The sequence below is a fragment of the Orcinus orca genome, chromosome 6, assembly GCF_937001465.1.
Source record: "Orcinus orca chromosome 6, mOrcOrc1.1, whole genome shotgun sequence".
Taxonomy (NCBI): Eukaryota; Metazoa; Chordata; class Mammalia; order Artiodactyla; family Delphinidae; genus Orcinus; species Orcinus orca.
This window is the reverse complement of record NC_064564.1, coordinates 120,093,701-120,154,268: the sequence shown is the minus strand read 5'-3', so window position 1 is coordinate 120,154,268 and position 60,568 is coordinate 120,093,701. Positions and strand designations below refer to the sequence as shown.

At 58.6% G+C, this 60,568-nt stretch overlaps 4 protein-coding genes across 12 annotated transcripts; 2 read left to right on the top strand and 2 right to left on the bottom strand.

The window, feature by feature from the left end:
- The first annotated feature begins 7,232 nt into the window (after positions 1-7,232).
- Positions 7,233-17,912, top strand: DPP7 (dipeptidyl peptidase 7). 3 transcript variants are annotated; one of them, XM_049711227.1, is made up of 14 exons: positions 7,233-7,388; positions 13,038-13,289; positions 13,360-13,473; positions 13,559-13,698; positions 13,781-13,944; positions 14,170-14,305; positions 14,385-14,466; positions 14,562-14,728; positions 14,915-14,975; positions 15,395-15,513; positions 15,609-15,765; positions 15,907-15,971; positions 16,298-16,368; positions 16,493-17,912. In XM_049711227.1, the coding sequence occupies exons 2-14, from the start codon at positions 13,208-13,210 to the stop codon at positions 16,671-16,673; spliced, it is 1,539 nt and encodes a 512-aa protein (XP_049567184.1). In that variant the 5' UTR covers positions 7,233-7,388; positions 13,038-13,207; the 3' UTR covers positions 16,674-17,912. The 3 variants fall into 3 exon arrangements, with proteins under 3 accessions (XP_049567184.1, XP_033271130.1, XP_004285075.1); XM_033415239.2 differs by lacking the exon at positions 15,907-15,971; XM_004285027.4 differs by lacking the exon at positions 7,233-7,388 and having other exon boundaries at positions 12,855-13,289.
- On the bottom strand, positions 17,899-30,152 carry MAN1B1 (mannosidase alpha class 1B member 1). 3 transcript variants are annotated; one of them, XM_033415224.2, is made up of 13 exons: positions 29,896-30,152; positions 29,402-29,510; positions 28,586-28,701; positions 26,791-26,945; positions 26,409-26,518; positions 25,192-25,377; positions 24,318-24,466; positions 23,758-23,898; positions 21,563-21,753; positions 20,762-20,882; positions 20,020-20,217; positions 19,813-19,934; positions 17,899-19,172 (listed from the first exon to the last, which is right to left on the bottom strand). In XM_033415224.2, the coding sequence occupies exons 1-13, from the start codon at positions 30,004-30,006 to the stop codon at positions 18,929-18,931; spliced, it is 1,953 nt and encodes a 650-aa protein (XP_033271115.1). In that variant the 5' UTR covers positions 30,007-30,152; the 3' UTR covers positions 17,899-18,928. The 3 variants fall into 3 exon arrangements, with proteins under 3 accessions (XP_033271115.1, XP_012394188.1, XP_012394189.1); XM_012538734.3 differs by having other exon boundaries at positions 23,758-23,946; positions 29,896-30,151; XM_012538735.3 differs by having other exon boundaries at positions 19,803-19,934; positions 23,758-23,946; positions 29,896-30,149.
- A 6,633-nt stretch (positions 30,153-36,785) lies between these two features.
- Positions 36,786-43,602, bottom strand: UAP1L1 (UDP-N-acetylglucosamine pyrophosphorylase 1 like 1). Of its 4 annotated transcripts, none has more exons than XM_033415234.2 (9): positions 43,194-43,602; positions 42,329-42,533; positions 41,925-42,100; positions 41,454-41,626; positions 41,065-41,192; positions 40,499-40,639; positions 39,732-39,917; positions 39,099-39,165; positions 36,786-38,713 (listed from the first exon to the last, which is right to left on the bottom strand). In XM_033415234.2, the coding sequence occupies exons 1-9, from the start codon at positions 43,480-43,482 to the stop codon at positions 38,465-38,467; spliced, it is 1,614 nt and encodes a 537-aa protein (XP_033271125.1). In that variant the 5' UTR covers positions 43,483-43,602; the 3' UTR covers positions 36,786-38,464. The 4 variants fall into 4 exon arrangements, with proteins under 4 accessions (XP_033271125.1, XP_033271124.1, XP_004285077.1 ...); XM_033415233.2 differs by having other exon boundaries at positions 41,065-41,258; positions 43,194-43,596; XM_004285029.4 differs by having other exon boundaries at positions 36,786-38,645; positions 41,065-41,258; positions 43,194-43,591.
- Positions 43,603-45,095: 1,493 nt separating this feature from the next.
- Positions 45,096-56,256, top strand: SAPCD2 (suppressor APC domain containing 2). 2 transcript variants are annotated; one of them, XM_004284960.3, is made up of 6 exons: positions 45,102-48,534; positions 51,136-51,248; positions 51,811-51,957; positions 52,259-52,366; positions 52,462-52,584; positions 52,658-56,256. In XM_004284960.3, the coding sequence occupies exons 1-6, from the start codon at positions 47,949-47,951 to the stop codon at positions 52,784-52,786; spliced, it is 1,206 nt and encodes a 401-aa protein (XP_004285008.1). In that variant the 5' UTR covers positions 45,102-47,948; the 3' UTR covers positions 52,787-56,256. The 2 variants fall into 2 exon arrangements, with proteins under 2 accessions (XP_033271140.1, XP_004285008.1); XM_033415249.2 differs by having other exon boundaries at positions 45,096-48,534; positions 52,462-56,256.
- Positions 56,257-60,568: the final 4,312 nt, after the last annotated feature.

Genomic DNA, 60,568 nt, shown 5'->3' with positions numbered 1-60,568 from the left:
GGGTGTTCCAGGGAGGGGGGTGCAAGGGCATGGAGCAGAGGGAGGGAGGGGGAGACAGGAAGGAGGCCAGAGGGGCCGTGGGCCAGGTCCTGTGGGATGGGGCTGGCTGTGTAGAGGGCCCCAGCTTTATTCTAATCAGATTGGAGGGATGAGACCAGGAGAGTGACACTGTTCAATTGACCTTTTAGAAAGGACCACCCAACTGCTATGCGGGTAACAAGGGAGGAGCGGTGTGACCAGCCAGGAGGTTACTGGGATAATTCGTGTGCCAGGCAGGAGGTGTAGAGGTGACAAGACGTGGGACGAGAAAGTGAGGGGTCACGAATAACCCCAGAGCAACTGAGAGAATGGCAGTACTACCACTGAGAATGGAAAGGTGGGGTCCAGGAGGAGTCAAGGAATCAAAACTTTTATTTTCTTATAAAGTTCCCACTAAGCTTTTAATCCTGCAAATTTTGATACGTTTTGTTTTTGTTCAGTTACATATTTTTTCTAATTTTCCTGTAATTTCTTCTCTGATTTATGGGTTATTTAGAAAACTGTTGTTTAATTTTTTTTTTAACATCTTTATTGGAGTATAATTGCTTTACAATGGTATGTTAGTTTCAGCTTCACAACAAAATGAATCAGTTATATATATACATATATTCTGTTGTTTAATTTTCAAATATTTGGAGATTTTCTGCATGTATTTCTGCTATCGATTTTTACTTTAACTTCAATATGGCCAGAGAACATATGTTGTATGATCTTAAATACACTGAGACTTATTTTATGGTCCATAATATGGTTTTTCTTGGTGAATATTCTATGAGCACTAGAGGAAATTGTGTATTTTTCTGTTTTGGATGTAGTGTTTTAATAAATGTAAATGTTTCTCATTGTGGTTTTTTTAAATTAATTAATAATTTTATATATTTTTGGCTGTGTTGGGTCTTCGTTGCTGCACGCGGGCTTTCTCTAGTTGTGGCGAGCGGGGGCTACTCTTCGTTGTGGTGCACGGGCTTCTCATTGCTGTGGCTTCTCTTGTTGCCAAGCACGGGCTCTAGGTGTGTAGGCTTCGGTAGTTGTGACTCGCGGGCTCTAGAGCGCAGCCTCAGTAGTTGCGGCGCACGGGCTTAGTTGCTTCGCGGTATGTGGGATCTTCCCGGACCAGGGCTGGAACCTGTGTCCCCTGCGGATTCTTAACCACTGAGCCACCAGAGAAGCCCCTCTCATTGTGGTTTTAATGAGCATTTCCCTGAACGACTGATTAGGTTTAACATCCTTTCATGTGCTTATTGGCCTTTTGTATACTTTCTTTGGAGAAATGTCTATTCAAATCTGTAACCATATTATCAGATATATGTTTTGTAAATATTTTCTCCAAGTCTGTGACATGTTTTTTCATTTTCTTAATGTTGTCTTTAAAGTGCAAGAGTTTTACATTTTGATGAAGTCCAATTATCAGATTTTTTGTTGTTGATCGTGCTCTGGCATATCTAAAACATCTTTGCCTGACCCAAAGCCGCAAAGATTTTATTTTATGTTTTCTTCCAAGAGTTTTGTAGTTTTGGTTCTCGCATTTAGGTCTATGATCCATTTTGAGTTCATTTTTTATATGGTATGAGGCAAGGTGTAAATTCATTCGTTTGTATCTAGGTATCCAATTGACCCAGCACCATTTGTTGAAAAAGAGCTTTCCTTTCCCATTGAATTTTCTTGCTACCTTTGTAAAACATCAGTTGACCAGAAGCGTAAGGGTTTGTTTATAGAATCTGGATTCTGTTCCATTGATCTGTATGTCTGTTGTTATGCCAGGACCACACTGTCCTGGTTACTGTAGCTTTGCATTAAGTTTTGAAATCAACTAGGGTGACTCCTCCAACTTCGTCCTTTTTCAGTATTGTTTTGGCTCTTCTGGGTCCTTTGTAATTACATATACATTTTAGGATCAACTTGTCAATTTCTGCTAAGATTTGATAGAGATTGCAATGAATTCATAGATCAATTATTAAGACAACTGCAGTCTTGGGACTGTCCTGGTGGTGCAGTGGCTAAGAATCTGCCTTTCAACACAGGGGACGCAGGTTTGATCTCTGGTCCGGGGAGATCCCACATGCCGCAGAGCAACTAAGCCCGTGCGCCACAACTACTGAGCCCACGAGCCACAGCTAATGAGCCCGCGCACCTAGAGCCCGTGCTCTACAACAAGAGAAGCCACCGCAATGAGAAGCCTGCACACCGCAGCGAGGAGTAGCCCTCGCTCACTGCACCTAGAGAAAGCCCACGCACAGCAACGACGACCCAACACAGAAAAAAATAAATAAACAAATGTATTTAAAAAACAACAAAAAAACAAAACCTAGTCCTGGCTTTAAAAAAAGAAAAAGACTGTCCCTTGTGAGCAAGACCCCCAGTGTCTGCCCAGGCCTGGCCTGTCCGGTGCTGGGATGGCCCAGGCTGGGCGAGCGTCCTGGACTCTGGCTGCAGACCGGAAACCCAAGGTCCCAGGCCAGGCTAGGGTGGAGTGGGGAAGGCTAACCATTTGGGAAGCCTTCCGGAGGCCCTCACACTGTCCCAGGACTGTCACTGTGGCAAGCAGCATAGTAACAATGACTGTCCACCAGGTCACACTACTCCATGGACACTGGTGTGGCTGCCACCAGACGGCAAGGGTTCAGGTCCCCGCTCATCCTGGACGTGGACACGGCCAGGACACTGCAGGCCTGACTCCCTCCTAGACCTGCCGGCCCCGGGGTCCCCAAGGCTGAGGAAGCAGCCCCGGCCTGGGCTCCAAGGAGGAAAGCAGGCTGCTCTGAGTTTCTGACTGAGAACATGGACCACAGAGGGTGGGAACTGTCCCGCCACCCGCTCCCCTGGGCCCAAGTGACCCCAGGCCCGCTGTGGGCCCACTCGGCCTCTCTGGCTTTGCTTCTGCTGTGGGGTCCAGGCCGCAGGCAGAGGGACTCAGGACCTTGCGCAGTGGGGCTCAGAGGAGGCTGATGGAGCCCGAGGGAGTATAGCCGCTCCGGCCTGAGCTGAGGCCTGACGGGACAGGACGGGGCAGGACGGCTTGGTGGCTCCCCGGCCCCAGGCGAAGCCGCACGGTGAGAAGCAGCACCCGCCCCGCGCTTCTCTGCAGAGATGAGGACAGTGTCCTCCCCTCACAGGGCGACAAGTTGGAAGCGGCTGCCCCTCCTTCCCTGGCAGCTGAACCTGGGGGCCGCGGCCCAGCCCCCTTCCCCGCCCGGCTGAGACCGACAGCAGGTCGGGATGGCTCTCCGGAAGCTTGGCCTGCACGCCTGGCGCTGAGTTCTCTCGAGTTCCGCCCGAGGCCTCAGCCCCCAGGAACCAGTGGGGCTGATGCCGGTGCCGGGGGCTCCCGTGGTGGCTGATGAGTCTGGAGTTTCACCAGGAGGGGAGCGCCGTCCCCGCCCAGCCTGCCGGCAGCTGCTGACGGATCCCGGGGCTCACACTCCGCCCCTGCTCTCTGGGGCCGTGGCCCCCTTGCTGCACCCCGGCAGCCTGGCCGAGGCAGGGAGAAACCAGCTGGCTCTGGTCTCTTGCCCCTGGCGTGGCTGCTCTGGGTCCCAGTGCCCGATTTCGCATCTGGAGAGCAACAGGCGGCACCGGCCTCTCCCTGCTGACGTGAAGCGCATCATAAAACGCAGCCTGCCCAGCCGACGCCGCCCGCCCCCTCGCCGCTCCACAGTCCACGCGCAGCAGTGCTTTCCCCCGGGAAGGATGCTGTCCGGCGGTGGGTTCAGAGGCGGTGATCCCTCTAGCGACTTGGAGTGGACGGTGGCTGCGTCCACGCCTCCCGACCCGGGTGTGCCGGCGGGGTCAGGGCCACGCCCAAGGCCCACAGGACGACTTTGCATCCCTCCAGGCGCTGCCACGTTTTTCAAGCCTCAGAATCGAACCTTGTGCCTTAGTTTCCTTCTCCCCGCTGCTCCACAGGCGAGCAGAGGGCCTGGGGCAGCGGAGGGTCGCCAAGGGGGAGGCCGAGGTTGAGGCTCCCGCCGCGGCCCAGGGGCTCCTGACTGCCACACCGGGACACCCGGCAACCTTTTTTCTACACGAGTACAGTTAGTGGGGTAAACTGTTGAAGCAGCTCGCTTCTGAAAACCCTTCTTATTTCCACGTGAAGTTTCACACGTAGCACAGAGGGGTCCGGGGTACCCTGCACTGGGTTTCCTGCAATGTTTGCATCTCCCGTGATGCTAGGACACTGTGACCAGGAGACCCTGCTTGTGCTGAGCCCTTTCTCACAGGTGAGGCTCCCCTGTGCCCACCTTGCACTCGGGGGCAGCACGGTCGGTGGGTCCCTTCGCCACAAGGGCCTCCCTCCTGCTCCCTTGAGGGCCGCACGCCCCCATCTCTAACCCAGACGGCCGCTAGTGAAGCAATTGAGTTGAAAGACGGCAGACCCTCGATTTTCCACAGAATGTGGGGATTCCCAATAAACACGAGGCGCTGTGATGCCGCCCGGCCTGCTGACTGCAGTTTCTGACCAACACGTGTGGGAGCAACACCGACTGTTCCCAGGCCACGTCCATCCAGGGGCTGCAGCCGGCTGGGCCCTGAGGGGACAAGAGCCCACAGGCTGTGCTGACCCCGCTCTGGACCACCCAGGGATCTGCCCCATGCTCCGTCTAGCTCTTTCCCAGGGTCTCAGGGGAGCCCGAGGTGACCTAGTGGGGCTGGCACCCTGGGGGCGGGCCCAGAACATGCCCTTTGAACCAGGTCTCGGGGGGGCGGGGGCTCCTGCGCCCTCAGGTTTGACAGCCTGTGACTCGCCCTCCTGCACATGCATCCTCCAGATGCCAGCGTTTCCCTGGTAACTCACTGCAGGGAGGGGTGCGTGAGGACATCGCTGGAACTGCCAGCAGAGCTGTGTGTGGGAGAAGACCCGAGGAGACCCCAGGGACGACCCCTAGAAGGGAAGGGGCAGGAGGGGAGGAAGATCTTTCTGGAACGGGTTCAGACAAGTCTAGCTGCTGAGCAGTAGGTGCACGTGCTGGGGAGCCCTCCTGAGGCCCAGAAATGTCAGAGCTGAGAAGGCAGGAAGCAGTGGGCTCCCCACGGAGGGAGTGGGCAGTTGGGGCCTGGAAAGCCCTAGAGAGGGGCCAAGTTTGAGGTTCACCAGCAGAGAACACTGGGTAGGGCCGTGAGCTGAGCAATCCTGGGCAGCACAGAACTGCTTTGCCCTGTTTATTGAGGGGGAATATGCTCGCAGCAAAGTGCAGTGATCTTTATTTTTTTAAGTCTTTTCTTCTTATTTATGTATTTGGCTGCGCCAGCTCTTAGTTGCTGCACGTGGGATCCTCTTAGCAGCTTGCAGGATCTTTTAGTTGTGGCATGCAGGCTGTTAGTTGCAGCATGAATGGAGGATCTAGTTCCCTGACCAGGAATTGAACCCGGTCCCCTACTTTGGGAGCGAGGAGTCTTAACCACTGGACCCCCAGGGAAGTCCCAGTGCAGTGATCTCTAGTACATCCTGAAGACTATCGAGTCTGTTGACCTTAAGAATGAGCAAAAGTGGATTTATTTGGGAACATCAGAGGAATTGCGATTTGGGACAAGCAAACTATAGCAAAAGCCATAGGTAAGTCCAACAAAGGAGAGGAATGGTTATTTTACAGAGAAAAATGAGGAAGTTGAGCGGTTTGTGTGGGTTTTGCTTTTTGTTGCTGTTGTTGTTTTTTGGTTTGTTTGTTTTTTATGAAAGCCCTTTGGAAAAAAGTGAGAGTTCAGGGTGAGGATGGTTTCTCATTGGCTAAGTTGCTGAGGTAGTTGATTTCTTGTACAAGATGCAATGTACATCTTTTCCTGTTGGGGTCTGTGATAGACGATTCTTCCCTGTTATGATTCTTCTGCTGTAGTTCGTAATTGACTGTTGACCTGAAGCAAGATAACAGCCAATTATTTTAGCAGCAACATGGGTTTATTCAGGAACAGTAAAGAATTGGAAAACAGAACAAGCAATCTAAGGTGAAGGGCAGAGAACAAAGGAGTGCAGAGAACAAAGGAGAGGAGACTCTTTTATAGAGGAGAAGTGGGAGTTGCGAGGGGCTGTTCTAATCAAAGAATCCATTGGAAGAAACTGGGAGTTGGAAGTGTGGTGGCTTTTCATTGGCTGCACTGTGATGGTGTCTCATTGGCTGGGCTGTTGCTGGGAGCAAAATCCTCCTTCCTCCTGCTGGGTAGTAAGTAGTAACCTTCCTGTTGGGTCTGCAATTAAGGCTGCGCGGTAGGGTGTGAGAGCTCCCCCTTCTGGCCTCCTGGCTGCAGTTTAGTGAGGGTTCCCTTTATTACTTTTCACAGGTCCAATGGATGAAGACCCCAAGAGTCCGCCTGCCGCTGACCCTACGGCGGGCCCCCCCAGGCCCCAGCCCCTCCAGGCCCCCGGGCAGGCCCCTGGGTCGAGACCTGGGGTTCGGGGCACAGGAGCTCCCCGCCGACGTGGCGGAGCGGTGGGACACCTACTCAGGGTTAGAGCCAACCGAGAAGGCCTGGCCGATCCCCACTGCTTGCTCACAGGCCTTGGGGGAGCCGGACCGGGGCGCAACAGGCCGCAAAGCCGCGGATCCCGGCGAGACCTGCTCGACCGGAAGCCAGCTCCTCCTGTTGCCTTGGCCACCGCCCAGCTAGGAAGCGGTCGGCGCATGCGCACAATGGCGCCGCCGCCAACCGCTGCAGGTCCCGTTTCTGCGCACGCGCGCTGCGCCCGCGAAGGCTGGTCGCTGACTGCCGCGCGAAAGACGCGTGGGGGCGTCAGGCCCGCCGAGCGCCCCGCATCTCCGGGCGCCCGGCCTCCTGACGCCGCCAGCGCCCGCTCGCTTTCACGGGTCCGCGGCCCGCCCCGCCGGGGGCGCCTGGGCGCTGACTCTGAGCCCGGGCCGGAGCCCGGACGGCGGCTGCTGGCGGCACTGCTGGTGCTGGCGGGTGAGCGTCCGGCGGCGCTGGGCCCGAGTCTTGGCGTGGGACAGCCGGGCCGCGACAGCCTCCCCGGGACGGGACGCCCGGGACCCAGCCTCGGACACGGGCATCTGAGACCGTGAGGAGAGACGAGGCGGGGCGCTCCCACTCCCGCTGAGCGCAGGACCCCAGTCAGGCTCGCCGCCCCCCTCCGCCGGCGTCTGGTCTAGAGCAAGCCCCTCCCCGACCCCCGACCAGAGCTCCGCTCCCCGAACGGTTTCTTCCCGGCATCCTCCTCCCGAGACCCCCCGCCCCCAAGTCCCCGCAGTGCCTGGAGTAAGGACCCCACATTGCTAACCACAGTTGTCTGTGGTGGGCTTTGGCACAAGGACCCTGGACTGGGACCCTGGGCTCGGTAACGGTGGGCCCATCTGAGGCCCCTGTGCCTCTGTCTGTCCGAGGAGCCACCTGTCCTTGAATGGGAAGTAAGTTCACGCTGAACTCTGGTATTTCATTGACACCCTCAGCATTGAGTGTGTGTGTGTTTCTGGGAATAACTCCGTCAGTGGGGTTTTGGTTATCTGATTAGATTTGTATTTTAATTAGGTGGAATTTCTTCTCCTGGCCGCTGACATCTGCTCCCTAGTGCTTTGTCTGCTTTCTCATGTCTTCAGTCGTCTGTCCTTCCTTAAGCTGGCCTCTTGAGCTAAGACATTCAGAAGGTTTCTTCTCAAACCCATTTCCTTTGATAAACTGCCCCGTCACCATTTAAAACTTTATAAGGACTTCTTCCTCTGATTCGGGTGTATGTGTCCCAAATGCTGATTTTGTCTTACTTCTGCCTAGAATCAGGTTTTTGTCCAGCCACTGATAGGAGACCAAAGGAGGAAAAAACAAAACAATTAATATGATCTTCCTTACCTTCATTCTGTAATTTCTCTCATGGTCTCATAAAAATTAAGGAAAAACAAAACTCTTATGCGTTTTCCCCAGACAGACCCTGCAAGAGGTCCCTTCTGGTTCTTAAGTTTCTTTCACATCTCTGCTCCCGAACTTAAGTTGTGAACATTGAACTTGACCTCACTTCAATAAATGTGCCTGCTGGGGGTTTCCCTGGTGGCTCAGTGGTTAAGAATCTGCCTGCCACTGCAGGGGACACGGGTTCAAGCCCTGGTCCAGGAAGATCCCACATGCCACGGAGCAACTAAGCCCATGCACCCCAACTACTGAGTCTGTGCTGTAGAGCCTGCGAGCCACAACTGCTGAAACCTGTGCGCCTAGAGCCCGTGCTCCACAACAAGAGAAGCCTGCGGACCGCAACGAAGAGTAGCTCCCACTCGCTGCAACTAGAGAAAGCCCACGCGCAGCAACAAAGACCCAACACGGCCAAAAATAAATAAATAAATTTAAAAAATAAAGTGATGGAAAAATTGTCAACCAAGAATTCTATATCCAGCAAAACTGACCTTCAAAAATGTGGGAGAATTTAAGGCATTCACAGATAAACAATAGCTGAGGGAGTTCATCGCCACCAGACCTGGCCTACGGGAAATGCTCAAGGTAGCCCTTCAGATTTAAATGAAAGGATGTTAGTACCTCAAAGCCATAGGGAGAAATAAAGATCTGTGGTAAAGGCAAAACCATGGGCAAGTATAAGAACCAGTATTACTGTATTTTGGGTTATGACTCCACTTTTTATTTACTACATGATTTGGAAAACAAATGCATAAACAACAATTACAAATTCATGTAATTGTGCACACAGTGTACAAACACGTAATTTGCAATGACAACATAAAGCAGATGGAACTGTTTAGAAGCATAGTGTATGTGATTGAGTGAAGTTGTCCACCTCAAGTACGCTGTTATAAATTTAGGATGTTAAGTGCAGTCTCCCTGGTAAGCAAAGAAAATATCTAGAAGATATACACAAAAAAATCCACAAGAAAGCTACTAGAGATAATAAATTCAGGAAAGCTGCAGGGTACTAGATCAACAAAATCAGTTATGTTTCTACGCACCTGCAATGAACAATTCAAAAGGAAATTAAGAAAGCAATTCCATTTAAAATAGCATCTAAAAGAATAAAATAATTAGAAATGAATTTAACCAAGGGGGTGATTTAATTGTACACTGAAAACCATAAAACATTGTTGACATAAATTAAAGAAAACCTAAATAATTGGAAAGATGTCCTTTGTTCACGGGTAGAAAGATTTTTTTTTTTTTTTTTCTGGCTGCACCACGCGGCTTATACTTAGTTCCCTGACCAGGGATTGACCTACGGCCCCAGCAGTGAAAGCACCGAGTCCTAACCACTGGACCACCAGAAAAGTCCCAGGAAGACTTAATTCTAAGATGTCAGTACTACCCAAAGTGATGTACAGGTTCAATGCAATCCCTATCAAAATTCCAGCAGTGTTTTTTTTCTTTTTTTTTTTTTTGCAGAAATTTTATGTCAATCCTCAAATTCATATGGAATTGCAAGGGGGGCCCTGAATAGCCAAAATAATCTTGGAAAAGAACAACGTTAGATGACGCACATTTCCCAATTTCAAAACTTCCTACAAACGCACAGTGTTCAAAACAGTGTGGTGTTGTCATAAGGATAGACATAGACCAATGGAACACAAGTAAGGCTCTAGAAATAAACTCATATATCTATGGCCAATTGATTTCTGCAAGGGCAGTAAGTCTATTTAATACGGGAAATAATTTGTCTTCAGCAAATGATTCTGAGAAAATTAGATTTCCACATGAAGTTGGACCCCTACGTCACACCATATACAAAAAGTTAACTCAAAGTGAATCAATGACCTAAATATAAGAGCTAAAACCACAAAACCCCTAGAAAAAAACATACAGGTTAATCTTCATAACCTTGGGTTTGACAGCGGATTCTTAGATGAAACTCCAAAAGCACAAGCAACAACAGACACATGTTGGATGTCATCGAAGTAAAAATGTTTGTGCACCAAAGGACACTATCGAGAGTACAAAGGCAGCCCACAGAATGGGAGAAAACATTTTCAAACTACAAATCTGATAAGGGTTTAATAACCAGAATATACTTTTTAAAACTTCTAAAACTCAACAACAAAAACAAAAACTCTTGAAACTCAACAAAACCACAAAAACCCAAATTAACAAAAAACTAAAACTCAACAAAATGAAGAATGAAAACACCTTTTATAATGTCAAAAGGGTACATTATATGTTATGTATAATTTAACACACACACACACACACACACATGAACGTGGGCATAACTGCAGGTGCCGCGTGGGTCAGAGCTGAGAGCACTGGGACCTGCTTGGGGACACCCCTTGCCCATGCAAGACATTTCTCCAAAGAAGATTTATAAATGTTCAATAAGTACATGAAAAGATACTCAATGTCACTAATCATGAAAATGCAAATCAAAATCTGAATGAGAGACCACTTACACTCATGGGATGCTACTATTAAACAGAAAACAAGTGTTGGCAAGGATGTGGAGAAATTGGAACCTTTGTGCACTGCTGGTTGAAATGTAAAATGATGCAGATGCTGTGGAAAACATATGGAGGTTCCTCAAAAAATGAAACATAAAATTACCATATGATCCTGCAATCCCACTTCTGGGTATACCCCCCAAAAAATTGAAAGCAAGGTCTTGAAGAGATATTTGTATATCCAGGTTCACAGCAGCATTTTAAACAATAGCCAAGAGTTGGAAACAACCCAGGTGTCCACTGATGGGTGAATGGATATGCATAATGTGGTCCATCCATACAATGAAATATTATTTACCTTTAAAAAGGAAGGAAAGCCTGACACATGCTGTGACACAGATAAGCCTTGAAGACATTATGCTCAGTGAAATAAAGCCAGACAAAAAGATAAACTCTGTATGATTCCACTTACATGAGGCATCTAGGACAGGCAAATTCATAGAGACCGGACAACAGAGGTCACGCCGGGGGGGAGGGGGAATTGGGAGTTGTTGTTTAATGAGTGAATGGTTTCTGTTTGGAAAAATGAACTCGTTTTAGAAATAATGATGATGCATTAAAGCCAGTGCATTTAGGGACTTTCCCTAGTGGTTCAGTGGTTAAGACTCTGAGCTCCCAATGCAGGGGGCCCAGGTTCTATCCCTAGTCAGAGAACTAGGTCCCACATGCTGCAACTAAAGATCCCACAGGCTGCAACTAAGACCCAGCGCAGCCAAATAAGTAAGTAAGTAAGTAAGTAAAAGATTATTTGTGTTTTGGGGGGGGAAAAAGCCAATGCATTTAAACGTGGTTGAAAGTGTATAACTTAATGGGCCAGAGCTGAGAGCCCTGGGACCTACTTTGGTACCTCCCATCCATCCCCCCTCCCCACCCTTGGTTCCTGGCAGCTTTGAGGTCTGAAAAGGGCAGAGTAGGTTGTGATGAGGGACTGGGCCTGGCTCCCCAAATCTGTCAGCTGTGGAGGGGGAATCAGGCCCCAGCTTTGTCCCCAAAGTCAGTGGCCCCGGGCAGTTGGGGGAAGGGCCCTGGACCCCTAGGCATACCCGAGTGTTCAGGGTCACCAGGTGTGGCAGGACAGTCTCAGAGGGAATCAGAATGCACCTCTCTGGGCCTTTTCAGTTCCACCCCAGGCATGGAGGAGCTGCCTGGAGGGTTGGGAGGGGGGAACGTGGTGGGTCTGTGGTGGGGGTGTTGGGATAAGGCCCCTGAGCTGATAGAAGAAGAGATGCAAGTGAGAGCAGCCTGGGGAGGGGCTGCCATCCAGGGGAAGGGGCTGTGAGTCCTTGTGTCTTGTCCTTGCCCCCACCCTGAAGAGGCCGTTGGGGGCCTTCAAGTGTAGCTCTCTCAACACAGGACAGGAATCCCTAGGTGCGGGGATGGGGACCCAGGAACAGGGACACGGGAACATGGGAACCTGGGCACACAGGGACACGGAAAAGGGGGCATGGGGACACAAGGACGGGGGCACGGGGGTGGGCACACAGGGATGGGGACACGGGGCCGTGGGGGACATGGAGTCACAGGGATGGTGCCACAGGGACGGGGACATAGGGACATGGGGACACGGGGACACGGGGGTGGGGACATGGGAAAGTGAGGAACACAGGGACATAGGGATAGGGACATGGGGACGGGGACACAGGGACATGGGGATGGGGCTGTGGGATGATTGTGGTGTGGCACTGGGTGACCTCAGGGTGACTACACCCATAGGGTGGTGTCATGTGATGGACAGTCATTGTCACCATGCTGACTGCCATTGCAACAGTCCTGGGACTGTGTGAGGGGAAGCCAATGGGCCAGCTGGCCCGGTTTCCCGGCTGTGGCCAGAGCCCAGGACCCCAGCCTAGCCTGGGCCGTCCCAGCACCAGACAGTCCAGGCCTGGGCAGAGCCTGGGGGTCGAGCTGGCCGGGGACAGTCTTGGGAGTGGGAACGGGTGGCTCCCCTTCCCTCTGCTGCCTGGCTCACTGCCCACGTCCCCAGCAGGACTGTGGTCAGCACGGCCCCACCTGTGCTGAGCGGGCCGCCCAGCTTGGCCTGTCTGGCCCCTTACCGGGCCCTGGACTGGCACCGGGGGAGAGGTGGCCCTTCCGTCCTCTGGGTACTGTGGAGCCAGTGAGGGGGCTGGCCTGATGGGGAGGGGAGGGGGTCCCAGATCCCAGGCTTGGCCTCCTAGCCTTCTCCACCCCCACCAGCTGCCCAAACTCCTGCCTGGGCTCCGAGGCCCCCGCTCGCCCGCCCCCTGCCCAGCCACACGGGCCCTCACTGTTGCTCGGACAGGACAGGCTCTTCTTCCACGGCGCCCGACCCTCTTCGACGGAGCCCCCACCCCCATCCTCCTAAGGCTCCCTCTCTCCCTCTCAGGGCTCGTTCTGAGCAGCTGCTCAGGAGGCGGCCTTCCAACCCTGCCCTTGACGGTGACCCTCCCCTGGGGCTGCCCGCTGGGGGGCCCGACCCAGGACAACGCCGTGCGGCCGGGAGGCGGCTGGGCAGCGGGGCAGGCACTTCCGCCCGGTGCGTGTGTGGCACGGCGCCCGGCCCTCAGCAGTGGCCGCTAGAGGACGGGTGACTGGCCAGGCACGTCCCCCGCCCCAGCACCGGGCCCTCGAGCCCTCTGCCCACTTCCTGTGCCCCCACAGCGACCATCTTCACGGTGACACAGGAGCGCCAGAAGCTTGAGGACCCGGAAGCTGGCCGCCGGCAGGACACGGCAGAGCTGCTCACAGCCCCGCCCAGGCCGTCACGTGAGGGCGTCCTGCCGGTCACGTGACCCCGCCCACCTGACCCGGAGCCGGCGGGCAAAGTGAACATGAGCTCCGCGGCCCAGGCGGCCCCGACGTGGGCCCTGGCCCTGGTGCTGGCCCTGCAGCTGCGCAGCCTGGAGGCCGGGGGTGAGTGCCGGCCCGCGGGCCCCCCACCCGGCACCCCCAGGTCCCCCCCGCTGAGCGCTGTGCCCTCCAGCCCACAGAGCCACGGACCCTGACTTTCAGGAGGCCTACTTCGAGCAGCTCCTGGACCATTTCAACTTCGAGAGGTTTGGGAACAAGACCTTCCGCCAGCGGTTCCTGCTGTCAGGTGAGGTCGCCTTGGGGACAGTTCCTGCTGTCGGGTGAGGACGGGCACCCCACGCCTCACCCGCCCCCTTGCCTCCATCCGACAGAGAAGTTCTGGAAGAGGGGCGAGGGGCCAATATTCTTCTACACGGGCAACGAGGGGGACGTGTGGTCCTTCGCCAACAACTCGGGGTTCATCCTGGAGCTGGCGGCGCAGCAGGGGGCCCTGGTCGTCTTTGCCGAGCACGTGGGTACCGGCTGGGGCTGGGGGTGGGAGTGGGGGCCAGACGGGGGCGCGGGGTCAGTGACCCCTGGTCTCCTGCCCACAGCGGTACTACGGAAAGTCTCTCCCGTTCGGTGAGCGGTCCAGGTGCCGCGGGTACACGGAGCTGCTGACGGTGGAGCAGGCCCTGGCCGACTACGCGGGGCTGCTCCGGGCGCTTCGGCAGGAACTTGGGGCCCAGGACGCCCCCGCCATCGCCTTTGGCGGGAGGTGCGTCCTCGTCTCCTTTCTCTCCCGGAACAAATGCAAGCCTGGCCCCGGCCAGAATTTCTGTGGGTCTTAGAAGTTTGGGGTCCTTTGGAGGCATGGGGTGGGGGGCTCTGAGAAAGGAGAGAGGAGGCTGGTGTCGTCGCGGAGGCGCACTGGGGCCGGCGGGAGCGGGCTGCTGCAGGGTGGCGTGGGGAGCCACCCAGCTAACCCTGCGCCCCTGCCCAGCTATGGGGGGATGCTCAGCGCCTACATGAGGATAAAGTACCCCCACCTCGTGGCGGGGGCACTGGCAGCCAGCGCACCTGTCGTCTCGGTGGCAGGCCTCGGTGACCCCTACCAGTTCTTTCGCGACGTCTCAGCAGTAAGTGAAGCCTCCGGCCCCCGACCCCTCCCCCAAGCAGCCCAGGCTGCGAGTGCAGCCACACCCTTCCTTCCTCCAGGATTTTGAGGGCCAGAGTCCCAAGTGTGCCCAGGCCGTGCGGGACGCCTTCCGGCAGATCAAGGACTTGTTCCTACAGGGAGGTGAGGAGGCCGCCCCCTGCCTCCCTGCCCCCCATTCCCCCTCCCCCACATGTGCCTGAAAGCTCCAGAGACCCTTGTCCTGCTCCTCCTGGCAGCCTATGACACGGTCAGCCAAGAGTTCGGCACCTGCTGGCCACTCTCTGGCCCAGGGGACCTGACCCAACTCTTCGGGTTTGCCCGGAATGCCTTCACCCTGCTGGCCATGATGGACTACCCGTACCCTACCGACTTCGTGGGACACCTTCCTGCCAACCCCGTCAAGGCGAGGCACCCACCCCTGGCTGGCGGGAGCCCGGGGAGGGCAGTGTCCTGTGGATAGGGAAGGGCCCGGCTGCCCTGGGGTGGTCAGAGCTGGCCAGCCCCAGGACCTTGCACCCACTCTGGGACCTGGGACTAGGGAAGGTCTCGAGGGGGGTGGCCGGCTGAGGGGCTCTGCTGGCACCCACAGGTTGGCTGCGACCAGCTGCTGAGCGAGAGCCAGAGGATCAAGGGGCTCCGATCGTTGGCCGGTGCGTCTGCCCACCTGCCTGGGCTGGTGTCAAGCGTGAGGGGCCCAGTGTTGGCAGGGGAGCGGGTGGGCTGAGGAGTGGGCGGGCGGCAATGAGGGCCGTACGGGGGCGGGGAGCGCAGAAGCCTGCACTTGGTCCCTGGGGCAGGAAGTGGCCATCCCCCTCATGGCCCAGCCTGGAGAGCGCGAACCCAAGGGCCTTCTGGGAGGTCCCTAGTGCAAAGGGCAGCACACCCCACCTCGGCCCACCCTGCTGGGAGGGAGAACATCAAGGTGGGCTGCCCAGCTGCCCTCAGCAGATAGTACAGATCCACTCCTCACTGGGCCCATAGGACCCCAGAGCCCCTGACACCTGCTCGACCCGTCTAAAGGGGCAGGGTGGGTGTCCAGGCACCCAGCCCCAGTACCCCTCTCCCCCAGGCCTGGTGTACAACTCCTCGGGCACGGAGCCCTGCTATGACATCTACCTGCAGTACCAGGTCTGTGCCGACCCCACGGGCTGCGGCTTGGGCCCTGATGCCAAGGCCTGGGACTACCAGGTATGTGGGAGCTGGGGGCCTGGGACTGCCAGGTATGGGGTGCTACATGTGGTGTCCTGGTCCCCTGGCCTGATGGTGGTGTGGGTGTCCCGCAGGCCTGCACTGAGATCAACCTGACGTTTTCCAGCAACAATGTGTCGGACATCTTCCCTGACCTGCCCTTCACTGAAGCCCTGCGCCAGCAGTACTGCCTGGACACGTGGGGCGTGTGGCCCCGGCAGGACTGGCTGCAGACCAGCTTTGGGGGAGGCGGTGAGGCTCAAGACAGGGTTGGGGGCGGCATCCTTCCCCCTGCACTGAGCTGCCTCTGTTTCCCACACTCCCTAGCCCCTGGGTCACAGACTTGGGGGGGGCCCACCCGGTCCCCACCACTGCTTGCTCTGTCCGTTTCAGACCTCACGGCTGCCAGCAACATCATCTTCTCCAACGGTGACCTGGACCCCTGGGCCGGGGGAGGGGTGAGTCAGGCCAGGAAGTCCCTGCCCTGTGTGGGTCCCGGCACTCTTGGCTCTGCACCTCCTTGGTTTTTGTTCCAATCTCCCTTCTTCCCTCCTCTCCCTTTGTTGGTTCTTTTCCTACTTCTTATGGCGGCCTGGCTTCTGACTCATTCGTCTTCACCTTTCATTTCTAATGGGACCGTTCAGGTCTATGCAGTCACCTCAAACTACTGCTTTAACTGCACGCCACAGGCTGGGACATGCAGCCTCCCAGCAGGTTGTGCTGCGAGGCTGAGGCCGAGAGCACAGTCTGCACCCCTGACACGGATGCTCCTTCAATGATACAGATTCAGAGCAACCTGAGCATGTCAGTCCTCGCCGTCACCATCCACGGGGGAGCGCATCACCTGGACCTCAGGTGTGGTCCTGCCTGGGGAGGGGGTGCAGTACCTGGCCTGGGCCGATGGGTGGACGTGGGCTAGGGTGGTGTGAGGCTCGGGGCCTGCCAGCCCTGCTGAGTGCCCCCCACGCCTGCTCCTCAGAGCGTCCCACCCAGAAGACCCCGCATCTGTCGTGGAGGCGCGCAGGCTAGAGGCCACCCTCATCGGCAAGTGGGTCGAGGCAGCGAGGCATGAGCAGCGGCTGCGGCTGGCACAGCACAGGGGCTCCGAGGCTGAGGGGTGCTCCCCCAGCAGGACCAGGGAGGACTTGCTGGGAGCCTGAGGCGAGTAAGCGGGGGAGGAGCCCTGGCCCGACATCCTGAACCTGGAGCTTGGCCAGGGTGGGCAGGGCCTTGCCCGAGGGAGAGGCCGGACAAACACTGGTGGCCTGTCAGGCATGTCCTGTCCCACGTCCTGTCCTGTCTTGAGGCCCTGGACACAGTGAACACACTTATACCACCTCCTAAACTCCGCTGATAAATAAAGCAGAGTCCTCAGCTCCCATCTGTGCCTTGGGTGACGGGGGATACCGGCCTTTCCTGCGGTGGCCAATCCACACCACCACGAGAGGCCACCCCGGTGATCCTCCACCTCCCTTCTCAGCTGTCCTCTTCATCCTCTTCGTCCCCAACCACTGCAGTGTCCGTCTGGGGAGCCCTGCAGCCCCCAAGTCCCCCTGCTTGGGGCCAGGCCTGGGCGGGGCCGGGGGGCAGTCTGCCTCACTCAGCGGACTCAGGCCCCACCGTGTGGGAACCCTGCTGTCCCGAGTCCCACACCCACCGCTGCCCAAGAGGCTCCCGCGCTGGGGTATGGGGGGCGGGGGTGGCGACAGGGGGCATCACGTGCCCCCCCAGCTGGGGAGGTCGTGCCAGGCAGGCAGCCACAGCCGTGAGAGGCAGGGCAAGAGGCCGACTGAGACACGGGCCCCGCACACCTGCCGGGCACCCGCCGGGCACGGAGCCTGCAGGGCCCGTGGGCAAGTGGAGGGCGGCAGCCCTGCCTGAGGGGGAGCGCACAAGGTGCGAGCGGAGGAGGGGCCACAGCAACAGGCCAGGCCCTGGCTGACCCTGGGTCCGGCGCCTGTGCAGAGGCTTCTAGGGGTAAGAACGAAGTCTCCTCACGTTCAACACAAAGAAGGGGCTGGCCTGTCCTGCAGGGCCACCAGGGCCTGGGAGCTAGGGCCAGCCGAGGCCCAGGATCCTGGCTTCTCTCTGGAAAGCTACCCCGGGGTCAGTCCTAAGGCGTGGATGCAGCCGGCTGACGAAGAGGAGTGAGGGCTTCCGTGGTGGTGCAGTGGTTAGGAATTCGCCTGCCAATGCAGGGGACACGGGTTCGAGCCCTGGTCCGGGAAGATCCCACATGCCGCAGAGCAACTACTGAGCCTGCACTCTAGAGCCCACGAGCCACAACTACTGAAGCCCGCACACCTAGAACCCGTGCTCCGCAACAAGAGAAGCCACCGCGATGAGAAGCCTGCGCACCGCAACGAAGACCCAATGCAGCCAAAATTAAATAAAATAAATTTATTTTTTAAAAAAAGGAATGAAATAGGTTGACCAGGCACCCTGAGAAGGAGCCCCAGGCGCGGACACCCCACACGCCAGGGAAGCGGGCAGAGCAGGTAGGGCCCGCCATGCTTACTGGTGCCGGCAACCGTCACAGGCATATTCTCACCCTGGGCACCACTGTGGCCAGCACCTGCCCTGGGAAGCTGACGCTCCCAAATCTCCCCCCCCGGGGGCAGGGGCACAGCTGACCTCTGGACACGTCAGACCTGACCCAAACACTGCCCCTGCCGCCCCTCCCCGTTTCACAGTTGCGATTCCGGAAACAAAGACACAGCAGGTGCCAGTTAGAACAAATGTACTTTTATCTCCACTGGAAAGTCCATCCATCAGGGCTGGCCTGGGAGCCAGTGAACTTGCCGGCCCAGCCCCGCCCAGCCCCTGCAAGGGCAAGGGGAGGATCCCTGAGTCCCACGTGTAAACAGCACAGCCAGCCAGGGGCCCAGATCCCCATGAGGCCACGGATGCCCCCTGAGACCCCCGGGTTGGGGCGTGTTCACAGGCTGTGAGGCCTCGAGGCTGAGCTGCACCCAGGCTGTCCCCGCAGCACCTGTCTCTGATCTCGTCATGGGCTCTGGGGACCCAGTGTGGCCCAGGACCCCTAGGAAGCCCTGCACGGCCAGCAGGAGGGCATTCGGGTTTCAGGAATGTAGTCACGACTTCATTTTCTCAGGAAGAAGGAAGAGGCTCCCCGGGTGGACGGGACCTCCCTGAATCACAGCACTGATTTATTCCTACTTGTTCCTAACGGTGTCCCGACGAGAACCAGGCAAGGAGCCCAGACCCGTGGCAGAGCACCAGAAGCCCAGCGGCCACCCCAAGCAGCTATGAGGCCCCGAAACGTCCTGGCCCAGCTGCCGCTGGCCTCGGTCATCAGCCCGGCCTGGAGCACTTCCAGCCGGCTGGGAGGACACTGCACAGCCAAGGTCAGGGCCATGGTCTTGCCCACAGGCACGCTCCATGACAGGACTCATCAGTCCCCCGGGCAGCACCCACTCGGGAGCCGTCCCGCCCTAGGAGGGGGCCCAGATGGGCAGGGGGTGAGCCTCCGTGTTGAACACGTAAGTGTCCAGGCTGAGCAGGTCTGGGTCGTCGGAGAAGAGCAGGTACAGGTACTTGAGCGTCTCCCCCAGAAAGAAGCTCTCCATCTTGTCCCTGGGCTGGGGATTGCGCGGGTCCTGGACGTTGCTGATGGAAGAGTAGCCGCCCGAGGGGACCTGCACGAGAGCCAAGGCCACGGCGTCACGACGCAGGCTCAGCCCTTTGAAGGGCTGCAGGCTAGAGGCCCCCCAGGGCAGGGTCTGGGGCGGTGAGGACACCAAGGCCCACAAGGGGACTGGCCGCCCCGGAGGTCAGCCGTGGTTCCTCCAGGGACCCCCTGGGGGATGCCAGCAGCCTGCAAGTGACCAGATGGAAAGTGCGACCTCCAGAACCTGTACAGGTCTTGCAAAAGCCCGGAGGTCACCCGAGGGGTGTACAACCCAGCACCTCACGTGCCACGGGGCAAAGACCAGGTCTCAGCTCTGCTGGGCTGCGCACTGGGCCCTGTGCAGGGCGAGACCCTCTCTGAGCCATGGCCCCGGCTGCACGATGGGCGGCTGGGCCTGAGCACAGCGGGGGTGGTGGCGGTCACGGCACCCGTCCTGGGGAGCAGCGGCCGAGACACAGACGACCCAGGAGGGACACGCCCTGTGCACCTCGGGCCGCTGCAGGGACCCGCCCCACCCAGGCTGGCCCCCCGAGACAGGGAGGAGGGATGCCCTGGCCCCCTGGGCCCTCCCCCACCCAGTCCAGCGGCAGGCGACGGCGAGGAGCTGGGGATGAGACCCAGGGGCGGGCGGCCTCACCCTCGCGTACGCGTTGAAGCTGCGGAGGATCTCCCAGCCCCAGTCCTGGTACTTGCGCTGGCCCGTGAGGCGGTACAGGTAGAACAGGCTCTCCACCGTCTCGGGCCGCAGCAGGTTGTGTCTGTCGGCGGCCTGGGGAGGAATGCGGGCTCAGGATGAGCCTCGCCACGCCCCTGCCCTGGCGCCCCTGAGCCGCACCGGCCCCAGCGTGGCTCACCTTGACCTGCACGTCCTTATGGGACCTCTGGGGGTGCAGGTTGAAGTGCACGATTTCGGGGCTCAGCCCCGTCTCCATCTGACGGTTCATCTGGTAGCAGGTGTCCATGAGCGCCTGGGCCAGCTCCATGTGGTCGGTGGGCAGGCCGTGGTGGGCGCCCAGAGCTAGCGTCCCCGGCAGGAAGCACACCAGGTGGTCCTGGAATCAGAGGGTCACCTCACCACCATGGACCTGCGGCCTCACGGGTTCCACACGGGTCCAGCGTTATCAGGCCTCCCGTGTTCCCAGGAGCCAACAGGCCTGAGTGCCGGCAGGGCTCCAACAGGGGACTGAACTGCAGGCCACACACCGGGGCCCCACATGCACAGGGCAGAAGCTGCTAGAAGGACCACCACCTCCCGGGGAGCACATGCTGAGCCGGGTCTCCCTCACCTCTTGCCCCAAACGGCCGATGGAACACCAGCTGCAGGAGGGCAGGGGAAGGGGGGCTGGGGGCAGGGGTCCCCTGGAGCACGGGAGGCGGGGCTTGGAGCAGGGGAGGGGCCCTGGCACCACACAGACCTCAGCTCCCCCTGTCATGGGACAGCCCAGGCTGCGCAGCCCACGTCCACTCGGGACGGCTCACACTCCGCGGCCAGAATCGCATGGTTCCCTCCGACGTCCGGAGTCTCAGAGCCATCCGATGTCAAGGACAGAGGGCGGAGCCCCAAGACCCCACTTGGCCGCGTCAGCCCAGGCTCACCATCTTGGCGCTGAAGCGGCCGTGGGCGAGCTCCCCCACGAAGGTCAGCTGGCTGGGTTCAGACCTGTGCAGCAGGTGCTTTCTGATGCCCTCCACGGCTTCGAGGTAGTCTTCCAGTAGCCTGTGCAGACCAGCGGGGCCCGTGTTCCGGGAAAGGGCACGACCCTGAGCGCCCGTCCCCATTCTCGCGGCTGCCCTGTCTGGGGTGGTGCCCCGCCAGTCTCCGCGTGGAGGCCCGCGTCAGCCCCGTGGGCTTCTGCCCCCGCCCCTCACCAGGGCCCGTGCCTCCCAACCAGCCCCAAGGGGCCACCAGAGACCAGTCTCTGCCGAGCCCCTGGCCCCGACGCGCTCACCCCGGTTCTCTGAACCAGCCCACGGGCTCCCCAGTGGGTGACACCCTCGTTTCACCCGTGGGTGATGGCCTGGAGCTGCCCCTGCCCCTGATTCTGGGTCACTGTCACCCCTGGGCCTGAGACTTGAGGGTTAATCTCTATTTTCCAACCTTGACAAGGAGCTACGGCTGCTCCCCAGGAAGCGTGCATTTTCAGGGTCAGGGCACTAAGCTCGAGGAGGCCCAGGTGGCCCCAGTCGTCTGCCACGGGAGCGGACGCCAGAGGGGCGGCCACAGGCCCGAGGAAGACCCCGGCTGCCCGGCACTGACGAGCCGTGGACCCCAGCGGCCAGCCGGGCCCTGGCTCTGCACACAGGCTGTGAGGAGAACCCCACCCCGCGGAGGGGCCCGGCCCCAGCTGGCGCGGCTGCCAGTTCCCACAACCCTGAGAGCTGAGAAACGGGCCTCACTGTGTCTCCTTCTTCCCACCCTGGATCCACTGCTTCAGCAGGTACTCGTAGTAGCTGTCGGCCCTGGCGCCCAGGGTGAACACGCCCAGGTGGGTGAACAGCCCGCTGTTGGTGTTGATGAACATGGGCACCAGCCCGTCCTTCTTCCCGCGCAGGGAGTGCACGCGCCTGGTCACCTCCTCCACGGCCTCCTGGGGCACAGGAGGGCAGTGCAGTGAGCAGGGCGGGCTGCGCTCCCTGGATGCTGTCGCCCCGACGGGCCTGACCACAGGGCTGACCCCGCCCTCGCCACGGTTCTCAGCCCCCACCCTTGGGGGACATCTTAGGAGCAAGTGGCCACCGTAGCACGTGTATGCGTCCTGACAACATGCACACGACCCCTTCAGTCCACCGATGGGCAAGGGACCTGATGACTCACTTATACACGAAGATACACAGCAGCCCAACACACAAACTCAGAAAACAAACCACTGACTGTCAGAAAAGTTGCTCCAGCGAGACACAGTCACACACCCACGAAGAGGTACAAGTATGGCTGGACAACACACGAGGACGTCTGTGCAGGACGGGACCCGACAGGAGCCGTGTTGTCAAGATCCCCAGTGGGACACAGGCCAGAGCTCAGCAGGTGACCGTCCAGACACGCGGTCAGCCCACACGAGGAAGCCTGTCTGCGCTTGGAAAGGAAGGGTTCTGACCAGTCCTGCAACTTGAGGACACCGTGCTCACTCAGCGCCCAGACTGCAGTCACTGCAGGAGGGACACGAACTGACCAGAATGGGGCCCATGCCAGAGCCCAGCCCTGTGCGGCTGCCAAGGGGGGTCGGCAAACAGTGCTGGGTTCAATCTGGGTGAGGGAATTGTTCTGGAATTACATAACGATGACGGTCACAGACATGTGAGTACACGCAATGTACACAGAAGACAGGATTTCTCGATATATAAACTAAATCTCAATTAAAAGCAAAAGGGAAGGCATCCCTGGTGGAGCAGTGGTTGAGAGTCCGCCTGCCGGGCTTCCCTGGTGGCGCAGTGGTTGATGCAGGGGACACGGGTTCGTGCCCTGGTCCGGGAAGATCCCACATGAAGCAGAGCGGCTGGGCCCGTGAGCCATGGCTGCCGAGCCTGCGCTCCGCAACGGGAGAGGCCACAACAGTGAGAGGCCCGCATACCGCCAAAAAAAAAAAAAGAATCCGCCTGCCAATGCAGGGGACACGGGTTCGAGCCCTGGTCCGGGAAATCCCACATGGCAGCGGAGCAACTAAGCCCGTGTGCCACACCTACTGAGTCTGTGCTCTAGAGCCCACAAGCCACAACTGCTGAGCCCTGCAGCCACAACTACTGAAGCCTGCATGCCTAGAACCCATGCTCTGCAACAGGAGAAGCCACCACAATAAGAAGCCCACGCACTGCTACGAAGACCCAACGCAACCAAAAATAATTAATTAATTAAAAAAATAAAACAAATAAAATGCCATCCTTTAAAAAAAAAGGAGAGAGAGAAAAAAAGCTGAACGAATAGAGGCAACCTTAGAGGAAGGCCCACAAGCAGAGACATCGTCCACAGGAGGGGCCCTGCCTAAGGTGGTGAGCAGACACTGTTAGAGGCAATAACACACAGAGAGCCAAGAACAAAACCCACAAGTCAGCCCTCCGTTCCACGTGCACCTGCTGGTCCCACCACACAGCAGGAGCCATGCCAGCAACACCGCTCCAGCCGCCCGCCCAGGACAGACATGTGCATGGGCACAGTCCAGGTGCCACAGCTGGGACGACCACGGTGTCATCTGCACTGAACTGGCTACAAAACCCGGTGACTCCACACATCCCACGGCAGCAGCCACGACAGAGCCGGCCGCCCTCGCTGGCTCAGAAGAGTCCCGGACAACAGTAGGTGGACCCGGGGCCACGCACAGCGCCACACGACAAGACGTCCACTGCCAGGACCCTCAGGACACAGGACTGCACGGGGGTTGGGCCAGGCAGAGGACTCACCCTCCAGTCAATGCCTTTCATGCCTGCACCTCTGATATCACGAGATAATGGGATTCACCAGGAAAAACGTGGGACAAAACCAAAAACTCACTGGTCTCTGGCCCCAGGATCAATGACCACACAGACCTGCACCTGCCCCACTGAAGCAGAGACGGCCCCGCTGCAAACCCACTCCAGCTGGAAGCACAGCCCCTCGGTACCTGAAATTTCTTAACTCCCGTGAGACGAGAGAGCTCTCGGAACTCCAGCTGAATGCTTGTCACCTCGGCCACCGTGCTGTCAGAGGTCCAACGCGGTGGGTGGGCAACTCCAGTGCCGATGTTTACGTCGGAGTACGGGATCTTAGAGGGTGTTTGGAACGCAGGCATTAACCGATTTCCAAAGTCCTCCTGATACACAACACAGCGACGAGTCAATGATCCCTGTTCCAGAGCGGCCTGTCTCCATGGCATGACACTAACCTGTCACCCGTTTCCATCTAATCCAGTGGAGAGTTGAGTTTGCTGGCTTCATGTGGCCCCACCCCTGAAGAGCTGCACAAACCGAGCTGGACTCAACCAGCTCTGAATGACCACGCCTGCGGGCAGCGGGGCCACTTCAGCCACGCACGTGCACGGAAGCAGACTCGAGCGCGCAGAGGGGAGCGCAGACTGCGAACAACGCCTCCCCGCCCTGATCCCACGAGCAAAGGACCGACTGTGCGGCACTCGAGACCCCAGGGCCCCCAGGACGTGAGCCGCCCTGGTGCCGGGACACTCACGGCCTTTTCCAGAAAGAGGACATCCCCGGACAAGTGGAAGGCGCTCAGGAGACCCCCCAGGATACGGATGGTGCTCTCAAACAGGTTGACGTCCACGTTTTTCTGAAATAATAACTTCTGGGACACCCACTTCCTGGCTTCTTCAAATTCTATCACGTGAAACAGCAGAGATACAGGAACAAATTAACAGTCCAAGCGTTTCCCTGACTGCTCCCTCTGGGGCCACATGCATCCCCTGCAGGGTTTCAACATCACTTCCTAGTGCAAGAGGGTACCCTGAAGGCTTCCAATCCCGCAAAAAAAATCGAGCCAGTGTGCAGCTGGGGGAAGGCCATGCAGCACGAGGTCAAGTGCGCGACAATCACAGCCACGCTACAAAGGACCACGAGGGTGAGTGAGTGGCAGGCGGTCTTCAGCCCAATCAGAAAACTTAAAGCAGGTGTTTAAAATGCCAGTTTAGAAACACCTAGAGACACACCATCCCAACTTAGCCCCATCTGCGCGGCACAGGAGGACATTAGGGAGAGATTCGGGGCGCTGGCGGCTCCGTCAGATCACGTGTCACCTCCCACCACCGGGCCCCGCCTGACTGCAACAGAAACACGGGCTGGGAACGCCCCTGGAAGCCCACCTACAGCCTCACTCAGCTCTGGGCAGGGGGCGCAGGGGACACTTGGCCTGAGCATCCCCAGGCCGCCTGGACGTGAGGGGACAAAGGAACTGCCCACGGCCAGCACGGCCACCCTGGCGCCCAGGACGAGGGGAGGCACAGCCCAGCGGGACACGGCGCGTGGACACCTTCCAGGCCAGGCTCGCTCGGGCCCGAGGGTCACGCACGAGAGCTCGGCCCCCCAAGCTAGGGATGAGCAGATACCTTTCTTCAGACCCAAAATCCACATGGTGTCCAGGGCGTCGATCAGCGTGAGGCCGAGGCCGAACCACTCGCTGAAGGACTTGGACACGGGCTTCAGCTCGTCGTGGCCCCAGGCGAACTTGCGGTATCCGGCCCACGCGTGGCGGAAAGCGGCGACCACAGCCTTCTGGCGCTCGTTCTGCGAGGCTGCGAGGAGGGAAGCGGGGCGTGGGCGCCCGGACAGAGCTGTCCTGCAGCCCCTCGGCGAGGGAGGCAGACGCGGGGCACCGTGGGCTGCAGTGAAGGTCTGAGCAAGACCCGCTGCCTGGCCCGGGCCCATCCGCCTCCACCAGAGCCCGGCGGGGACCACCCTCCGGGGGGCAGTGAACACTCGCAGAGCAAAGGATCGGAGGCCGCGGGACCACTACGGCTGCGATGTGCAGTCTGGTTTGGGGACATCAAACGTGACAGGCGCTGGTGACCCGGACAAAAATACCTTGTCTGGCGGTGCTGCGTCCTGCCCGATCAGCTGCGGACACTTCCAACGGGGACGAAACGGGGAGCAGAACCACCAAGGCCACCCCGACACTCCCCAGGGCGCCTTCGGGGCGCGTCCAGAGGCTGCTTCCCGCCACACGCGGGGGGACCACGTGCACACACGTGGCTACCGCGCAGGGGAACACGTGTGTCCACAGCTTCGCCACATGTCCCGTCAGTGTCGACACCCACGGCTCTGCCGTCCATTTCTAACCCCACACGGTCGCCCCGTGTCCCCACGTGCATGGCCACGAGTCCCCACTCCGGGCTCTCTTGTCCTCCCTGGGGGCTCCAGCACCGAGAGCAGAGGGTCCCAGTGGGGACCCAGACTCAGTTCTCCTGTCCATGGAATGGGAACAGGACAGACTGACCCCTCAAGGGGCGACATGAGGACCGCAGCACCCAAGGCCCCTGGCTGCCCGGACACACGCAGGAAACGAGCCTCCCGCACACACGTTCCTGTGCGGCTGCAGCGCCGGACACGGGACGACAGCCGCCAAGGAGCCCCACATCGTCTGCAAAGCTCTAAGGGGTGCCAGATGCTGAGACCCGTGCGTCCTTGCACCTGGGTGTCCAAGGCTGAGCAGCGCTTGTTGGGACGGCAGGAGCCCCCCGCCGCCCCGCCGCTCTTGTGCGTGTCCGCACGCCCCCTCCCTCAGAGTGCCCAGGGGAGGCCCGAGAGGGCGCAGGCGGGACCTTACCTGGACTGTTCCTCATCCTGAGGGCCTGCGGGGAAGGCCTGGGGGCGGCCTCTGCCTTTCTCGGAGGGAGCTGGGGGCCCTGCTCCGGTTCGGTCCCTGTGCCCCTCCAGCTGCAGTGGGAGTAGAGAGAGAGCTCAGGGCAGGGGCAGAGGTGCTGAGGCCCCGCGGTCGAGGTCGAGGTCGAGGTCGAGGTCGCAGCCGAGCTGGGCTCAGGCTGGGCCTCCACGCCCTCCCACCCCCCACGGGACACACACTGTCTGCGAGGAACAGAAACCAGAAGGTGCACTATGCGTCAGGCTGCTTCTCTCTTTTCCAGGAAAAGAAACACCACAGAGACCGCCTGACGGCCTCTGCGTCCCCATTCAGTCCAGCTCTGCTGTACCTGACGCGGCTCCCCTGCGCGTCGTCTTCCCAGCGAGCCTCGCCGGCTGCCTCTGCCCTCCTCTGGGCCTCGTCCTGCCTCCTGTCCTTGGCGTCTCCATCGGGGGCTCTAATCTGCAGGTTGGGTGGTCCCCGTCGGAAATGCCTCGGAGGCTTCTGGACAGACACAAGCAGAGACAAGAGTCACTCGTGAAATGATTCAATCGTCCATCTGGGACGCTGCCCCCGTCTGACCCGGCCCCGTGCAGGGAGCACTGTGGACTGGCGGAGCAGCTGCAATTTCCCAGAGGAAATTGTTTTCATTTTTCATATGGCGGGCAGCTCTGGGAGGAGCCCCTTACTCGCCAGCTCCTGGCCCTGACTACCCGGCTGGAGGCTCTGCCAACGGGCGAGTGCCACCCTGGACAGCGGGTTAAGCCGCTGGCAGGGACGTTTCCGGGTGTCAGACCCTGAGGGTAGCAGGGCTGGCAGGGTGAGAGCCAGCACGGCCCCATGGATGGAGCCGCAGACACCGTCGCAGGCCCGTGCCCGGACTCCCCAGCTTCATCCTCGGAAGGGCGTGGCAGAGGTGGCCAGTCAGTGACAGAGCGCTGCGGGGAGGGCAGCGCCCCTCCTGGCTCCCAGCCAGCCCTGACCAGTGTGCATGATGGCAACCCCTCCAGGATGTGAGGACGCTGAGTTGTGAATGGAGAAGACTCTGCTTTTCAGCATCCGTGGAAACCTTGCTGGCAGATCCCGGAAAGCATTCTCCTTCCAGGGATTCAAACCCCACCCAGCTGGGCCCCCCTGGTCAAGAGCGCGGGTGTGGCCGAAACAAGGATGCATCCTTGCTCAAACAGGTCCTGGGGACGAGGGCTGGTGTCTGAGCGGGAGAGGAGGTCCGAGCGGCCCCAGGACTTGTGCCAGGGGAGACACGGGTGTTCAGCCCCTCACGTCCAGCCCCTCCTAGACACCAGAGACGGGGTCATGGACGCTGAAGTGGGGAAACGTGCCGCATTCTGCTTTCACAGGACCGTGAAGGTCAGTAGGCAGAAGAGCAGCCACAGAAGCGGCAGAAAGAATGCTCGTGGCTCCGGAGGAGAAATTCCCTCTTCTACCCACAGACCCTCCAGTGAGACACGGGGAGAACGGCTGCCTGTGTCTCCCCGGGGCAGCCCTGCAGGGGTGTGAGGCCAGCACCTGTCCCAGGATCCTCTCCCTGGGGGGCCCTCGGCGCACCCGCAGTGCAGGGTGTCCCCAGGTGCAGAGCGCCCTGGGTTCTCCAAGGCCATCCCCCCCAGAGCCACCGCCCTTTGCAGGGGACTTTCCCTGGCTCTCTGGCTACCCAGACTGCCCTCTAGTCTCCACGTCCTCCCCCCGCTCCACCTCCCCCACCCCGGAAGGCGCCCCAGGGCTAGGCCTCGCCCCTACTTCCCCTTTTCTGGACAGCAGGCACCACGCACCTGCACACTCCCAAACCTCTCTCCCAGGCCCCGACTGACGCTCGGGCAGGTCCAGAGCGGAGTGCCCACCTGCGTGTCCCCCGCCAGTAGCTCCCAGAGAAAAGGGATGGGTCTCACACCTACCAAGGATCCGGCACAGCAGATGCACAAAGAAGACGAGGGACAGAATGGCCCTCTTCCTTTGCCCCGTCTCCTTCATCCAACCAGCCCAGAGCAAGGAGTGTGAGGTTAAAACCTCAAACAAATGGTAAGAAACCGAACCCTTCCCAGACTGTCTGAAACAGCACGTACTGTCTCGAAATGCTTCTGGCACGGGCCCGGGTCACAACTCCATGTACAGTTTATTCAAAGTACCTGAGGTGACGCCCCCGCGAAGGTTTCCGGGTTCTCAGCTGCTCTCCGAGGAGCTGGCAAGACGGGTGGATTTGCGGGTCTCATCTTCGGCCCTTCTGCCGACCTGCTGCCCACGGCTAAACAAGAGAATCTACTTTATCTCAAATTTGCCACAAAGCCTGGAGAACAGTCAACGTGCACTCGAGACAGCATCCACACAGCTATGACTCCGTGTAAAAGGACGCGGCGGGACCTCCGGAGAGGGCCGTTCAAGCAATTCAAGAATGGCCAAAGGGAATCAAGCCTTTTCCAAAGCACCTGGCCGTTTCTGTCCTTATCCCCACCCACATCCCCGTTGCTCTGCCTTTGTGATTTCCGTTTCGGGAAGGCCACAAGGTGGCACACGGGCCATTTACTGGAGCAAACCTACAGCAGCTCTGTAGCCCTCCTCCTCAAAGAAGCCACCCTAGAGCAATTCGGAAGGGACCCTGCACCTCCTCACTGGCACCCTGCCTGGCCCTTCCCAGCTCCCGGTAGCGCGTGTGAGGAATCCACGCGACGCGTTCAGACTCAGCATTCAGCCTCAGGACCTGAATCTCACTGTGAGACAGAGACGGTGAGATGCTGGTTCTCACAGCAGACATCTGGGGAACAGTCACACAACCTCAAATTAACAGCCACCTCCTAGCCGAGGCTTGGGAACACTCTAGGCTTCTCTGTTTCGACTTCCTGCCACTGTGTCGAGTCTATGCCTCCTGCAGCTGCGAGAGCCGCTGCTGCCGCTTAGTCCGACCTCAGGAACCCCCACGGATCCCAGCGGAATCGTGGAGCTGGTACCTTTCCACTCGTCGGCCACACTGATGTAGGACAGGAGGCCGCAGAGCATCAGGCACGCCAGCAGGAAGAGGACCACGTTCCGCTGTAACCGCGACAGCTGCTTCCATTTCTGAGAGAGACAGACAATGACACTTTTTACTGACAAGAGCACAGCTGGAAATCTCTCCCACCGTGACACACTCCGTGGGGGCGACGAGGAATTCCGGAGCCCAGCGTGGGCTCTGCTGCTTTTGAACCGGAGGAAGCTGCCTCTCGGCAGGGGCCGCAGGCTGGGGTGATCCTGCTGCAGACGACACACCGCGCGGGCCCGCGTTCGAGGAGAATGCAAACCCACGCGGAGACCGTTTCTGGCTGCCACGGGGACAGCGGGGAAAGAGCGGCAGCCCGCGCGTGCTGGCTCAGGCTCCGCCGGCCTCGCCTCGGCCCTGCAGCCCGAGACCCCGGGAGCCGCGTTCGTGCGCTCGCCCCGGGGAGGCCCCCAGGCCGCCCCTCACCCGCCAGAACGAGCGCCGCCTCAGGCCCTGGCCGCCGTCGTAGCTCCGGCCGGGGCTCAGCGTCACCGAGATGAAGTCCCGACGCGGCGGCAGCGGCGGCGGCGGATACATGACAGCGGCAGCGGGCCGGGGAGCTTCGCCCTCTGGCGTCGTCAAGAGGCCCGGCTCCGAGCTAGGCAGTAAGGCCGGCAGGTCCGACGCCGGTAGGCGGCCATCGCGGCGCCGTCGACTCCCCGCCCATCGCTCTGAGCCAATGCGCCTTTGCCGCGCCCTCGGAGTCCCATTGCGCCTGCGCCCGCCGTCGCTGCTCCTGCGTGCGGGCTTACATCCCACGGCGCGCCTCCGTGCGTGCGCGGTGACGTCACGCCCACCCTGCTCGCTCCTGCGCACATCTCGCTGGTGGGGCTGTGCAGCCGGTGGGGTTTCCGCTCGAGCCGGTTCCCCTGGGATTTCCCTGTCATTGCGGCCCCGCGCGGCTTCCCCAGGGCCCGTGGGCCGTGGGATGGGCCGGGCCTTCTCGGGCTGGCGCTGACACCGGGCAGGTGTGCCACCGCTCCGCCATGTCGGCGGGGTGCCTCTGCGCCCCAGACCCCAGATCTCGACCCCGCCCTCCCCCACCAGGTGGATTTGATCCGGGTGCCTGCCCCAGAGCCTGGAGGGGCTGGAGCCTGGCGGGGCCGCGGTCAGCGAGAGGACTGGGGGCCCGTTGCACAGTAAGAGGCTCTGGGAGTTTTCATCCATGGACCTATCAACCTTAAAAATAGCTGGCTATTTTATCAGCAAAATGAGTTTATTCAGGAATGGCAGAGGAATCGCAGTTAAGGGTGTGCAAATATAGCCTGTAATAGCCATGTCCAGAGACCAGGGAAAGCAATAGTACTTTACAGAGAAAAAAGGGCAGTTGGGAAGCGCTGCTTTGTATGAAAGTCCATTGGAGGTGGGGCTTACTGTTAGGTTTGGGGAAGTTCAGAATGCCATGAAGGCTACCTGGATCCTACTGCGTCCTTGTTCCGAGATCCGGTGACCTAAAGAGCGATCCTGAGTTCGAGCAACTGCAGTGTTTCCTTGGAGGCTTTAATGCTCCTTTGAAACCAAAAGTTTTAGCAGTTGGATGATGTCTTCCTGTGAAGAGGTTTGAGGAGGCGAGCAGACCAGATAGTCATCCACATACTGTAATAAAGTAGAGCCTGCAGGAAACAGCATCCGCATCAGCCTTTAAGCCTGGGAAAAGGAGGAAGGAATTTCAGTGAAACCTTGGGGCATTCATGTCCAGATGTATTGTCCTTCCCAAGTGAAGGCTGAAAAGGTCTCAGCTAGCCTTATCAGCTGGAATTCAGACACACCTCGTTTTATTGTACTTTGATTTATTGCACTTTGCGGATCTTGTGTTTTTTTCAAATTTAAGGTTTGTGGCAACCCTACATCCAGCAAGTCTGTGGGCGCCATTTTTCCGACAGCATTTGTTCACTTCCTGTCTCTGTGCCACATTTTGGTAATTCTTGGAATTTTTCGAACATTTTCATTACTGTTATATGTGTTATGGTGACCTGTGGTCAGTGATCTTTGATGTTACTATTGCGAAATATTAGAACTTGCTGAAGGCTCGTGATGGTTAGCATTTCTTGGAATAAAGTATTTTCAAATTAAGGTACGTATATCGTTTTTTAGACACAATGCTATTGCACATTTAATAAACTGCATTAGAGTATGAACATAACTTTTATATGCACTGGGACCAGAGTATTCACGTGACTTGCTTTATTGTGATACTCGCTTTTTTGTAACGGTCTAGAACCAACCCCGCAATATCTCCGAGGTGTGCCTGTACCAAAGCGTGCGCAGCACAGATTAATAACAGTGAAAAAATGTGCTTTCAGTAGGAATGGATGCTAGTGGAGTATGGAGGTTAAGAACAACAGGGTGTCGAGGGGCAGCACGTTGATTATTGCCTGCCGGTCCTGGACAGGCCTCCATCCTCAGCCGTTGGGCTTTCTCACAGGTTATATTTAATAGTATTACAGAGACTAGCACAAGGGGTAGTGAGGCTCTGAGCCTTGGAATCCTCTTACGGGCTTTACACCTTGAAGGGCTTCTTTCCTCATAGGGTATTGATTAGTTCTGGGGAGAGGTTTCGAGGGACCTATTTGAGTCTTAATGGGAAGAGCACTGTGGGTTTTGCCAGTGTCAGTTGGAGAAGTTCTGCCCATAAGGAGGATGGTAGCTGACTCAGCAGGGATAAATGATCAGCGTCTCCCGAATCAGCTCCAGGACCGTCAGAGACAAAGCAAAGCCAAGCCAGTGAAGGGTCACTGAACTCACCTGGTTGGCTATTTTGACTGTTACTGTGAAATTCTAGAATTATTTCCCCTTTTGGGAGAAAGAAATTCCAGCATATTTGCTGAGCTGTCTTGGCCCAATAAATGAATAGGGGCGGAGAGACTAAGGAGGGAAGTGTGGGTATCTCTCAGGGGCCTAAGCAAAAAGGAGCAGGTTCAGGGACAGGACCCTGTTGAGGTTCATCAGAGACCCCCACTATTTGGATCACTTTCGTGCTCCGAGGCCGGGGCTGCTTTACCGCAGTTGAACTGAGAGTGAGGCTCTGGTGCCAGAAGAGATTGATTCCCAATCTGGAGAGTTGTTTTTCTGAGCTGGTGAAGAGGGAGGGTTGGGAAGAACCCCTGTGGTTCCTCAGAGGCCCGTTGGTGGTGGTCAGGAGGGCGTTGGAAAGGCTGGTTAGAGGGCTGAAGGCACTTGAAGCACTTACACTTGTGACAATCGTTTTCCCAAAGTCCTGGCTTTTTGCGATAATAGCAGGAACTAGGAGGGTTTGGGTTTTGTCTCGGGACCTTCATTTGCTGGAGCTGAAGGTTAAGGGTTTGAGTGGACTTCCTTTCTGTTGAATAGTCTAGAGTGCAGATGAGTTGGTCGCTAAATTAGCTAAATCTGGAGTGGACACGGTTTCCGGTTCAAGCCTGGTCCTTTTATCAAGAAGGGAAGGATCCCAGTTATGCCTGTTAATGAACACAGAGTTAAAGGCTGCCTGAGTGGATTCGTGACCAAAGCGAACTTGGGTCTGATCGTCCATGCAGTAAAGCCAATCTCCTGACACCAGCGTGTGAGGAAGGAAAGGGCAGCGTTTACTGCAGGCGCTAAGCAAGGAGTCCACGCAGCTAGTGCTCAAAAGACCCAAACTACTTTAACTCTTCCAGGTAAAGGTTGTTGTTTTTTTTTGTTTTTTTGTTTTTTTGCGGTACACGGGCCTCTCACTGCTGTGGCCTCTCCCGTTGCGGAGCACAGGCTCCGGACGCACAGGCTCAGCGGCCATGGCTCACGGGCCCAGCCGCTCCGCGGCACGTGGGATCTTCCCAGACCAGGGCACGAACCCGCGTCCCCTGCATTGGCAGGTGGACTCTCAACCACTGCGCCACCAGGGAAGCCCCAAGTAAAGGTTTTTAAAGACAGGGTGAGGGAGGAGGATTGTGGGGTGTGTGATCAGCTCGTGGACATTTTTTTCTTTTAATAACTTTACTGATTTTTTAAAAAAAATTTATTTTTGGCCACGTTGGGTCTTCATTGCTGCGTGTGGTCTTCCTCTAGTTGCGGCGAGCGGGGGCTACTCTTTGATGCAGTGCTCGGGCTTCTCATTGCAGTGGCTCATCTTTGTTGCGGAGCATGGGCTGTAGGCACGTGGGCTCAGCAGTTGTGGCGCACGGGCTCAGTAGTTGTGGCACACGGGCTTAGATGCTCCGTGGCACGTGGGATCTTCCCGGACCAGGGCTCGAACCCGTGTCCCCTGCATCAGCAGGAGGATTCCTAACCACTGTGCCGCGAGGGAAGTTTGGACATTCTCTGATGGGCTGGTGGTGAGGTTATTGGGAGTCAGCACCATCAACCTTCCTGTTCCAACCGGTCTGGGGTCTACATGCTGGAGCGACAGAATACAGTTAGCTTCTTCCACCTGGTGGGGTTTTCAGTATCTGCAACACAGCTCAAGAACATGGCTCAGAATGTTATCTATAGCCCTTGAGGAGGAACTAAAGGTCCTTGGCTTTGTTTAATGGCTAAACTATTGTTTTTTGGTATTGTTTGTTTTTCTTTCTTCTGCATTTTCTCACTTCTCTGATTAAATGTACTCTTGGAACTCGGGGAAGGCCTGGGAGACTAAAGGTTTTCTACAGACAAGAGGCAGGTGGAGGACATGGTGGGGGGGAGGGGCTGTTCTGGGAAGGCCCCCATAGTGTCCTGCTCGTGTACAGATTCAGTCTCCAGAGGAAGACCAGAATTTTCTTTAAGGACAACCTGAAGTCGACTAGAATAGCTGTGAACACGTTTGTCAGATCGTTGCCTGCCAGCCTGAATTTCGTTCCCATCAACAAGCTTAGGAAAAGCTTTTGAAATGTTCAGTAAAGATCTCCAGCAAGTCCCCATGCCTGTCAAGAGTCAGGGTCTGTTTTTCCAAATCCCTTCCAGATTCCCACTTGGTTTCATTCAGTATGGGGCTGACCTTCACTAATAAGCCTGTGGACTAACTGATACATATCTGAGAAGCCAGGCTGACAAGTTTGAATCACTAATGTTAAATTCTTCAGCAAACCTATGGGTTTCTCAGTTACTTTCAGAAAATCTTTGGATTTTCTGAATCCAATTGTTAGCCATCTATGGATGGCTAACAATTTAACTTTACTTAGTTCGGGGAACATAAAACACTAGGGATTTAGCATTTGGACCCCCAGAAGGTTTAACTTTAATAAGTTCAGGGGAGGGGGAAGTGGGCAGAGGTTTTGAGAAAAAGGGGAGTCTCAGCAGGAGGGTTAAGAGGAGGGGGTGGGAGGCCCAGAGGAGGTGGGGATGGCAGGGGGTGAAGGGAAGGCGGGGCTGGGGGCACAGGGAGGGGAGGGGAAAGGCCTCAGAAGCCATTTCGTGTTCTTTCAAGTGTTTGCTCGCCTCCATTAGTTAGTCTAGAAGTAGTATTTTGTAAAGAGGCAATTTGAGAGTCCTGGATATGTTTGGAAGCCTCAGAGTACAAATTAAAATAAGCATCCCAAAAAAATAAATAAATAAAATAAAATAAAATAAGCATCCCAGAAATTCCCTGGCAATCCAGTGTTTAGGGCTCTGTGCTTCCACTGCAGGGGCCATGGGTTCAATCCCTGGGCTGAGGAACTAAGATCCCACAGGCTGGGAAAAAAAAAATCCCACTCAGTCTGTTTAGTTTCAGAACCATGGCTTTCTGAGTTGATTCTGAGACAAACAAGTTTGGGGAAAACCAAAGTTCCCCACAATGGCCACTAGTGTTCTGAATTATTTCTGGTTAAGGGACCATAGTTTTTTTTTTTTTTCTTGCGGTACGCGGGCCTCTCACTGTTGTGGCCTCTCCCGTTGCGGAGCACAGGCTCCGCACGCGCAGGCTCAGCTGCCATGGCTCACGGGCCCAGCTGCTCCGTGGCATGTGGGATCTTCCCGGACCGGGGCACGAACCCGTGTCCCCTGTATGGGCAGGCGGACTCTCAACCACTGCGCCACCAGGGAAGCCCGGGACCATAGTTTTTAAACATGAAACCAGCTGAGGTTCCTGAAGAGGGGCCGCACTTAGGGCATCGAGATGACTGGGATCGCATCTCTCAGAGGATTTCCCGAGAGCAAAAGAGAAAATCCTAAACGACGTGACCCCAAAGGAGTGTTACGAAAATTCCAGCACAGGCTGGGCGGACACACCTCGTGTCTCCTTGTTTTCCAATAAGGAGAACAAACAAGTATTCGGCAAAAGGACAGAGCCTTCCCCCAAAGCCAAAAAACAGAACAGATGGATCCCAGATAAAGCCAGAGAGCTCAACCAGGAGGGCCTGAATACCAGAGACTGGCCAAGGGCATCGGGCGGCAGGGCCGTCAGCCCCCAGGCTTCTCCTTCAGACCCCACTTCTGGACACCAAGTCATGTCCACTTTACAAGTAAAGCAGCTATTAGCTATTTTACCAGCAAGATGAGTTTACCTGGGAATAACAGAGAAATTAGAATTCAGGAAGTGCAAACTACGGCTAACCACAGGCAAGTGCGGAGAAGAAAGCACAGGACCATTACTTTGCGGAGAAAAAGGAGACGTTTCACTTGTGGGAAAGTCCATGGGAGGAAACAGAGTTCAGGGTGGTGACAAATCTCCTTGGCTGGGCTGTCGCCTTCCTCCTGTCCAGGGATGAATGGGGGGCCCAGGGGCAAGCAAGCTCCCCCTTCAGGCCTCCCTCAGCTCAGGGCCCCTCCCTGGTGCTTTCCAGGACTGGCTGCCCACTCCCTCCGTGGGGAGCCCACTGCTTCCTGCCTTCTCAGCTCTGACATTTCTGGGCCTCAGGAGGGCTCCCCAGCACGTGCACCTACTGCTCAGCACCTAGGCTTGTCTGAACCCGTTCCAGAAAGATCTTCCTCCCTCCCGCCCCTTCCCTTCTAGGGGTCATCCCTGGGGTCTCCTCGGGTCTTCTCCCACACACAGCTCTGCTGGCAGTTCCAGCGATGTCCTCACACCCCCCTCCCTGCAGTGAGTTACCAGGGAAACGGTGGCATCTGGAGGATGCATGTGCAGGAGGGTGAATCACAGGCTGTCAAACCTGAGGGCGCAGGAGCCCCCGCCCCCCCGAGACCTGGTTCAAAGGGCATGTTCTGGGCCCGTCCCCAGGGTGCCAGCCCCACTAGGTCACCTCGGGCTCCCCTGAGACCCTGGGAAAGAGCTAGACGGAGCATGGGGCAGATCCCTGGGTGGTCCAGAGCGGGGTCAGCACAGCCTGTGGGCTCTTGTCCCCTCAGGGCCCAGCCGGCTGCAGCCCCTGGATGGACGCGGCCCTGGGAACAGTCGGTGTTGCTCCCACACGTGTTGGTCAGAAACTGCAGTCAGCAGGCCGGGCGGCATCACAGCGCCTCGTGTTTATTGGGAATCCCCACATTCTGTGGAAAATCGAGGGTCTGCCGTCTTTCAACTCAATTGCTTCACTAGCGGCCGTCTGGGTTAGAGATGGTGGGGGCGTGCGGCCCTCAAGGGAGCAGGAGGGAGGCCCGTGTGGCGAAGGGACCCACCGACCGTGCTGCCCCCGAGTGCAAGGTGGGCACAGGGGAGCCTCACCTGTGAGAAAGGGCTCAGCACAAGCAGGGTCTCCTGGTCACAGTGTCCTAGCATCACGGGAGATGCAAACATTGCAGGAAACCCAGTGCAGGGTACCCCAGACCCCTCTGTGCTACGTGTGAAACTTCACGTGGAAATAAGAAGGGTTTTCAGAAGCGAGCTGCTTCAACAGTTTACCCCACTAACTGTACTTGTGTAGGAAAAAGGTTGCCGGGTGCCCCGGTGCGGCAGTCAGGAGCCCCTGGGCCGCGGCGGGAGCCTCAACCTCGGCCTCCCCCTTGGCGACCCTCCGCTGCCCCAGGCCCTCTGCTCGCCTGTGGAGCAGCGGGGAGAAGGAAACTAAGGCACAAGGTTCGATTCTGAGGCTTGAAAAACGTGGCAGCGCCTGGAGGGATGCAAAGTCGTCCTGTGGGCCTTGGGCGTGGCCCTGACCCCGCCGACACGCCCAGGTCGGGAGGCGTGGACGCAGCCACCGTCCACTCCAAGTCGCTAGAGGGATCACCGCCTCTGAACCCACCGCCGGACAGCATCCTTCCCGGGGGAAAGCACTGCTGCGCGTGGACTGTGGAGCGGCGAGGGGGCGGGCGGCGTCGGCTGGGCAGGCTGCGTTTTATGATGCGCTTCACGTCAGCAGGGAGAGGCCGGTGCCGCCTGTTGCTCTCCAGATGCGAAATCGGGCACTGGGACCCAGAGCAGCCACGCCAGGGGCAAGAGACCAGAGCCAGCTGGTTTCTCCCTGCCTCGGCCAGGCTGCCGGGGTGCAGCAAGGGGGCCACGGCCCCAGAGAGCAGGGGCGGAGTGTGAGCCCCGGGATCCGTCAGCAGCTGCCGGCAGGCTGGGCGGGGACGGCGCTCCCCTCCTGGTGAAACTCCAGACTCATCAGCCACCACGGGAGCCCCCGGCACCGGCATCAGCCCCACTGGTTCCTGGGGGCTGAGGCCTCGGGCGGAACTCGAGAGAACTCAGCGCCAGGCGTGCAGGCCAAGCTTCCGGAGAGCCATCCCGACCTGCTGTCGGTCTCAGCCAGGCGGGGAAGGGGGCTGGGCCGCGGCCCCCAGGTTCAGCTGCCAGGGAGGAAGGGGCAGCCGCTTCCAACTTGTCGCCCTGTGAGGGGAGGACACTGTCCTCATCTCTGCAGAGAAGCGCGGGGCAGTTGCTGCTTCTCACCGTGCGGCTTCGCCTGGGGCCGGGGAGCCACCAAGCCGTCCTGCCCCGTCCTGTCCCGTCAGGCCTCAGCTCAGGCCGGAGCGGCTCTCAGCCGATGATGCCACACTCCCTCGGGCCCCCATCAGCCTCCTCTGAGCCCCACTGCGCAAGGTCCTGAGTCCCTCTGCCTGCAGCCTGGACCCCACAGCAGAAGCAAAGCCAGAGAGGCCGAGTGGGCCCACAGCGGGCCTGGGGTCACTTGGGCCCAGGGAAGCGGGTGGCGGGACAGTTCCCACCCTCTGTGGTCCATGTTCTCAGTCAGAAACTCAGAGCAGCCTGCTTTCCTCCTTGGAGCCCAGGCCGGGGCTGCTTCCTCAGCCTTGGGGACCCCGGGGCCGGCAGGTCTAGGAGGGAGTCAGGCCTGCAGTGTCCTGGCCGTGTCCACGTCCAGGATGAGTGGGGACCTGAACTCCCGGCCTCGCAGGTACACCTCCAGTCCCTGGAAACAAGCAGGTCATGATGCCCAGGTATCCAGCCCCTGGGCTCCGGGTGAGATGCCAAGTCAGCCTGGAGTCAGCGAGGGGCAGGGGAGAGAGGCTTCTAGAAACAAGGCTTGGATGTCCTGAGACCTCAGGTCAGGGCAAGCCGTCCCCCAGTGCAGGCCAGAACTTTCCAGAGAAAGGGGAGCCAGGTCTCCTGCCCCAGCGACGTTCCCACCGGCCCAAACCCCAGGCTCCGATGAACCTGGCTTGTCCTCCCTGACCCCTCGAGGCCTCTCGACACCTCACCGCAGCCCACGTCTCGGAAAGTCCTCTGCAACTAAGCGGCCGCTTACCCCGCTCGTCGACTGAGGCAGAGCTGTGACTTCCCACCAAGCTCCCAACCCGCCCCCGTCCTCTGACCACACAAGCCCGACCCCAGAAGAGCCCCAGATGGGCCTGGCGGCTCTCACCTCTCCGGAGTATGACACCAAGGGCGAGATCTCGCAGATGGCCGGAGGCTCTCCACTGCCGGGTGCGCTGGGGGGTGCACTTGTCAGCATCTGCTCGGGGGTGCGTACCCCAGGGCCCTCCCCTGCTGGCTGGCCCAGTCCCCACCCAGCCGGGCTGTCCACCACACCTGCCGCCCTCCTCGCGGACAGCTGGGCCCCGGGCACCGACCCCACCCGAGCAGCAGGCTCTGACTTAGGCTGGAAAACCCTCCTCGCCCCTCGCAGGCATCTCACACAGAGCCCGGGCAACCAGACTTAGGGGGCGGCCACTGACAATCACAGAAGGAGACACCTAAGGTCTTATTCTTTCTGCACCCTGAAAAATGACCTGCCTGCCGCTTTCCGGATGTCACGCCTGGGTCTTGGCTTCAGAGCTTCTGATGAGCAGGGAAGGCATGACCCCCATGTCCCCTGGGGCTCTAAGCAGAGCTTGAGGGCCAGGCACACAGCCATCTGCCTTTGGTGTGGGGCCGGGGCGGAAGTGCCCACCCCAGCTCAGACCACAGCATAGCCAGCAGGGCCCTGGGGCTGGGGCTTGGGCCGCGACACCCTGACATCCCATCCTTCGGGTCGCACCCTGCAGCCCACGCTCACCTGGGCTGCTCGGGGAGCCGGGCCCCGTGTGCGTCCAGGAAGTGGGCTCCCGCCTGCAGGGCCCACCGGTGGTGCTGAGCGAGCAGGGCCTGCCGCGCCGTGGAGGGGTTGTCTCTCTCAGCAGAGTCAGCGTTCTTCAGAGGGGAGAACTCCTCCCCCCGCAGCACTTGGAAGGCCACAAAGTTCCTGGGGGGGCGGGGACGACAGCTGGGGACCCAACCTCCCAGCCCAGACGCCCTGGTCCTGGGCAGGTGAAGGCCAGGGCCTCAAGGACTACGTGGGGGTCTGGTCTGCAGGCAGCAGGCTGGGGAGGGCCCCGCAGGCACCGCGTGAGTCTTTGTTCCTGAGATCCCGGAGCTGCCCTTAGTCCTCCCTTCCCTCCCCTTCCCACCAACCCCACCCCAGAACCTGGGACCCCAGGGTGAGGACCACATACCCTGGGAGTCCCCAGCAACCTCGCCTGGAAACAGCTTCCTAGCTCCCGGCCAGGGGCAGGTGGAGGGCTCAGGAGAGAACAGGGGTGCCCCCCAAAGTCCACAACCCCAAGGGCTCCAACTGCCCCAGACGCTCCCTGTGCTCCCACCCCAGGGGCTGCTTCTTCTGGCCTTCTTGCCCTGAGACCCGCCTGCAGCCCCCCAGCTCCCCCCTGCAAAAGGGCACTCCCACTGTGAAGCCCCCAGCCTCCACTTCCCTGCCTGGCTGGGCCTCAGAACCACCACCGAGTCAGGGAAGGGAAGGAGGAAGAAATGAATGACTTCTCCACTAACTTGGCAAACGGCAGCACATCAAACACGAACTTCTCCATCTTTATCCCGTTGGGCTCGAGTGGCTTTACTGGATTCCCCTGCTCATCCACGTAGGGGACCTTCTTCACAGCCACGTGTGGCTTCAGCAAGGGCTCGAACTCCCTGGGGGACAGGAGGCCAAGGGGAGGAAAGACACAGCTCAGACAGGACATCTTGAAGCCCCAGCCCACCTCCCCCATGCCCGGCCAGCCGGGGCAGGTGGACAGATGGACACAGCAGGCAAAGGGCGGTGGGGGCTGAGCCCTGTCTCTGGAGGGCCAGGCATCCTCATGCACCCCGGCCTGAGAGCTGGGCACCATCGGCCACATCCCTGCCCAAGCCACGGGGTGGACGTGGTGCCTACGGGCAACGGCCCCCTCCCGGGAGCAGGGCCACGCCCACTCGGCCACAGCCTTGTACCAGATACTGGAGCGCTCTGCTGCCTCCAGCTTGTTTGAGCGCAAGACCCTTTCCGTACCGCACCCCACAGCCCCACCCAGCTCAGGTCTGCCCCCAGTCCCTGTGGCCCGGCTGGCCGCCCTGCACACCTGGTGGCCATCTGGAGGAAGTCTCGCGTGAAAAGGTGGTTGCAGATGTTGCCCGCGTTGTAGAGCAGGCCCCCTCCGGGCGCACGCAGCCGGGCCGTCTCGGGGCTGATCTCGCTGTACTCCACCACCTGCGGGACGCCGTCTACCTGGCACACCACACCCACCGGCTCCTCGGGGGACGCCTTTTCCACCACCTGCGGCCGCCACGAGCGGACGGGCGGGGACAGCTGACTGGGTCGGGCCCGGCGTGCGGGGGAGGAAGGGGCGGGGCCAGGGCCTGGGAGGAGGGCGGGGCGTGGAGGGCAGGGCGGGGCGCGGAGGGCAGGGCGGGGCGCGGAGGGCGGGCGGAAAGGAGAGGCGAGGGCGACGCGAGGGGGCGGCAGGCTCACCTTGGCTCCACAGTCCGCACCCCGCAGCACGCAGAAGCCGATGAAGACCGGGTCGGCCAGTCGCACCAGGATGTTGTCCACACAGTACACGTGCACAAACTCTACTCCGCGCCGCTCCATGTCCTCTAAGACCTGGTGGTCCGCCAGCGCGCAGTACAGGCCCCCGTTGCCATCTGCAGAGGGAGAAAGCAAAGGGTCTTGGAAGGGCTCCTGCCGGCCTCAGCCAGCTAGTTGAGGGCGCGCTAGAGGCAGGCGAGGGCCCCCGGGGCTGGGCCTTGTGCCTGAGGCCGCTGTCTGTCGCCATCCAAGTAGCCCTGCGGCTGTTCCACGTGACAGGTGGGAATCAAGGCCCAGAGAGGGAAGGCCACTGGCTCAGGACCATGCGGCCTCTGTCCCAGGCCTCCTGACCCCCAGCCAGCTCCACACTGCAGGCCTGGCGGACCCTCCCTGCCGCAGGGATGGGGGGTGTACCTGGCGCCATGGCAACCTTGTCTTTCTGCTCCAGGATGGCCCTGCCATCGAAGGTCACAGCAGGCAGCATGCGCTGTTCAAACATGACCACGTTGTTGGGGTCCAAGTGGAAGAAGTCATGCTCCTTGAAGAACTTGGCTGTGGGCCCCAGAGTGAACTCACTGGTCATGATGTACCTGCAAGGGGAGGCAAGCCTGAGCCAGGCTTTTGGAGGGCCTGGCCCCTCCGGTAGACGGGCTGACATCAGGGTGCAGCCTTAGGGCAGCGGTCAGGCCTCCGCCTGGGTGGGTGCTGGGCTCTGTCCGGGGCTGTGCTGGGGTTGGGGTTCAAGTCTTGGTGTAGAACAGGGCTAGGGCTACACGGGGCGGATCACTCTGGGGCCAGGGTAACGCAGGAGGGCACACCAGGGCACGGTGCAGCGGGTCCCATAGCGCTCGCCAGCCAGCTGCTCCACCCGCCGAATCCGTTCTGCCTGCAGCTGATACAGGGTCTTCTGGCTGGGCAGCCCCACCTGATACATGCCCTTGGGGTAGGTCACGCCCAGGCGAGTGCCCTGCCCACCAGCCAGCAGCAGCACAGCCACCTTGTTCAGGGCGATCTGGTGGAAACCTGGGGGCATGGGGCGCCATGAGGGGATGCCTGGAACCCGTCACACAACCACCCTTTCGTTTTAGAGCAAACCAAACTTGTGCCTGGGACGGTGAGACGTCTGATAGCCGCAGAACGATCCAGATAACATTCTGATTTGGGCCTGGGCCTCACCCAAACCTAACCCTGCCCCGGCCCCGCCGAGGCACTGACCATATCCTCCTGGGTTCACTCCCAACCTAGGTCCTCCAGAGGAAACACCAGGTGGGCCTGGCCGGAGTTGTCCAGCAGGGGCCTTGGGCAGGCTCCCCTGCAGGAGCGACTGCCTCACCTCCAGGCCAAGAGGCAAAGGGCGCAGCTGCGCCGGCGCTGGTGTGAAAAGGAGCGTGTGCAAGTGTCTAATGGGTCCCCTGCTGTCAATACGTGGGCTGGGCAGCTGGCCATCCAGGCGTGCCCAGCACAAAACACTCTCCCCAGGGAGTGCGGCCTAGGGGCGGCTGCCAGCATGGCAGCGTTCGGGGGCTCCAAACCCCAGCCCCGAGCTGGTGCGTGTGAGAGCGTCGATTTCACGAAGGAGGCAAACTGAACTCCAAGTACCCCCTCCCCTGTCGCCCCGCTCTGTGGGCGAGGCCGCCTTCCGGAGGCTGGGGCGCCCGCCGCCTGGACCTCCGCCCCGCCTACCTTCCTCCTCCCAGAGCCGCCGCGTCTGGGGGGCGACCCCGCTCGCGCTGCCTACGCGCTCGGGAGGCAGGGGCCGCAGGCGCGCGGCCAGGTCAGGCGCGGGGGCCGGAGGGCGCGCGCAGGCGGCGGCCGCGCGCCGGCAGTGCTCGCGCAGCGCCTCGGGCTCCAGGAGCTCCAATTGGGCCAGCAGCGCGGCACGCGGGCCCGGCGCCAGCTCGGCGCAGAAGCGCAGGAGGTGCTCCTGGCCGGCGCGCTGCAGCCGGGCGCGCACGTCCAGCTCCGAGGCCATGTCGCCGCCGCCGTCGGCCGCGCTGGCACTCGTGACCCGCGCTCTCGGACCAGCGTCACGGGACTCGGCGGGCGGTGCCGACCCCAGCTGGGCGGGCCCGGGGCGCCCGCCTTGACCCCGCCCAGGCCCAGCGCGGCCGGGTCGCGGACCCCCGCCCGCCCCGCTTCTTTTCGGCCCCGATCCCGCCCCGGTCCCGCCCCCGATCCTCCCCGCCTCTCTTCGGCCCCGGAGGCCACGCCGAGCCCCGCCCCTGCCCACTGAGGCGCTGGAGGACTGACTTCAGTCCTAATTCACCAACCTGCCCACAGCCCTGGGGGGCGGGGCACCCGAGGGAGAGGCTAGGGTCTGTCCCTGCCCGTGGACCTGTTTGCATTTACCAAGACGCCTGGCGCCGGGGACAACAGTCCGGGGCTCAGTGAAGAGGCCAGCCGACTCACGGCTGGGCTGGGGAGGACAGAGCCAGATCACCAGCAGGGCTGGGTGCCACCCAGCAGGGCCACCCTGCCTCCTTGGGGGCTCCCTTCTTCACATCCTCCCTCCTTCCCCTTGCCACGTGACCGGAACCGCGCAGGAGCTGCCCCTCACCCTGCCTTGTTCCTTAGCTATCTGGTTTTAAACACCTTGCTGTTTACAAACTCCCTTGTGAAAAATATGAAAGAGTAGCTTCAGCCACTTGAAGACAAAACTTTCTTTTAGAAATGAGTTTTATTAAGTCTGAAAGTAATACATGCCCATGGTTAAAACAAGTTCAAAAGGTGCTTTAGGACCCAAAATGAAAAGTAAGATCTCCCCCAGCCTGTCCCAGGGAACCTGTGTTAAGGCCCTTGCCTCTCCTGGCAGGCAGGTTCTGCCCATAGAGCCCCACCCCTTCCACTACCCTTTCTGGGTTAGGACGTGGCGCTTCACAGCCTCCTGGGGGCCCACTGTACCTTCTCCTGGACCTGAAAGAAGTCAGCCTGCCTCAGGGCCTTTGCACCTGAATGGCTCTTCCTCAGAAAGTCACGTGACTTTCTGCCCCACTTTGCCAGATCTCGCCTCACAAGTCACAGTTGGAGAGACCTTCCCATCCTCTTCTGTTCCTTCGTGCCTTTCTACATTCTTCCCTGCCTGACTTCCCGATGAGAAGTAAACCCCATGAGAGCTGGATGCTGTCTGGTTCACTGCTCTGTCTCTCACTTTAATTTTTTTTTTGTGGTACGCGGGCCTCTCACCGTTGTGTCCTCTCCCATCGCGGAGCACAGGCTCCGGACGCGCAGGCTCAGCGGCCATGGCTCACGGGCCCAGCCGCTCTGTAGCATGTGGGATCCTCCCGGACCGGGCCACGAACCCGCGTCCCCTGCATCGGCAGGCGGACTCTCAACCACTGCGCCACCAGGGAAGCCCTGTCCCTCACTTTAGATCCACGCCCAGCACACAGTGGACACTCAGTCAGTGTTTGTTAACGGAACGAACGTGTTGGACCCCAAGCCTAGCACAGTGACTGGGCCACACAACTGGTCGAGAGCGCGTGCTGAATGAGTGGATGGCCTGCTCCTGTAGCCTGTGGCAGAGAAGGGCGGCCCGGGGCAGATGCTGGAGCTGGACGTGAAAGGCAGGGAAGCAGGGAGCAGAGCAGGCTCCACACCCCAGGCCAGAGTCCACCCAGCTCTTACTGCCCTTGCACACGTGCCTTGGAAGGCAGGTGTCAGAACATCAACTTGGGGTCCATCTTGGTCAGGGTAACCCCTAAATCCCACCTCAAGGCGTGGGTGAAAGTGAGATCAGCAGGGTTGGGACGATCGGGGCTGGGAAGCCAGAGGCCCCTGCAGGGCCAAGAGCGCGGGAGCTGACCCACCCGGGCAGCCGGGCGCAAACACGCGGGAGAAGCAAGGAGGCAGGGGCGGGCGACAGCTTCCCGGACCCCTGCCAAGGGCACGCTTGTGGCCGTGAAGCCACCTTTCCTTTGGACTAGGGCCTAGTCCAAAGGGTTCGGGGGAGCAGGACCCCAAGGCCAACAAGGGTTCCTGGTTGTCACTGTGGGAGTGGAGGCCAGAGAGCCCTGGGGTCCGCTCCGGACTGGAGGCAGGTGCCTGTCCCTCCTCCCACACCCCGTGCTAGCTGGGGACAGAGGGGCCCAGGGCCCCTGCCCACTCCAGGGAGCTCCAGGCTGGCACAGTGAAAGGTACAACTGAGGTGGCTACCTCAAAAAGTTTAAGGGCCGCAGAGCACCTGCCTTGCCTGGGGCTCTAGGAAACTGCCCCAGGTGACAGCAAATCTGAAAGCTGCCGCTGGGAAAGTGGGCCAGGCTGGAAAGCAGCTTGGAAGGAGGAAATGATCAGACTTCAGGATAGGAAGGACACGGGGGCCACGTCTTAGTCCCACGCCCAGAGCTGCCACTGATTCCAATTGCCTCCATGGCTTCCTCCAGTGCCTAGCCCGGGGCCACGGAAAGCCCACAGACCAAGGGCCAGCGGGGGCCACCTTCCCCACAGCCCTAGATGCCCTGAGAGGCCTTTGCTTCCTCAACACAGTGGGCGCAGGCTCACAAGGGCCCTAGTCTCGTCTGGGTCCCGCTGGCCACGTGGCCCTGAGAGGCAGCAGTACCACTCGCTGTCCGCTGGCCGCCGGCCGCCGGCCTCCACACCCGCACTGACCCCCATAGAGCTGTCCCCAGGCCTCCCCCTCGCACAGGCCTCGCCCTGGCTTGGCATCCCACACAAAGATGCTCTTTCTGCTGCGACCTCCAGGGTGGTTTCCACGGAGCACCACTGAGGACCAGGCCCTGCTTCCAGAGAGCACAGGGCTGAGCCAGGAGCAAACAGGAAGGGTGTTCCTGGTAGGAAAGCCAGCAAGTGCAAAGGCCCAGAGGTGAGGGAATGCTGGTACCCTAAGGATAGGGGAGTGGGGGGCGGTGTTGCTGGAAGCAGAGAAGGAGGGGGGAGATGAACTGTAGGACAAATGGCTTGAATGCCCCCTGGGACTTCGGCTGGTCCTGACACTTTGGGAAGACAGGGACGGACCAGTCTCCATGGGGTGACTCCAGGCTCACGGCTTTCTAGGTAACCCCCAGATTCCTTACCACAAAAGAGTCCTCACTTTGAGGGGTAACCCCAGGGGAGAAATGGACCCAGGACACTCCCTGGCCAGGGCAGCTGCCCCTACAGCCTGAGACACAGAGCAGTGCCTGGGGCCCAAGGACACAGAGACCCAGGTAGGCAGGCCAGCCAGAGGGTGGAGCCGAGCCCTGTGCCAGCAGCCTGTCTGGAGGAGGTGTTTGGCGACTCTTTGCTGTTTTACCCCTGAAGGCGGACAGTCTGCTTCTGAAGCAGCAGGTAACACATGTGCAGTGTTCAGTGGCAAGGCGCCAGCTGCATGTGGAAAACTGTCAGGGGAGGGGAGGGAGCAGGGCAGGGTCTGAGGACAGGCTGTGGTGAAGGCAGGGGTCCCAGGGGGTACGTCCCTGGTTTGGGGGAGGGGTTCCACCGGTTGGTCCTGAGATGGCCTCCCAGAGCTGGACTGCAGGCTAAGCCCTGTCCCCTCCCAGACTGCCCAGATGGAGTGACCACATCCTGGCTAGAAATGAAGCCAGAGGCCGTGGTGGCGGCGGTACACACGGCTGCCTAGCTGGCCTGAGGAGGCCATGAGAGCCCTAGGAGCAGCTGGAGGAAGTGACCAGCCAGAGTAAGGGGCCGGAGCAGAGGACCTTGCGAGCAGACGGGAATCTGGGGACACGGGAAACGTGGCTTTGTCCTGCAGCCGACAGGAAAGGCCAGGCTATCCCCAGGGGCCAGAGGAAAAGCTAGCAGCCGTGGGGACAGAGAGGCCTCTGTGAGGGGAAGCGCCCAGCTGGCTGGAGCCCACAATCCTCTTGGGGCCCGCCTGGCGCAAGAGAAAGGAGCCCCAGGGTTGCGCCGGGGGACCCTCAGCGAAGAGCGCCCAGGGGAGCTAGAGGGGGAAGGTGGGTGTCAGGAGGGCTGTGCTCCCCATCCATATCCCAGGAGGCCACCTGGGGACAGGTTTTCTGCAGGGCGCCTGGCCCCGCCCTTGGGAGGTGGGTTGGGCGGCCAAACCCCGCAAGGGCGGAACCGCGGCGGGAGGGCTGGTGTGGTGGGGGTTGGGAAGTATAAGGGGGCCGCTCAGGGGTCCCTCCCCCACCCGCGAGGTCGGGAGGGAGGCAGAGTTGGGGGACCCAGCCCTCTACTGGCCGGGGGCCTCCGCGCGAGGCTCCGACCCCTCCGCTCGAAAATCAAACCGGGCTGCCGGCCTCTCAGCCAATCGGAGAGGAGATGGGTCAGCCTCGGCCAATGGCCGCCGCGAATGCTAATGAGCGCTGACAACGCGAGGAAGCCCATTCAAAAAGTCGCAGCTATTGTCGCGAGGGGTTGCGTGCCGCCGGGCCCGCCGTCGGGGCGCGCGGGGACGGACTCTGGGCCACGCGGGGACCAGCCCGGGGCAGGCCGAGGACCGAGGCGTGCCGGCGGGCGCCCATGGCCGGAGCCGCAATGGCCGAGCCCGGCCGCGGGCCGCCTTCCGCGCCCGCGCCCGGCACGGAGGGTCTGCCGCGCGCCTTCTTGCAGAGCCTGCGCACCCTCTTCGACATCCTGGACGACCGGCGGCGCGGCATCGTGCACCTGCGCGAGATCGAGTCCCGCTGGCAGGGCGCCGACGCTCGCGAGCTGCCCCGCGGCGTGCTCGAGGGCCTGCGCCAGGTGGCCCCGGCCAGCGGCTACCTGACCTTCGAGCGCTTCGTGGCCGGCCTGCGCACCTCACTGCTGAGCGCCGACGGCGGCACGCGGGCCCCGGCGCGCGCCCCGGCCCGAGGAGGCTGCCCGGCGCGGCCAGGGGGGCAGCCGCCGCCGCCGCAGCGCCTGGTGTTCGCGCCGGCCGACGAGCCGCGGACGGTCCTGGAGAGGAAGCCCCTGCCCCTGGGCGCGCGCCCCCCGCCGGCCGGCCCGGGTGGCGCGGCCCGGAGCCTAGAGAAGCTGTGCAGCCCGGCGGAGGCGGCGCCCGGCCCGGAGGAGCCCGAACGGCCCCAGGGCGCGGCGCTGGAGCGGAGCCCGAACACGGACGCTGGTGAGTGCGGGGCGGACCCCGGCCCCGCCTCGTAGCTCCCCTCGCCGGCGCACCGAAGAGGTGCTGCCCGAGCATCTCCCAGCGGGGGGACAAGAACGGAGAGCTCTTCATCGGCTTCTGAGCCTGGTACACACCTGGCGGCCCGGAGGGGAAGAAACCTCGTCCCCATGCCAGTGTGCTCAGGGACCCGGGCCAAGGGGCTGGTGGGTGACTCAGCAAACCCCACCAGGAACCCACTCTGTACCAAATCCTAGCGGGGCACCGGGGAACCTGTCCAGTATGAGGGGGCTCTCCACCTCCAGTAACTGCCCACACCTGGGGACACCTGGGCCCTTGGGCTCACCTGGTGAATTAGGCAGAGGCAGTTCTCACTGGCATAGAGCGAGGACCCCCAGACTGTGAAGGGCCCTTGCCGCCTTCTTTAGTCCCTCTCAGTCTGACGGCTCCGCCAAGGGGCCTGGGCCCGCTGCCCCGCTCTGAGGCCAGGGCAGGCAGGAGCTGCCAGAGGTGGTGCAGGAGGACCTGGCGTAGCTGCCAGGAAAAAGCAGAGGGGTGGGTGGTCTCCAGCCCAGTTTTCCAGGCCTGGAGCCGTGGCACCTCTGACACCTGGGAGGGACCGACCACAGCCCCTGGGGATGGCCTGGCGTCCGGTCCACTTGGCAGGGACAGGAGATGGCTGAATGGTCCCCTGTTTGTCCCCCAGAGTCTGCCCTGGGAACAAGACCTGCTTTATGGCTGTGGGCGGGGGCTGGGCCCCTCGGCCCATTCAGCCTGTGCAGGTGCAGGCCTTCCACCCGGGCAGCTGCCAGCCCTTTCTGTGCTGCCCACCGCTCTGCCAGCTTCGCTGGACCCCCCCGCCCAGGCTTGGACATATTCCCCAGCCCGAGACTGCCAGCTGGAGCTGCGGCGACCCCCTAGCCTCCCTGGTGAGCTAATCCAGCAGCCCACCCGAGGCTGAGGGCTCCCGCACGCAGGCGCCTCGCTGCCCAGCCTCCCTGTCCCCGAGGTGTGTGTAGGGGGAGTGGGCTTCTGCGTGTGCCTGGCCTGAGTCCAGGGCTGGCGCAATCCACGTGGCTGCACAGCTGGAAATCAGCCGTGGGTTTGGGGTTTGGCGGCCGCAGTCCTGTCGTCCACCCGGCTTTGCCCTGGTGCCCTGTGTGACATGGGGTCCCTCACTGCAGCCCTCTGAGGTCCAGCTCCGGGGTCGGGCGCCTGGCCGTTGCCCACCACGGGGCAGGGTTCACATCCGTCCCTCTCCAGGCTTCAGGCCAGGGCTCTCGCTGTCACCTTTTGCAGGCAGAGGCCCAGCCAGGGCGTGTGGCACACTCTTTGGGTGCCAAACCTTGAGCTCCAGGAGCCCCCAGCACCCCGGGAAGAGAAAGGCCTCCATGCGCACAGCTTCCCAAGCCCTCTCAGAGGCCCAGGTCCCGCTTCCTGTTCCCTCTCGGAGCTCAGAGTGCACAGCAGGCCGGCCTGGGCTCCATAAGTACCCGCTGCTCTATCAGGCCCAGACACGGGTGCTGATGCCTCTGCCTGCTGGTCAGCCGCTGGGCGTCCAGCGTGCCGTCCTCTGGGGGTCCCGGGGCTGCCCTGCAGACCTGACAGTGCAGACTAGCCCAGGTGTTCCGGGGTGTCCTGTCCCCCTTCCCCCACTGTGCCTTCTCTGCTTGCCGGGCAGCCCGGCAGGTTGGAACGTGAACTCGGCCTGCCTGGAGCCTGTCTGCCAGGGCTGGCTGGTGGCCTGCGTGGCCACCTGGTGCCAGTCCTCTGGACGTGCCCCTAGCAGGCATACCTGTGCCCCCTTCTTGCACCACCGCCCACCACTGTGCCGGGTGGGGCATAGGGCTAGGGAGCCAGTGGAGGGTGCCCTCCTCACCGGCACCCCACTCCTGCCCTCCTGGGCAGCCCTGCACATACTCCCCCATCCCCCAGGAAAGCCTGCTGGCCCTCCAGGAGGCTCTCCCAGGGAAGTACCTGGCTTTCCGGCCCCCAGCCGACTGCAGCTGGCCACATTTGCTGTAGGAGTTGCCTGCTGAGGGCACGGCCGGTGCACACACGCAGGGAACTAACTTTACGCTGCAGTCACCTTCCCGGGAGAAGTCAGGTCTCTGCCACCCATGCCCCACGTTTCTCCTGCGTGAACTCCAGTCACCCTTAAAGGGCCTGGGCGGACAAGGAGACAGAGTGGACTCCAGAGGCCGCCTCGCTGTCTCCTACCTAGCAGCCTTTGAGCCCCTGAGGCGCGGGCCCTGGGTGTGCACAGATGAGCCAGAGGAAACCCCTGCCCTCAGGGAGCTCACGCCTGAGGCGTGTGTGTGGGGTGTGTGCAAACATGCAGCCTCAGCGGCCACACGGCTGTCCCCAAGGCAGGTGTGAGGGGAGCTTGTGGAGGTCGAGTGGGGCCCAGACCCCAGCCTGGCACCGGCCGGGTGCGGAGGTTCTGAATTGCTGAGGAATCCCGAGGCATGCAGGCCGGCACACCTGGCTCTGCATGGCTGGGGTTGGTTGGCAGGGGGTCCGGGATGGGTCTTTGCGGGGCTGGGGGAGTCAAGCTTGACTTGGCAGGCCTGGAAGTGAGCCAGGCCCTCGCCTCTGCTGCAGATGCAGTGGCCTGCAGGGCCCGGGAGCTGGGCGTGGGGGATGCCCGGTGGGGCCCCCGTGCCCGAGGGGAACGTCGGAGACACACCATCACCAACGGTGTGGACTGCGACCTGGTGAGTAAGGGCCCGGGGGGCTCTGGGGGGCTCTCCATCTTGCCTGGCTTTGGCCTTGGCCCCCAGACGTGGCCTGCTGGACCACCCCTCTGCCCGGGAGGGGACAGCTGGTTTCGGGTTCTGGGGGATTCTGTGGCAGGAACGTCGGCAGTTCTAAACCTCTCTCCCCATCCTGCTTTGAATCCCCTTGCGGGCCGGCCCGCGGCCAGGTCAGGAAGTCCTTTAGGGGGAACGTTTGGCCCCCTCCTCAGCACTGCGCTGGCCCCTGCCTGCTTCCCTGCTATGGTAGGCCGGCCCAGCAGCCGGGGGCTACCACTCGCCATAAAGAGACGGGAAGGTTCCCCTGGGGAGGGCTGCGTGGAGGGCCTGAGGAAGGCCAGGGCCCCACGGAGGAGGAGGCGGGCTGTGCTTCCCAGCGCAGGAGGGCTCACGCGAGTACGGGTGTGCGCACACGGGCCGGTGGGCCCGTTCCTGTGCGGGCTGGGTGAGTTGCGGACATAGACAGGTGCAGGCGGCACCCGCTATTACGCCCGTTGGCATGGCGCGTGCCCGTGTGTCGCAGCTGAAGCAGATGAAGGAGCTGGAACAGGAGCAGGAGGTGCTACTGCAGGGCCTGGAGATGATGGCACGGGGCCGGGAGTGGTACCAGCAGCAGCTGCAGCGCGTGCAGGAGCGCCAGCGTCGCCTGGGCCAAAGCAGGGCCAGTGCCGTGAGTGATGCTGTCCAGGGCTAGGCTGCCCCCCAGCCCCAGGCAGAGTGGCCCTCGCCCAACACACACAGTGATCACCCACCCAAACCCGGGCACCCCCAGCTGGGCACAGTGGCTGTCCCTCCACCCAGAATGCTGGGCCACGCCCCCCCCCGTGATATTCCCCACCTGCTGCGACACCCCTGGGCTCCCTCAGCTCAGAGCAGTGACTTCCCCCAACCGTGGGGACCCCCCCTCGAGGCATTGGGGCTGACCCTGGCCGGCCTGCGCTCTGACCACCCCTCCCCCACTCTCCTCCCAGGGCTTCGGGGCTGAGGGGAGCCCCCGCCTGCTGGGGCAGCTGCTACCCAAGGTGCAGGAGGTGGCCCGATGCTTGGGGGAGCTGCTGGCCGCGGCCTGTGCCGGAAGGGTGAGTGCTCGCCAGACCAGCTCGGTGCCGCCCTCACCCTTGTCCTAGGGGCTGTGCCAGGGCTGCCAGGCCTGCCTGACCGTGCCCTCCTGTAGGCTCTGCCCTCGTCCTCCTCAGGGCCCCTGGGCCCCGCCCTGGCACCCGCCTCGCCCGCGGTCCCCAGCTGGCAGCAGCAGACCGTCCTCATGCTGAAGGAGCAGAACCGGCTCCTCACCCAGGTGAGCTGCGGGCGGGGTGCGTGGCCCGGGGCCGGAGGCCGGGCAGGCCCTGACTGCCCTCCTGCCCGCCCAGGAGGTGACCGACAAGAGCGAGCGTATCACACAGCTGGAGCAGGAGAAGTCCGCCCTCATCAAGCAGCTGTTTGAGGCCCGTGCCCTCAGCCAGCAGGACGCTGGGCCCCTGGACTCCACCTTCATCTAGCCGGCCCCAGGCATGGACGAGGGGCCTCGCGGCCTGGCACTGAGCCCTGAGGCTGAAGGCGCCCTGGCCAGCCCGAGCACCGCCCTCCTTCCTCCCTTCCAGTCCGGGCTCCCCTAACCCCAGGATGTTCTGAGACCCCAGACATTGACTCCATCTTGGTCTTGGGGGCCTGACCTGGGGTGGGACTCCATCATGCCAACACACAGCCCGAAGCTGCTCCTGCCACTGTCAGTGGACAGTGGGGGACACCCCCTCGTGTTCACCAGATCTGGGCAGCCCTGGCAGCTGGTGTGTCTCCCCTCCCACCTGGGGTCTCCAGTGGAAGGCACTGATCACACTAGGCTGCGTTCCCAAGAGTGGCCAGCAGAGGGCGCCACATGCACTGGTGACTGCGGCCTTGGAGGCCCCGCTGTAGCGTCTCAGATGGGGCCCGGAGTAGGGGAACCTGGGGCGGGCTGGGACACCTGCAGGTCCAGTGGGTGATTGGCCCCGGGGGTCCAAGGGCGTCTTGCCCCGCTCAAGACTAGGCGGCTGTCCCTCAGTCAGGAGCAGATGGAGGGTGGCCTCTAAGAAGGGGGTTCTGCTTGTGTCCAGTTCCAGGGGAGCCCCGAGGGCATGGTGTTGGGGATTCACTGGATTCATGCCTGGGCCAAAGCTGGCCTGCTTGGTCCTCCCCACGGACCTTAGATGCTAAACAAACGGGCAGACCCAGGCCCCAAGCAGGGTTCAGCCTCCACATCCCCGGCCCCCAGCCCTGCCGGCCCGGGCTCTCCCGTTTCTGGGCTTTGCAAGTGCTCTTCCGTCCCTGGGAACACCCACTTCCTGCTTCACCTGACTGGCTCCTGCCCAGCCCTGCACCTTGGATATAGAGGGAACGAACCGGCAGAGGCTGAAACGGCAAAGGGGGTAGCCTTTGCCCTGAGGGTATCTGCTTTCCCCCTGAGGTCTTCGCGGAACTTGGAAGGCAGGACCAGAAGCCAGTGTCTGCCCCAGGGGTACTGCCCACAGAAGGGGGACCCTTCAGCTGCAGGGTGAGTGTGGAAGAAACCCGCGACTCAGGGAGAGGCCTCGTGGCGCTGGCTTTCCACGCAGGGTGGAAAATGCATCCTATTCATTTGCAGTCTGAAATCAGGCTGCCTGTGCGGCCCTAGAGACCCCAAGGGGAGAATTGTAAGTGGCCCCAGGTTGGCGGGGCCCAGGCGGCTGGTGGAAGCCAAACGTCCTCGCTAGAGCAGCGAGTGTTTCTTAGCCGTGCACGGGGGATGTCTGGGGCCGCGTTAAGTCTTGGGGGAGCTGTCTGTGCCCCGTAGGATGTTTAGCACCATCCCTGGCCTCTATCCACTAGATGCCAGCAACACGCACACACACTCAGTTGTGATGACCAAAATGTCTGGACATTGCCAGTGCCCAGGGGGCAAAGTTGCCCTTAGCTGAGCATCTCTGCTCTAGAGCAATGCAACTCCACCAGGCCTCAAGGATTTCCTACAGACCAAGTTCCAAGGAAAATGAGCATCTCCAGCTTAAAAAAATTTTCACAAACACCACAAGGAAAGAATCTACCATGAGAGCCAGCAGAAACAGCAGATTCAGATATTCAATAATCAGAGAACATAAAATGGCTGTGTTTTGTACGCCTGAAGAAATAAAAGAGATCCCAGAGAATACGAACAAGGAATAGTCTTTATAGTTTCTTATTCTGTTAAAAGAAAAGTGTAATCTTTTCTTCTATAAAGGTGACCGATAACATGAAAAAGAGTCTAATAGAACCAGGAATTTAAAATATATATAAAGATTTAAAACTCAAATGGACCTCAGATGGAAAATTTCAGCATAGCTGAAGGGAGACTTAGTGAATTGAAAGACAGAGCTTAGGAAATGGTCCAGAACACGGCCCAGGGAGACAGAGTTGAGAAATATGGACGAGAGGAGGATCTTGAAAGATAAGGGGGAGAGGGCTGCTTGTCTGATTGGATTTCCTGAGAGAGAGGCTAGGGAAGGAGGGACAATATATGAAGGTAAACTGGCTTAAATCTTTCCAGAATTGGCTAAAAATATCAATTCTCAGATCCAGGAATCCCAGTGGATCCCAGCCAGGATGAATAAAAAGAAATGACATTTTCTCTTAAAAGATTGCTAAAGACATTGAGGGAGACGTCTCTAACCTTTACTGTGGGGTTGGGGGCAGGTGTGGTTATTGGGGGAGGGGTGAAGAGACAGTTCAGGGAAAACCTCTCCTGGACAAGTTGAAAAGTGAATGGATACCTGAACCAAGCCTCAGATGATGAGTAAGATAGAGGCAAGGGAGCACATGGGTCATGCCAGGAATGGAGAGGTTTAGAAGAGGAAGAGTTCGGGAGGCGTAGAGCCAGGGCACGATGGGCTATGGATGGACTTTGTACTTTTTCCTGAGCTCTGTTAGAGAGCTATGGAAGGATTTTAGTTGGGGGTTGCCTATGTGTGTTTTATGTAGCTTATAGATGTTTGTTATAGAAAAAAACAGAAAATAAAAATAAACAGAAAAAAATATTGTTAAAGAACCCAGAAACAGAAAAACAATTTGCTACAAAAGAGCTGCCGCAGTGACATCAGACGCCAGAGAGAGCGAAATGCCGTCAGTGGCTGAGATTCTACACGTAATTATTAACCTAGAGGCCCACGTCCCGAGAAACTGTCTTTTGAGGGTGAGGGCAAAATAAAAACGTGTTCGTACAAAGTTGAGAGTTTACCACCAACAGCACTTGACTAAAGGAAATTCCAGAGAAGGATTTCAGAGAGAAGGTAAAGTTCAAGAAGGAATCGTAGACCGGGGTGAGTCAGTTATCTGTGGCTGCAGAACGAGGCAACTTGAAACTTAGTGGCTTAAGGCAACATATTTTCTTGCCGTTTCTGTGGGTTAGGAGCTGGGTGGCTCTGGCCTGGAATCCTGTGAGGCTGCGGTGAAGATGATCTGCCGGGGCTGCAGTCTCCCCTGATGCCGACTGACAGGCAGGACCCACTTCCGAGACAGCACATCCACACGGCTGTCGGCAAAACATCACCGTTTCTTGTCTCCGTTGTAACAATAATTATAATGATGATGATGATTTGTGGGAGAGCAGGACAGGACCCAAATAATGTCAATAATGCCATAAAAATGGGGAGGAGTGATTGGAGATAAACAATTCTAAAGTATAATTGTTCAGGGACTTGCCTGGTGGTCTAGTGGCTAAGACTCTGCGCTCCCAATGCAGGGCGCCCAGGTTTGATTCCTGATCAGGGAGCTCGATCCCACATGCATGCCGCAACTAAAGAGCCCACCTGCCGCAACTAAGACCCAGCGCAACCTAATTAATTAATAGTAAATTTTAAAAATTCATCAAGTGTTAAAATAATAAAGTATAATTGATCATAAGGAGGGAAAAGATATTAACTTTATATTTTATTTTATTAAATATGTATGTTACAATAACTGGGAGAACCAGAGAAAATAACTGCTATTCGGTGTATACCTTCCAAAGAAGGGAGGGACAGCGAAATGGGGGAGAAAAGGGAAAAGAAGTTCAACTCTACAAGAAAAAATAAAAAAATCAGAAAACACATAATAAGGGACTTCCCTGGTGGCGCAGTGGTTAAGAATCCACCTGCCAATGCAGGGGACACAGGTTTGAGCCCTGGTCCGGGAAGATCCCACATGCCGCGGAACAACTAAGCCTGTGCGCCACAACTGCTGAGCCTGAGCTCTAGAGCCCACGAGCCACAACTACTGAGCCTGCGTGCTGCAACTACTGAAGCCCGCCCGCCTAGAGCCTGTGCTCTGCAACAAGAGAAGCCACCACAATGAAAAGCCCGCGCACTGCAAGGAAGAGTAGTCCCCGCTGGCCGCAACTAGAGAAAGCCCGTGCGCAGCAAGAGGAACCAACGCAGCCAAAAATAAATAAATATAAATAAATTTTTTAAAAAAGAGAACACATAATAAGATTGGATATGTTAGTAATCACAATATATGTGAATGGATTAAACTCTCTAGTGAAAGAGTCATCAGATTGGATTTTTAGAAATTCAGATATAAGCTGTTTTAAGAGACACGCCTGAAGTATGACACCAAAAAACAAAAGCTCAGGTAGTTGCATTAATATAAAACAAAATAGATTTTAAGGCAAGAAACAGTAGTAGTGTTGAAGAGAGTAACTATCTAATAATAAAATGTTTAATTTACCAAGAAGGTATAGCAACCCTAAAGTTGTAATCACCCAATACCAAAATATAAATCACAAAGATATGCAGACATTTCACCAAGGAGGACATGCAGATGGCGTATAACCATGTGAAAAAATGTTCAATGTCATTAGCCATTAGAAAAATGTAAATTAAAACTACAGTGAGGGCTTCCCTGGTGGCGCAGTGGTTGAGAGTCCGCCTGCCGATGCAGGGGACGCGGGTCCGTGCCCCGGTCCGGGAAGATCCCACATGCCATGGAGCGGCTGGGCCCGTGAGCCATGGCCGCTGAGCGTGTGCGTCCCGAGCCTGTGCTCCGCAACGGGAGAGGCCACAGCAGTGAGAGGCCCGCGTACCGCAAAAAAAAAAAAAAAAAAAAAAAAAAACTACAGTGAGAATGGCTACGCCCCAATCAGAGTGGCCAACGTGAAACACTGGTAACACTGTGCAGGTGAGTATGGGGAGACGACACTGGCTCACCCACACATTATTGATGGGAATGTCGAATGATGCAACCACTCTGGAAAATAATTTGGCAATTCCTTTTAAAACTAAAATTGAGGGGCTTCCCTGGTGGCGCAGTGGTTAAGAATCCGCCTGCTAATGCAGGGGACATGGGTTTGAGCCCTGGTCCGGGAAGATCCCACATGCCGCGGAGCAACTAAGCCCGCGTGCCACAACTACTGAGCCCGAGTGTCACAACTACTGAGGCCTGTGCGCCTAGAGCCCGTGCTCCACAATAAGAGAAGCCACCCAATGAGAAGCCCGTGCACCGCAAGGAAGAGTAACCCCCGCGTGCCGCAACTAGAGAAAGCCCGCACGCAGTAATGAAGACCCAACGCAGCCAAAAATAAATAAATTTATTTTTAAAAACCAATAAAATAAAATAAAATTGACTCACCACATATGATGGTTAACTTCATGTGTCAGCTTCGCTAGGATAGGGTGCCCAATCCTTTGGTCAAACACAGAATTTGCCGTGGAGGTATGTTTTAGATACGACTGACGTTTACACCAGTGGGCTTTGAGTAAAGCAGATCGTTCCCCATAGTGTGGGTAGGCCTCATCCACTCAGTTGCAGGCCTTAAGAGAAAAGACTAAGAAACCCCGAAAGGAAGGAAGTCGGCTTGCAGACTGCTTTTGCGCTCAAGACTGCTGCATCCAGTCTTCCCTGGGTTCCAACCTGCTGACCTGCTTTGCAGACTTCAGACTTGCCAGCTCCTACAACCGCATGAGCCAATTCCTTAAAATAAATCTGTTTCTCTCCCTCTCTCCCTCTCTCCTCCCTGCCACCCCCATATATATATTCCTGTCGGTTCTCTTTCCTTTCTCTGGAGCACCCTAACACATCATACACACAGCGATTGCATTCTTGGGCATTTATCCCAGAGAAACGAAGACTTATTTTCACGCAGGAACATGTACATGATTGTTCATAGCAACTTCACTGGTAGTAGCTCCCAACCAGACACTGCTCAAATGTCCTTCCTTCTGTGGGTGACTGTTTGAAGAAACTATGGTCCATCCACACCACGGGATACAAATCGGCAATGAAAAGGAAGGAACTATTGATAACACAGCAACATGAATGCACCTCAGGGAAATTATGCTGGGTGGTGAAAGCCAATCTCAAAAGGATACATTGTGTGTGACCCATGCATGTACCAACCGGGAGATAACATGATTATGGAGATGGAGGGTGTGGGTTGGCTGAAGGGCGGTGTGAGGGGTCTCGTGGGGATGGGTCAATTGAATTTCTTGGTTGCCGTGGTGGTCCCATAAGGCTACACGTGTGGTAAAATTGCAGAGAGCTACACACACAAATGAGTGCAAGTAAAACCAGTGAGAGAGAAGTACGCTCCTTAGATTGTACCAATGTCAATTTCTTGGTTTTGCTATTGTACGATATGTTAAAAAAATCTATCTGTCTATCTATCTATCTATACGGCAAGACTTATCAGAACTATAAAGAAAAATTGACAGACTCACCATCACAGTGAGAAATTTTAACATATATCTCTTGATAATTGATAGGATATAGTAGATTGAACATTATTGGTAATGTTGATCTAATGGACAAATCCAGACCGAGACACTCACTAATTGGAGAATTCTTCTCAAGCACACGGAGAGCATCTATAACTATTCATGACCACATGCTGGGCCCAAAAGGCAATGCAACAAATATCGGAAGATTGCTCTCATGCAGACTACATGATGCAACCACGATGCAGGTACCTTAGAAAACAGCCCAGACTTTTGGATATTAAAGCACACACACTTTCCCCCAAAAAACAAAACCAAAAGAAACAACAAAAAAAAAGGGGAGGAAAAAAAGAAAAAACACACAAAAAATAAAAAACAGGAAAAAATAAATTAAAAAAAGGAAAAAACCCACACCCACATCTAAACAATTCATACATCAAATAAGAAATCACAATGAAAATGAAAAAAAATTATCTAAATGAAAATAAAAAGAGTGTGCCTCAAAAGCAGAGACCAGAGGGAAATGTATACAGACACTTAGATACATCAGGAAAGAAGAAAGCCTTGTAAGAAGTGAATTAAGCATTGAACTTCAGAAGTTGGAAAAAGAAATAGAAATAAATACAAAGAATATAGAAGAAAGAAATTATAACACATTATATTAAAATATTTTTATTGACTATATATATGTACTTGACACTTTTTTTTTGGCCACGCTGCGTGGCTTGCGGGATCCTAGTTTCCCCACCAGGGATTGAATGCGGGCCCTTGGCAGTGAACGTGGAGTCCTAACCACTGGACCACCAGGGAATTCCCTGACACTTTTCTTGATGCTGGGGAACATCCAAACAAAAGAGACACGAAAACTCCTGCTCACATAAAGTTATATTTGAGTAAGAATAATAAAGGTTAGAGCAGAAATTAGTGAAATAGAAAACAAACACACTTTATAGAAAACATCCATGAAGGCAAAGACTTGACTGAGGAAACTAACGAAGTGCAGAAGCATCTGCCTGGAATAGTGAAGAATAAAAGAGATAAAAGGCAGAAATAAAATGATTGAGCAATTTAAAAAAATAACATATGCTGCAGAAATTAAGCAGATGTTAACAGGATTTTTTTTTTTTGCCCTGCTGCACGGTATGCAGTATCTTAGTTCCCCGACCAGAGACTGAACCCGTGCCCCCTGCAGTGGAAGCGTGGAGTCCTAACCACTGGACCACTGGGGAATTCCCACTAACAGGATATTTTAAACAAGATTATGCCAATCCATTAGCGGTGGATAAATACCTCATGGTAGATTATGCGTACAGGACCCAAAAGGAGCAAATGATAGAGCAGAAAATGGATACGTCTGGACTAATCAAGCACTTCTATGATTTCACTGCAAAGGACTCGTGTCCCCAGTATACATAAAGAATTCCTGCAGATCTATAAGGAAAAGATAAACAATCCCTAGAGAATGAACAAAGATTTGAAAAGATGCCTCATGGAAGACAGGAAAGACTCTATTTCTTCAGTAATCAAGGAAATGACATTAAAAGCTCAAAGAGAGGACTTCCCTGGTGGCGCAGTGGTTAAGAATCCGCCTGCCAATGCAGG

Bases quoted from the DNA above. Each gene is read 5' to 3' on its own strand.
- UAP1L1 (XM_033415233.2), bottom strand. From the start codon at position 43,482: ATGGCCTCGGAGCTGGACGTGCGCGCCCGGCTGCAGCGCGCCGGCCAG. The intron at 42,101-42,328 runs GTGTGCCCTCCT...CTCCCCTTGCAG, and splicing joins ACCCGCTGCACCGTGCCCTG to GTACATCATGACCAGTGAGT. The intron at 38,714-39,098 runs GTGAGAGCCGCC...CGCTGACTCCAG, and splicing joins TGGTGTCATACTCCGGAGAG to GCTGACTTGGCATCTCACCC.
- SAPCD2 (XM_033415249.2), top strand. From the start codon at position 47,949: ATGGCCGGAGCCGCAATGGCCGAGCCCGGCCGCGGGCCGCCTTCCGCG. The intron at 48,535-51,135 runs GTGAGTGCGGGG...CCTCTGCTGCAG, and splicing joins GAGCCCGAACACGGACGCTG to ATGCAGTGGCCTGCAGGGCC. The intron at 51,958-52,258 runs GTGAGTGATGCT...CTCTCCTCCCAG, and splicing joins GCCAAAGCAGGGCCAGTGCC to GGCTTCGGGGCTGAGGGGAG.
- MAN1B1 (XM_012538734.3), bottom strand. From the start codon at position 30,006: ATGTATCCGCCGCCGCCGCTGCCGCCGCGTCGGGACTTCATCTCGGTG. The intron at 25,378-26,408 runs GTAAGGTCCCGC...CCCTCCTCGCAG, and splicing joins CAGGATGAGGAACAGTCCAG to CCTCGCAGAACGAGCGCCAG. The intron at 20,883-21,562 runs GTGAGGCCCGTT...TGGTCTGCACAG, and splicing joins GGTGGGAAGAAGGAGACACA to GCTACTGGAAGACTACCTCG.
- DPP7 (XM_049711227.1), top strand. From the start codon at position 13,208: ATGAGCTCCGCGGCCCAGGCGGCCCCGACGTGGGCCCTGGCCCTGGTG. The intron at 14,976-15,394 runs GTGCGTCTGCCC...CCTCTCCCCCAG, and splicing joins GGGGCTCCGATCGTTGGCCG to GCCTGGTGTACAACTCCTCG. The intron at 16,369-16,492 runs GTGTGGTCCTGC...CCTGCTCCTCAG, and splicing joins GCGCATCACCTGGACCTCAG to AGCGTCCCACCCAGAAGACC.